We start from the raw sequence: 72089 nt of genomic DNA, 5'->3' as shown, positions 1-72089 counted from the left end.
GCTTGATTACGGACATACAGCTTTTGGGGTATGCCTGTTTACACTACCCGTATTCTCCACCATATGCAGTGCGGCGGTGTTCACACTGTGCTGTAATGAGGCAGTGACCCAATAAAGTTCAACTCAAATGTTTTTATTTTCCAAAAACTCACAAAGAAAAGGCAAATGGTATCCTCCGGATCACAGCCGGGCATCAAACAGTTCATCTTCAATACCCGTTGCCGTGGGCGACTGCACCGCTGGGTCGCCCTGAGGTGTGCCAGGAGTTTTGTTTTCCATGGCTCTGTGTTAGCTTCACACAGTCCTGTATTGCAGAGCCACCTGCTCTGCAGCTTTCAAACAAAACACTAACACACCGAAACCTTTGCTGCAGGTTTTTAACTGTAAAGTGTGGACATGAGCCACATGCAAGACTCGGGCAGGAGGCAGTGGACTGCCCCAGTCCAATCCTGTAGTCCACTCCAAGAATAAAAGCCCATGCCGGGTTTTACTAAATCTGCTTTGGTCAAATTGCTAGACCAAGTCCAAACTCACTTTTATTCTACACAGCAACCACAGCAATATCTGTGATTGCAATGCACTCCAGCGGGTTCAATATGCTTCTATGGGCATTCTGGGGGATATATACTGTCCCTCGCATATAATTTCCCTCACTGCCTCACAGTGGACAGACATTTCTTGGTAGGTTTGCAGTTGTACCTTCCATTTTTGGATGATGGATTGAATTGCTTCATGAAATATTCAGAGTTTGGCCCATTTATTTTATAACCCTGCTTTACACATCTCAGCAACTTTATCCCTGAACTTTTTGGTGTGTTCTTATATAAAACACATGAACTATCAGGGCTTACCACGTTTATAATCCTGCTGCCTGCTAATATTGAAAAACTGATCTCAGGATGTGGGAATGCCATTTAAAGTTGCAGACAATCAACTGGATTAGTGGAAAACGTTGGGAAAACTGCACATCACAATTCCTCGTAAAGAAACATCCAATTTTTATTTCATCTTGATTAAAAAGTCAGCATGTTGTATTATTGCATTTAGTCCACAGAAAACATCTCATGCGTTTCTGGCGTGTAACCCCTCTTAGTCAAAGTGAATAAAAAAAAACAATATTTGTCATTCATGTAATAACCTTGATTTTAAACATACTATTTTTCTTAGTAATTTGGATATGTAATCTGATCTTTGTTCTCACATTTCTGGTTTTGGTCAGGTTTTTGTTGGTGTTTGAGTGCTGGGGCTGGGAATGTCTCCAACACGCAGAGCAGGTGCTCTCTGTGAGTTTCATTCTTGGTTTTGGCATGCAGACACTGATACAGATTGCTAGTTGGTTGCTGACGTGTGAATGAGGTGGTGCAATGTTTAACCACTTCCAGACCGCCCACTGTACATAAACGTCTGCACTGCCTGGGCTCTGTGCAGCGCTGACGTTTATGAACGGTTGGTGGTCCCGCAGTCCTCAGGACCCCCAGGGTCCTGCAAGTGCTGCGGTTTCGGTTCAGTGCGACAGCTCTTACAGGGGACATCACCGGGACCTGATTGGATTAGGTGCCAATGATGTTAACCCTTTGCTATCTTCTATATTCCGCGATCTATAGTGATCGCGGCATTTAGAAGATAGTGAGAGGAGAGGGGGTCGTCCACTTACCTCTCCGATGGCCCCCTGATGTCTTCCAGGACCTGCCGTTGTAATGGCAGCCGGAGGTCACATGACTGCCTCCGGATCTGCCATATATGGTGTCGTGCTAGGCTTAGCCGGCAGCTGAAGTCTAGCAGGAGACAGACAGTGTAAAGCTGTCAGCAGAGCTCTCATGCAATGCAATACATGTCTATTGCATTGCATGAGAACAGTGATTAGAAAAATAAAAATGAATGTCCCATTCAGGGACTAAGTTAAAATGTAAAAAAAAGTCTAAAAAATGTTTTCAAACTGTTAAAAAAAATCACAAAATAAATAAATAAAATATTAAACCAATAAATCCGCATATTTATGCAAAAACAAAAAATTACACATATTTGGTATCGCCGTGTCCAAAACAACCCAATCTATAAAACTGGCACACTAATTAACTCCTTCTGTGCACACCGTAATAAAAATAAATAAACGGAGCAAAAAAACTATGCTTTTTCATCATATCGCCAAACAAAAAGGGGAAAAAAATGCGATCAAAAAGCAAAATGGAAATAAAAATGGTACCGCTGAAAACATCATCTTGTTACGCAAAAAAAAAGCCGCCATACAGCTCCATCAGCCAAAAAGTAAAAAAGTTATAGCTCTCAGAATAAAGCGATGCAAAAAAAATATTTTTTCTATAAAAATTTTATTGTGTAAAAGCGCCAAAACATAAAAAAAATACAGTAAGTGTAGTATTGCTGTAAACATACTGACCCGAAGAATAATGCTGCCTTATCACTTTTACCACACGCAGAACGGCATAAAAAAAACCTCAAAAAACAATTCCTGAATTGTTGATTTTTGTTAATTTTACCTCCCAAAAAACTGAATAAAAAGCGATCAAAAAACGTCACGTACCCGAAAATGGTACCAATAAAAATGCCAACTCGTCCCGCAAAAAACAAGCCGTCACATGACTCTGTCGGCCGAAATGTGGAAAAATTATAGCTCTTAAAATATGGCTATGCAAAAAAAGCATCTTTTAGTGTGTGACAGCTGTCTGTCATAAAAACCCAATATAAATCTGGTATCTCTGTAATCGCACCGACCCGAAGAATAAAGTAATAAAAGATAAATAAAACCAATTCTTCACCTGCGACTGACTTGTTTATTATGTCTCCCAAAGATCACAGTAAAGCCCTGCTCACATTTATCCTGTGCTCTGCGCTGAGCACTCACAAAAAGCTAGTCCCCACTCAGGTCTGTCATCTGTTAAAAATATAAGGGACTTAGAAGGGACTTCCAAGTTACTGGTAGCAGAAAGGCTCTGGAAAAGTGAAATGGCCCTTGCCCCCCAAAAGAAATTCAGAAAATGTTGTGCTTCCAAATCCAAATGCCTATTCTACAATAATTTGTTCTCCAATTGTCAAATAGCGCTCCGTCCCTCCCAGATCTCGCCGTATGGCTAAGCGGTACGATACAGCCACATATGGGGTATTGCCACTTTTAGAAGAAATTGTGTGACACATTTCGGCACCATTGTTTCCCATTGCCTGTGTGAAAATGTAAAATCTTAGGGTAAAACATTTTTTTGTGGTAAAAATATAATTATGTTTTCTTTACTGCCCAATGGTTTAAATTTAAAAATTAAAAAATACTCACTACTTCCCTAGATGAATTCCTTGAGAGGTGTAGTTTACAAAATGGGATCACTTGTGGGGGATTCAGTTGTTTCGGCATGTCAGCGACTCTTCAAATGTGACATGGTGTCTGCAACCTATCCCAGCCAACATAGCGCTCCTTTCTCTTCCGAACCCTGCCGTACACCAAAGCAGTAGTTTTCCCCCACAAATGGGGTATCGTCATACTCAGGAGAAATTGCACAACAAATTTCATGGTGCAATTTCTCCTGTTATCCTTATCATAATGCAAAATTAGGGGATGAAAAACTTTTTTTGTGGGAAAAATGTGAAAATTTTATTTTTACGGCTCAATATTATAAACTTCTGTAAAGCACCTGGGGGTGCAAGGTGCTCACCACACATTTATATAAGTTCCCCAAGGGGTCTAGTTTCCAAAATGGTGTCACTTGCTGGAGGTTTCCACTGTTTAGGTACATCAGGGGCTCCCCAAATGCAACATGGCGTCTGCTAATTATTCAAGCAAATTTTACATTCAAAAAGTCAAATGGCGCTCCTTCCCTTCCGAACCCTGCAGTGAACCCAAATAGTGGTTTCCCCCCACATATGGGGTATCAGCATACTCAGGAGAAATTTCACAACAAATTTCATGGTGCAATTTCTCCTGTTACCCTTATGATAATGCAAAATTAAGGGATGAAAAACGTTTTTGTTGGAAAAATGTGAAAATTTTATTTTTACAGCTCAATATTATAAACTTCTGTGAAGCACCTTGGGTTCAAGGTGCTCACCACACATCTAGATAAGTTCCCTAAGGGGTCTAGTTTCCAAAATGCTGTCACTTGTGGGGGGTTTCCACTGTTTAGGCACATCAGGAGCTCTCCAAACGCAACATGGCGTCTGCTAATTATTCAAACAAATTTTACATTCAAAAAGTCTAATGGCGCTCCTTCCCTTCCGAACCCTGCAGTGCGCCCAAACAGTGGTTTTCCCTCACATATGGGGTATCAGCGTGCTCAAGAGAAATTGCACTACAAATTGTCTATTCCATTTTTTCCTGTTACCCTTGTGAAAATAAAAAAATTGGGTCTAAAATAACATTTTTGTGAAAAAAAGTTAAATGTTCATTGTTTTCTTCCACATTCCAAAAATTCCCATGAAACACCTGAAGGGTTAATAAACTTATTGAATGTGGTTTTGAGCACCTTGAGGGGTGCAGTTTTTAGAATGGTGTCACTTTTGGGTATTTTCTGTCATAAAGACCCCTCAAAGTCACTTCAAATAAGATGTGGTCCCTAAAAAAATGTTTTTGTAAATTTTGTTGGAAAAATGAGAAATCGCTGGTCAACTTTTAACCATTGTAGCTTCCTAACAAAAAAAAATTTTGGTTCCAAAACTGTGCTGATGTAAAGTAGACATGTGGGAAATGTTATTTATTAACTATTTTGTGTGACATATCTCTCTGATTTAATGGCATGAAAATTAAAAATTTGAAAATTGCAAAATTTTCAAAGTTTTCATAAAATTTCCGATTTTTTCACAAATAAACGCAAGTGATATCGAAGAAATTTAGCACTATCATGAAGTACAATATGTCATGAAAAAAACAATCTCAGAATCAGGGGAATCCGTTGAAGCGTTCCAGAGTAATTACTTCATAAAGTGACAGTGGACAGAATTGAAAAAATTGGCTTGGTCACGAAGGCAAAAGCAGGATCTGGCGCGAAGTGGTTAACATGTGAATGAGATATTTACATTTACTAACATATGTGCTTCCAATTGTCATCATCATGATTTATTTGCTGCGGAAAGGCTGCTAAAGGTTTAAAATTGTTTCTAATTTTTCTTTTTTATTATTCACTATGATTAAGGGTGGTTAAACACCAGAAGCGAGTCAAATGTTTTCTATGGAATCTGCGCAATCATACGACATGCTGTTTTTTAAATCTCAATGGAATAAAATTTGGATGTTTTTATACAAGGAATTGGGATGTGCAGTTTTCTATACTTTTTCCACTGTCTGGTATGTTGTTGGTTTTAATTATGCTTTTTGATCCCTAATGTTCTTATACAAACCTTTGAGGCCTTCACAGAACTGCTGCAGTTATACTGAGAATAAATGACACACAGTTTTCTAATTAAGGTACTTTTGGAGGCAATGGGTCACTCAAGATTTTATTTACGGGTATCAGACTACAGGGGAAGCTAAGTCCAAAAGCACGTCACAATTTTCAGATTTATATCTTTAAAATAATGAGAAAATCATATATTATTTCCTTTACACTTCATAAATACTTGCTACTTTATGTAAGTAATATCAAATGTATTTTATTGTGATTTTATGTAAGTTTGTAATATTTTACTGCTTTTGTACAAAATCTATTTTTACAGGAAATCTTAAGAAGGGTCATATTCTGAGAGCTATAATGTTTTTCATTGTTCAGAAAGCTATACAAGACCTTGTTTTCTTTCTAACAAGCTGACATTTTAATTGGTACCATTTTGGGGTGCATTCAACTTCTGGATCACTTTTTATTTTACTTTTTTGCGAGGTTTGATAAACAACAAAAGCATTTCTGGCATTATTTTTTAATTTTTTTGTGCTATTTACTGTCTATGAAAGATAATGTAATAGTTTTATAAAATGGGCTTTTAAAGTCATGCTAATACTAAATATGTGAGCTTTTTTAGGGTATATGCTTTTTTTCCCCCTCAAAATAATCGGTATTATATTGTGTAAATTAGGATTTTTTTTATGCTTAAGAATATTTTTTATCATCATGCTCAAAACGCCCAAAATGTGATTTAAGCATTCAAGCCATTCATCTAATTAATAATACATGGTACAACTTACCTACCTGCATTATCTAACCTGTCAGTGTTTGTATGACAGTCAATCTCAGGCCCTGCCTCCAGTAGCATCTGATAAGCTGAGGTGTATGACTAATATGGAGGTCATTGTTAGGCATCCAGCTGCAATAGCAACCAATTGGTGTCCCTTGATCATGCTGTGGGAGAGAGGAAGAGCTGACTGAGATAAATCACACCCTTTGTTTAACGCCTAATATGTGCAGTCAGTTATGACCTAGGCATGTATAGAGATTGTAGTTGGGCCCAGGGCTGCAATCATGAGTAAGGGCCTCATCTATCGCACTCGGGCACTCTACTACAAATTGTAGATTGTGTGTGTGTGGGAATATGGCAGTACCTCAGAGTCGTAGATCTTCAACTTCCAGAATGTTGCAAATTGTGCGGTACTACTCTGTCCGAATCTCACAATAATATAACCGAACCACATTTTGCAGACAAAGTCTCTTTTATGAACGATTAAACATGTATGCAGTGAGCAACAGAAAATGCATTAGTCATTTTCTTCCCTACGATAAACCGGCTCCTTTCCAAGAGTTACAGACAGCATCTTATTCTCTTTAACAGAAGTTACAAACAAGTAGGGGAAAAGCTGTAATGCCTGCATCTTCCCAGATATAGGGTACCCCATGGGTCCAGGTGTGTCGCTATGGTTCCTATACATCCACACTATTTGCTTCTTCCTAAGGGTCGCTATTAGAGCTTATACTCTAATGTCAGTGTCCACTGCCTGGGCCTCCTTTTTCCTCTAAGGTCTCCTTTCCCCTGGTCTACACCATTTTTTCACCTTTCTCAAACTTGCCTAACAGGAATTTCCCCACTTGACGCATCTGACAATGCTCTGTCCATCTTGAGCTGGTATCCCACACCACACAGAACTTGATCTTTTTTCCTTTCTTTTCTCACACTACTCCTCACACTCCAACACTCTCCCTCTCATCCCCCTGTTACTCCTCCCACTGAGGGCCGGTTTACAGTTAACACTAAATGATCCTAACACGAACTGCAACCATAGGGATAAAAAAACATTTTGCAATACAACCATGGATGTCTTCAGGAAGGGGGAAATACAACAGCTGGTTCACCTCCTTACAAGAAAAATAGTTGGGATCACACATAGCTGAAATACTGAGTACTGCAATGTTACAGCTGTGTTTAACTGCCATCTCCCACTGCTGATGGCATGTTCACAGTTCCACAGTACGGTGCAGTAAATAACAATTCACAATGAAATGCATGCATAACAGGGTTCATGTAGAAGTTAAATTGTTCATATTTAATTGATTTTTGAAAACCGCAGAAATTTTATAAATTTTGCTAATAAACCTAATTTACAATGAGGGTTAAATAACTTCCCCAAAGAAGTTATTCTTTGCAAATTTAATGTCCTTTATACTCTGGGGTCTCTTCAGATGTTGAAGCATAATAAATATAAGATGTAAAAAAAAATAATTCTTATACTCACCTCCCCTCTATGGCTGTTCCCTGCCCAATGTCCGATCCTCCGCACCTCTTTTGCATTGCATCCCTGACCTGGTGCTCACTGTAGACTGAGACAATAGGCCCCATAACATGTGCAGTGAACTCCAGAGCCTGCTCGCTGCTGGAATCCCCGGTCTAGAGTAATAAATGGGTCAGAGATGTGACGCGATGGAAGCGCAGAGGACCAGATATTGGACCGGGAGCAGTGGGAGTGAGCAGTGAAGTGCATATGTGCTTTTTCTAACCGTTTTCCAGCCCTCTACAGAATTGCAAAAATACAATATTCTCCAAAAATTTGGATTTTTGTAAAATTCGAATAGTATTCAATTTCAAATTCGCCCATCTCTAGTAATCAATACCATTGTGAGAGAAGGAGTTATACTTTATCCTGACTCCATTTTGATTTTTGTACATGCATCTCTTTGCTCACATAATGGAATCTATTTAAGGGGGGCATCTTAGGAATGTCTTTGTCTAGAGACTCAGAGATAAGGAAGAAACCAAAACTAGAAAGTAAGAGATTCCTAAAATCCAAAAGCTGGGAGTAGACTGAATTAACTTTTGCCAATGAGATGTATGTATGCTAATGTCAGCATATAATTAGAGATAAGCTGAGCCAATTATATTGTTTTAAAGTATGAATACTATTAACCTATATAAACCTGGACCACAACATGTAATGAAGTAGATCTAGCCTGATGCTCAAATGTATCAGTCGTAGTTCTTCCATGCACGTATTTGAATTTACAATTTAATTTGGAAAAGACACAATGTCTCAGAACGTCTCACATTATGTGGCAATGACATCATCAGCCCAAACAATTTAGCTCAACACCTAATGTAAAGTTATAATATGTCATTCAAGTCAGATTTGGTGTATTTGATGTCAACAGTGCATTTTATGTGAAATACCATTTCTATGTTGTACTTTTAAATAAAAATTCAATAGCATATTTAATTTTCAAAAATAAAACTACCTTAAACCATGGTGAAAGTCTGACAAATCAAATAAATTCTATTTTTTAATTTGATGCAAAATGTATTAATAAAACATCAATAATGATAAATACATATGATGATAAGTAGTGATGAGCGAGCATGCTCGACACTGCTCAGTGCTCGCTCGAGTATCTCACTCCTCAGCGCTCGCCGTGTATTTCCGGGGTTGCTCGGCAGGAACTCGGGTCCCCTCCCTGCATGTTTGGCGCTCTTTAGAGCACCAATCAGCATACAGGGATTGCCTGCCCCTCACTGTAATGCCGTAGCCATGTTGGTTGAGGTATTACAGTGATTGGCTGGCCGATCAGTGTCATCAGGTCACTATCAGACCTGGCACCGCTGTGCTCGTTACAGTCACTCCAGAATCAGGCAGAGTAGGGAGAGGTGCTGCTGCATCAGCGAGAGATTTGCTTGTGTATTAGTTAGTGTAGGGAGAAAAAACATACATTACCCATATCCATCTTAACAAACAGTCCTTTTGAGGACTAACTAATCCATCTGCAGAGATATCAGGCAGGCAGTGTATATAGGCAGGCAGGCAGGGTATATAGCAGACTGCAGTGCATATAGCACAAGATGTTCCATTCCAATTCTGCCTTCTGCTCCTGTTAGATATTTCTATACAAAGGCCCAGATCTCAGGGGCCAGGAATACTTTTCTTTGGCTCTTAATCCTTATTATTTGCTTAAAAAGCAATCCAGAGAACACCATTTTTCTATGTCATTTGCTTGTTGGCACTGGAGTATACAGCCAGGTCCTTTCCATATTACAGCACTAGAAATCCAGCTATTTAAAACCGTGTTTCTCCGTCAAACAAATCACATGTACTTTGTCAGAAAATACTGCCATTTCTGGCCTCCATTAAAAATTTCTTTCAGTGTGTCAGTGAAACAATTCACACCAGTTTGCTGTTCAAACTACTTACCTACAGGCCAGGTATTTAAAGCTCTCTTTTCTCAGTCACACGGATCACATATACGTTGTCAGAAAATACTCCCATTTCTGGCCTCCATTAAAAATTTCCTTTAGTGTGTCAGTGAAGCAATTCACACGAGTTTGCTGTTCAAACTACTTACCTACAGGCCAGGTATTTAAAACCCTGTTTTCTCTGTCACACGGATCACATATATGTTGTCAGAAAATACTGCCATTTCTTGTCTCCATTAAAAATTTCCTTTAGTGTGTCAGAGAAGAAATTCACACCCGTTTGCTGTTCAAACTACTTACCTACAGGCCAGGAATTTAAAAGTCTGTTTTCTCCATCACACGGATCACATATACATTGTCAGAAAATACTGTCATTTCTGGCTTCCATTAAAAATTTCCTTTAGTGTGTCAGTGAAGCAATTCACACCAGTTTGCTGTTCAAACTATTTAGCTACAGGCAAGGTATTCAAAACATTGTTTTCTCCGTCACATGGATCACATATACGTTGTCAGAAAATACTGCCATTTCTGGCCTCCATTAAAAATTTCCTTTAGTGTGTCAGTGAAGCAATTCACACAAGTTTGTTGTTCAAACTATTTTCCTACAGGCCAGGTATTTAAAACTCTGTTTTCTCTGTCACACGGATCACATATACGTTGTCAGAAAATACTGCCATTTCTTGTCTCCATTAAAAATTTCCTTTAGTGTGTCAGAGAAGCAATTCACACCAGTTTGCTGTTCAAACTACTTACCTACAGGCCAGGAATTTAAAACTCTGTTTTCACCGTCACACGGATCACATATACGTTGTCAGAAAATACTGCCATTTCTTGTCTCCATTAAAAGTTTCCTTTAGTGTGTCAGTGAAGCAATTCACACCAGTTTGCTGTTCAAACTATTTACCTACAGGCAAGGTATTCAAAACTCTGTTTTCTCTGTCACACGGACCACATATACGTTGTCAGAAAATACTGCCATTTCTGGCCTCCATTAAAAATTTCCTTTAGTGTGTCAGTGAAGCAATTCACACAAGTTTGTTGTTCAAACAATTTTCCTACAGGCCAGGTAATTAAAACTCTGTTTTCTCCGTCACACGGATCACATATACGTTGTCAGAAAATACTGCCATTTCTGGCCTCCATTAAAAATTTCCTTTAGTGTGTCAGTGAAGCAATTCACACAAGTTTGCTGTTCAAACTACTTACCTACAGGCCAGGTATTTAAAACTCTGTTTTCTCTGTCACACGGATCACATATACGTTTTCAGAAAATACTGCCATTTCTTGTCTCCATTAAAAATATCCTTTAGTGTGTCAGAGAAGCAATTCACACCAGTTTGCTGTTCAAACTACTTACCTACAGGCCAGGAATTTAAAACTCTGTATTCTCCATCACACGGATCACATATACGTTGTCAGAAAATACTGCCATTTCTGGCTTCCATTAAAAATTTCCTTTAGTGTGTCAGTGAAGCAATTCACACCAGTTTGCTGTTCAAACTATTTACCTACAGGCAAGGTATTCAAGACTCTGTTTTCTCCGTCACATGAATCACATATACGTTGTCAGAAAATACTGCCATTTCTGGCCTCCATTAAAAATTTCCTTCAGTGTGTCAGTGAAGCAATTCACACCAGTTTGTTGTTCAAACTATTTTTCTACAGGCCTGGTATTTAAAACTCTGTTTTCTCTGTCACACGGATCACATACATTTTGTCAGAAAATACTGCCATTTCTTGTCTCCATTAAAAATTTCCTTTAGTGTGTCAGAGAAGCAATTCACACCAGTTTGCTGATCAAACTACTTACCTACAGGCCAGGAATTTAAAACTCTGTTTTCACCGTCACACGGATCACATATACGTTGTCAGAAAATACTGCCATTTCTTGTCTCCATTAAAAATTTCCTTTTGTGAGTCAGTGAAGCAATTCACACCAGTTTGCTGTTCAAACTATTTACCTACAGGCAAGGTATTCAAAACTCTGTTTTCTCCGTCACACGGATCACATATACGTTGTCAGAAAATACTGCCATTTCTGGCCTCCATTAAAAATTTCCTTTAGTGTGTCAGTGAAGTAATTCACACAAGTTTGCTGTTCAAACTACTTACCTACAGGCCAGGTATTTAAAACTCTGTTTTCTCTGTCACACGGATCACATATACGTTTTCAGAAAATACTGCCATTTCTTGTCTCCATTAAAAATTTCCTTTAGTGTGTCAGTGAAGTAATTCACACAAGTTTGCTGTTCAAACTACTTACCTACAGGCCAGGTATTTAAAACTCTGTTTTCTCTGTCACACGGATCACATATACGTTTGTGAAGCACCTGGGGGTTCCAAGTGCTCACTATGCATCTAGAAAGGTGCCTTGGGGGGTCTAGTTTCCAAAATGGGGTCACTTGTGGGGGAGCTCCAAAGTTTGGGCACACATGGGCTCTCCAAACACAACATGGCGTCCGCTAATTATTCAAACAAATTTTACAATCAAAAAGTCAAATAGCGCTCCTTCCCTTCCGAGCCCTGCCGTGCGCCCAAACAGTATTTTTTCCCCAAATATTGGGTATCTGCGTGCCCAGGGGAAATTGCACAACAAATTTTGGGGTCCATTTTTTCTTGTTACCCCTGTGAAAATAAAAAAAATTGGGTCTAAATTAACATTTTTGTGAAAAAAGTTAAATGTTCATTTTTTTCTTCCACATTCAAAAAATTCCTGTGAAGCACCTGAAGGGTTAATAAAGTTCTTGAATGTGGTTTTGAGCACCTTGAGGGGTGCAGTTTTTAGAATGGTGTCACTTTTGGGTATTTTCTGTCATAAAGACCTCTCAAAGTGACTTCAAATGTGATGTGGTCCCTAAAAAAATGGTTTTGTAAATTTTGTTGGAAAAATGAGAAATCGCTGGTCAACTTTTAACCCTTATAGCTCCCTAACAAAAAAAAATTTTGGTTCCAAAATTGTGCTGATGTAAAGTAGACATGTGGGAAATGTTATTTATTAACTCTTTTGTGTGACATATCGCTCTGATTTCAGGGCTTAAAAATTCAAATTTTGAAAATTGCAAAATTTTCAAAATTTTCGCCAAATTTCCGTTTTTTTCACAAATAAACGCAAGTGATATCGAAGAAATTTTTCCACAATCATGAAGTACAATATGTCACGAAAAAACAATCTCAGAATCAGGGGGATCCGTTGAAGCGTTCGAGAGTAATTACCTCATAAAGTGACAGTGGTCAGAATTGTAAAAATTGGCCCGGTCATTAACGTGCAAACCACCCGCAGGGCTTAAGGGGTTAAAGTAGCCCTGTAATTTTTTGGACAATTCAGTTTTCATGCGGTGGATGACTTTAGCTCTGAGAAGGGAGTAGTTGTCCTCTGCTCCTGTCAGGATATAGTTGATGGCCCAAAAGTAGCAGTTCCCATCACCTTTGGTTTTATATGTACGCCGTGGTTGTCCAAGATCTCTTGTGCATCCAAAGTACACAACCCTACTAAACGTAAGGTCAAGAGTGGTGGTAGGATACTTCCTTCCTGAACTTGGCAGTGGGTTGAAAATCTTGCTTTGCTTGTGTTTCTGTGTGGCAGAGTCACTGGAACAATCATCAGGGAACTGGGATGGTAGAGAAGTCTCTTCATCCTGGTAAATCTTAAGGTTTCTGGAATGGTAGATGTTGCTTAGTATCTTGCCAGTTTTATTGTTCTTAAGTTTTACTCGTCCCTTGGTTAAGGATTTCACAACTAAGTAGGGTCCAACCCAGCGTGGTTCCATCTTTGAAACCATGCGATGAATACGACATTAATTCTTGATTTAAACAATGGTGCCAGCAGTGATTTCTTTGTTGCTGTTGTGTCGATGATCAAAGGCACACTTTTGGTGTTCCTGAGCAGAATAGATGTTGGATCTTACAGTTGAGTGCATCCTGTTATGAATGGTTGTGAGTGTATTTAGCACATAAGGGTTGGCATCATCTGAAAGAAACATGACATCCACAGTGTCATTTGCTGATTGATTCAGGTCAATAGGAATCTTAGTCTTTCGTCCATACATGACCTCAAATGGAGTGCACTTGGTTGAGGCATGCACAGATGTGTGATAGACAAACAAAACACCAGGGATGAACTGGTCCCAGTTGGTTCCTTGGTCATTGACAAGCTTGCTAAGAGATTCTTTGAGTGTTCGATTGTCACGTTCCTGCTGGCCATTTGTTTGTGGGTGGTAGGCAGATGAAATGCGGTGATCTGTTTGAAAATGATACATCAGGTTGTCGATGATCAAGTTCACAAACTCTCTTCCTTGGTCGCTAATCAAAGTGTCCATACAGCCTAAGCAGAAAATAATTGTGTGCAAAAATTTTGCTACTGACATGGCACTCTTGTCTGCAACAGCTGTTGCTTCAGTCTACTTGGAGAAATGATCAGTGACAGCAACTATATATTTGTTGTCATTTGATGTTTCCTGAAGAGGACCGATCGTATCAATCCCAGCCAAGCTCCATACTTTTCCAGGCACTGGTATACAGTTGGGTGTGGAGCTTCTTTGCTGATTTTGGGACTTGTGACAAAACATTTTTGACAGGCTTTGACATGTTGGTGAACATCGTTCTTCATTCCTTTCCAGTAATAATGGTCAGAAATTTTGGCAAATGTTTTATCTCTGCCAAAATGGCCACCAGAAGTTGGATTGTCGTGACAGGCCTTCAGGATTTTTGGCAGTTGGCTTTTAGTGAGAACCTCCTTTTTTCCATAGTAAATAATCCCTTTTTCTGCTCGATATGGCTTAGATGTTTGTCTAAACTGGGACTTGGCATTTGAACGTTTTTCTGGAGGTAGATTGTAGATCCACTGCGGGTACTTTTGTTCTGTAGCAGTGTAGAATCTCAAAAGCTGATCATACAGTTGGTCTTCCATTGTTGTCAAAATTGGAAAATGTATTTTTTTGTTGGAGGTGTTCCAAGTTCACTTTATATACCTTATCAGGAAAGAATAGGAACTCAAACTGGGGAACTTAAAGTGCATATCATAGAGAGCAGGGAGAAATATACATAACAAGTTACAACACATAACATTAACTATGCACTGATGGAACTGCACTATCTACTGTCAGTTCAATGTAATGCCTCCAACACATGCTGTAAGTCGAGTCTACCCATTTTCATGCACTAGATTTGCTGCTGATTTTCCACAGGGAAAAAATCAGCAGCCAATCTACATCAAAATTCGCATCCCAATGATGTGGATTTTTTGTGCAGAATCACAGCAGATTTCTCCATGTCACGTGGAAGAGGGAAATCTGCTGCAGACCACATCAAAATCTGACAAAAGCCACATGAAATGGTATATGGTTTGTGTATGTGGATCAATATATACTGTAGCACTACAGCAGCAAAAACACACTAATATTCTGCCCTAGAGGAGTATAGACCATGGGTATATTATAGCCTAGGGCAAACTATACACTGGGTATAAATTGGCCTAGGCTAGATTATACTCCTCTGGAACAGAATATACCCCTGCTGCTGTAGATAAGATTTTTCACGCTTATGAGAACCATTAAGTGATATACTCAAGAGCGGGACCCCAGACGTTGCACAGGCACCCCAGACATTGCACAGGGGCCCCAGACGTCGCACCGGGACCCCAGACATCGCACAGGATTGAGTGATATACTCAAGAACGGGGCCCCAGACATCACAAAGGGGGTCCCTGACAGCGCACAGGGGGTCCCAGATAGTGCACAAGGGGCAGTGACTGCGCACAGGGGGGCAGAGACAGCTCACAGGGGCCCTACGTGCTGTCTCTTCCCCCCATTGCAGGCTGCCTCTTACCCACCTTGCGCGCTGTCTCTGCCCCTCTGTGCGCTGCCTGGGGCCCGTGTGCTGCCTGGGGCTCCTGTGCACTGACTGGGGCCCCGCTATTAAGTATAACACTCAATGGTTCTCAAAAGCGTGAAAAATCGGATCTACAGCAGCAGGGGTATATTCTGACCCAGAGGGGTATAATCTGGGCTAGCCCAATTTATACCCCGGGGTATAGTTTGGCCTTAGCCAGAATATACCCGGGGTATAATCTGGCCTAGACCACTTTAACCCTGGGTATATTCTGGGCGGGGGGGTTAATCTGGCCTCTTACACCGGGCCTCAGAACGAATTGGGGTCAGTGTTGGGGGCATCTCTTACAGGGCCGCAATCTGCTGCAAAATCAGTTTGTTAATTTTCTGCTGCTGTTGATACAGTAGCTGCTGCTGCTGATTGTGTTGCTGTTTCAGCTGCTGTTGCTGCTGCTGGGTAAGTACCAACTGCTTTAGCAACTCCTCTATGTTGTCAGCAGGCCTGAGCTGTAGCTTTACAGGCTTGATTACGGACATACAGCTTTTGGGGTATGCCTGTTTACACTACCCGTATTCTCCACCATATGCAGTGCGGCGGTGTTCACACTGTGCTGTAATGAGGCAGTGACCCAATAAAGTTCAACTCAAATGTTTTTATTTTCCAAAAACTCACAAAGAAAAGGCAAATGGTATCCTCCGGATCACAGCCGGGCATCAAACAGTTCATCTTCAATACCCGTTGCCGTGGGCGACTGCACCGCTGGGTCGCCCTGAGGTGTGCCAGGAGTTTTGTTTTCCATGGCTCTGTGTTAGCTTCACACAGTCCTGTATTGCAGAGCCACCTGCTCTGCAGCTTTCAAACAAAACACTAACACACCGAAACCTTTGCTGCAGGTTTTTAACTGTAAAGTGTGGACATGAGCCACATGCAAGACTCGGGCAGGAGGCAGTGGACTGCCCCAGTCCAATCCTGTAGTCCACTCCAAGAATAAAAGCCCATGCCGGGTTTTACTAAATCTGCTTTGGTCAAATTGCTAGACCAAGTCCAAACTCACTTTTATTCTACACAGCAACCACAGCAATATCTGTGATTGCAATGCACTCCAGCGGGTTCAATATGCTTCTATGGGCATTCTGGGGGATATATACTGTCCCTCGCATATAATTTCCCTCACTGCCTCACAGTGGACAGACATTTCTTGGTAGGTTTGCAGTTGTACCTTCCATTTTTGGATGATGGATTGAATTGCTTCATGAAATATTCAGAGTTTGGCCCATTTATTTTATAACCCTGCTTTACACATCTCAGCAACTTTATCCCTGAACTTTTTGGTGTGTTCTTATATAAAACACATGAACTATCAGGGCTTACCACGTTTATAATCCTGCTGCCTGCTAATATTGAAAAACTGATCTCAGGATGTGGGAATGCCATTTAAAGTTGCAGACAATCAACTGGATTAGTGGAAAACGTTGGGAAAACTGCACATCACAATTCCTCGTAAAGAAACATCCAATTTTTATTTCATCTTGATTAAAAAGTCAGCATGTTGTATTATTGCATTTAGTCCACAGAAAACATCTCATGCGTTTCTGGCGTGTAACCCCTCTTAGTCAAAGTGAATAAAAAAAAACAATATTTGTCATTCATGTAATAACCTTGATTTTAAACATACTATTTTTCTTAGTAATTTGGATATGTAATCTGATCTTTGTTCTCACATTTCTGGTTTTGGTCAGGTTTTTGTTGGTGTTTGAGTGCTGGGGCTGGGAATGTCTCCAACACGCAGAGCAGGTGCTCTCTGTGAGTTTCATTCTTGGTTTTGGCATGCAGACACTGATACAGATTGCTAGTTGGTTGCTGACGTGTGAATGAGGTGGTGCAATGTTTAACCACTTCCAGACCGCCCACTGTACATAAACGTCTGCACTGCCTGGGCTCTGTGCAGCGCTGACGTTTATGAACGGTTGGTGGTCCCGCAGTCCTCAGGACCCCCAGGGTCCTGCAAGTGCTGCGGTTTCGGTTCAGTGCGACAGCTCTTACAGGGGACATCACCGGGACCTGATTGGATTAGGTGCCAATGATGTTAACCCTTTGCTATCTTCTATATTCCGCGATCTATAGTGATCGCGGCATTTAGAAGATAGTGAGAGGAGAGGGGGTCGTCCACTTACCTCTCCGATGGCCCCCTGATGTCTTCCAGGACCTGCCGTTGTAATGGCAGCCGGAGGTCACATGACTGCCTCCGGATCTGCCATATATGGTGTCGTGCTAGGCTTAGCCGGCAGCTGAAGTCTAGCAGGAGACAGACAGTGTAAAGCTGTCAGCAGAGCTCTCATGCAATGCAATACATGTCTATTGCATTGCATGAGAACAGTGATTAGAAAAATAAAAATGAATGTCCCATTCAGGGACTAAGTTAAAATGTAAAAAAAAGTCTAAAAAATGTTTTCAAACTGTTAAAAAAAATCACAAAATAAATAAATAAAATATTAAACCAATAAATCCGCATATTTATGCAAAAACAAAAAATTACACATATTTGGTATCGCCGTGTCCAAAACAACCCAATCTATAAAACTGGCACACTAATTAACTCCTTCTGTGCACACCGTAATAAAAATAAATAAACGGAGCAAAAAAACTATGCTTTTTCATCATATCGCCAAACAAAAAGGGGAAAAAAATGCGATCAAAAAGCAAAATGGAAATAAAAATGGTACCGCTGAAAACATCATCTTGTTACGCAAAAAAAAAGCCGCCATACAGCTCCATCAGCCAAAAAGTAAAAAAGTTATAGCTCTCAGAATAAAGCGATGCAAAAAAAATATTTTTTCTATAAAAATTTTATTGTGTAAAAGCGCCAAAACATAAAAAAAATACAGTAAGTGTAGTATTGCTGTAAACATACTGACCCGAAGAATAATGCTGCCTTATCACTTTTACCACACGCAGAACGGCATAAAAAAAACCTCAAAAAACAATTCCTGAATTGTTGATTTTTGTTAATTTTACCTCCCAAAAAACTGAATAAAAAGCGATCAAAAAACGTCACGTACCCGAAAATGGTACCAATAAAAATGCCAACTCGTCCCGCAAAAAACAAGCCGTCACATGACTCTGTCGGCCGAAATGTGGAAAAATTATAGCTCTTAAAATATGGCTATGCAAAAAAAGCATCTTTTAGTGTGTGACAGCTGTCTGTCATAAAAACCCAATATAAATCTGGTATCTCTGTAATCGCACCGACCCGAAGAATAAAGTAATAAAAGATAAATAAAACCAATTCTTCACCTGCGACTGACTTGTTTATTATGTCTCCCAAAGATCACAGTAAAGCCCTGCTCACATTTATCCTGTGCTCTGCGCTGAGCACTCACAAAAAGCTAGTCCCCACTCAGGTCTGTCATCTGTTAAAAATATAAGGGACTTAGAAGGGACTTCCAAGTTACTGGTAGCAGAAAGGCTCTGGAAAAGTGAAATGGCCCTTGCCCCCCAAAAGAAATTCAGAAAATGTTGTGCTTCCAAATCCAAATGCCTATTCTACAATAATTTGTTCTCCAATTGTCAAATAGCGCTCCGTCCCTCCCAGATCTCGCCGTATGGCTAAGCGGTACGATACAGCCACATATGGGGTATTGCCACTTTTAGAAGAAATTGTGTGACACATTTCGGCACCATTGTTTCCCATTGCCTGTGTGAAAATGTAAAATCTTAGGGTAAAACATTTTTTTGTGGTAAAAATATAATTATGTTTTCTTTACTGCCCAATGGTTTAAATTTAAAAATTAAAAAATACTCACTACTTCCCTAGATGAATTCCTTGAGAGGTGTAGTTTACAAAATGGGATCACTTGTGGGGGATTCAGTTGTTTCGGCATGTCAGCGACTCTTCAAATGTGACATGGTGTCTGCAACCTATCCCAGCCAACATAGCGCTCCTTTCTCTTCCGAACCCTGCCGTACACCAAAGCAGTAGTTTTCCCCCACAAATGGGGTATCGTCATACTCAGGAGAAATTGCACAACAAATTTCATGGTGCAATTTCTCCTGTTATCCTTATCATAATGCAAAATTAGGGGATGAAAAACTTTTTTTGTGGGAAAAATGTGAAAATTTTATTTTTACGGCTCAATATTATAAACTTCTGTAAAGCACCTGGGGGTGCAAGGTGCTCACCACACATTTATATAAGTTCCCCAAGGGGTCTAGTTTCCAAAATGGTGTCACTTGCTGGAGGTTTCCACTGTTTAGGTACATCAGGGGCTCCCCAAATGCAACATGGCGTCTGCTAATTATTCAAGCAAATTTTACATTCAAAAAGTCAAATGGCGCTCCTTCCCTTCCGAACCCTGCAGTGAACCCAAATAGTGGTTTCCCCCCACATATGGGGTATCAGCATACTCAGGAGAAATTTCACAACAAATTTCATGGTGCAATTTCTCCTGTTACCCTTATGATAATGCAAAATTAAGGGATGAAAAACGTTTTTGTTGGAAAAATGTGAAAATTTTATTTTTACAGCTCAATATTATAAACTTCTGTGAAGCACCTTGGGTTCAAGGTGCTCACCACACATCTAGATAAGTTCCCTAAGGGGTCTAGTTTCCAAAATGCTGTCACTTGTGGGGGGTTTCCACTGTTTAGGCACATCAGGAGCTCTCCAAACGCAACATGGCGTCTGCTAATTATTCAAACAAATTTTACATTCAAAAAGTCTAATGGCGCTCCTTCCCTTCCGAACCCTGCAGTGCGCCCAAACAGTGGTTTTCCCTCACATATGGGGTATCAGCGTGCTCAAGAGAAATTGCACTACAAATTGTCTATTCCATTTTTTCCTGTTACCCTTGTGAAAATAAAAAAATTGGGTCTAAAATAACATTTTTGTGAAAAAAAGTTAAATGTTCATTGTTTTCTTCCACATTCCAAAAATTCCCATGAAACACCTGAAGGGTTAATAAACTTATTGAATGTGGTTTTGAGCACCTTGAGGGGTGCAGTTTTTAGAATGGTGTCACTTTTGGGTATTTTCTGTCATAAAGACCCCTCAAAGTCACTTCAAATAAGATGTGGTCCCTAAAAAAATGTTTTTGTAAATTTTGTTGGAAAAATGAGAAATCGCTGGTCAACTTTTAACCATTGTAGCTTCCTAACAAAAAAAAATTTTGGTTCCAAAACTGTGCTGATGTAAAGTAGACATGTGGGAAATGTTATTTATTAACTATTTTGTGTGACATATCTCTCTGATTTAATGGCATGAAAATTAAAAATTTGAAAATTGCAAAATTTTCAAAGTTTTCATAAAATTTCCGATTTTTTCACAAATAAACGCAAGTGATATCGAAGAAATTTAGCACTATCATGAAGTACAATATGTCATGAAAAAAACAATCTCAGAATCAGGGGAATCCGTTGAAGCGTTCCAGAGTAATTACTTCATAAAGTGACAGTGGACAGAATTGAAAAAATTGGCTTGGTCACGAAGGCAAAAGCAGGATCTGGCGCGAAGTGGTTAACATGTGAATGAGATATTTACATTTACTAACATATGTGCTTCCAATTGTCATCATCATGATTTATTTGCTGCGGAAAGGCTGCTAAAGGTTTAAAATTGTTTCTAATTTTTCTTTTTTATTATTCACTATGATTAAGGGTGGTTAAACACCAGAAGCGAGTCAAATGTTTTCTATGGAATCTGCGCAATCATACGACATGCTGTTTTTTAAATCTCAATGGAATAAAATTTGGATGTTTTTATACAAGGAATTGGGATGTGCAGTTTTCTATACTTTTTCCACTGTCTGGTATGTTGTTGGTTTTAATTATGCTTTTTGATCCCTAATGTTCTTATACAAACCTTTGAGGCCTTCACAGAACTGCTGCAGTTATACTGAGAATAAATGACACACAGTTTTCTAATTAAGGTACTTTTGGAGGCAATGGGTCACTCAAGATTTTATTTACGGGTATCAGACTACAGGGGAAGCTAAGTCCAAAAGCACGTCACAATTTTCAGATTTATATCTTTAAAATAATGAGAAAATCATATATTATTTCCTTTACACTTCATAAATACTTGCTACTTTATGTAAGTAATATCAAATGTATTTTATTGTGATTTTATGTAAGTTTGTAATATTTTACTGCTTTTGTACAAAATCTATTTTTACAGGAAATCTTAAGAAGGGTCATATTCTGAGAGCTATAATGTTTTTCATTGTTCAGAAAGCTATACAAGACCTTGTTTTCTTTCTAACAAGCTGACATTTTAATTGGTACCATTTTGGGGTGCATTCAACTTCTGGATCACTTTTTATTTTACTTTTTTGCGAGGTTTGATAAACAACAAAAGCATTTCTGGCATTATTTTTTAATTTTTTTGTGCTATTTACTGTCTATGAAAGATAATGTAATAGTTTTATAAAATGGGCTTATAAAGTCATGCTAATACTAAATATGTGAGCTTTTTTAGGGTATATGCTTTTTTTCCCCCTCAAAATAATCGGTATTATATTGTGTAAATTAGGATTTTTTTTATGCTTAAGAATATTTTTTATCATCATGCTCAAAACGCCCAAAATGTGATTTAAGCATTCAAGCCATTCATCTAATTAATAATACATGGTACAACTTACCTACCTGCATTATCTAACCTGTCAGTGTTTGTATGACAGTCAATCTCAGGCCCTGCCTCCAGTAGCATCTGATAAGCTGAGGTGTATGACTAATATGGAGGTCATTGTTAGGCATCCAGCTGCAATAGCAACCAATTGGTGTCCCTTGATCATGCTGTGGGAGAGAGGAAGAGCTGACTGAGATAAATCACACCCTTTGTTTAACGCCTAATATGTGCAGTCAGTTATGACCTAGGCATGTATAGAGATTGTAGTTGGGCCCAGGGCTGCAATCATGAGTAAGGGCCTCATCTATCGCACTCGGGCACTCTACTACAAATTGTAGATTGTGTGTGTGTGGGAATATGGCAGTACCTCAGAGTCGTAGATCTTCAACTTCCAGAATGTTGCAAATTGTGCGGTACTACTCTGTCCGAATCTCACAATAATATAACCGAACCACATTTTGCAGACAAAGTCTCTTTTATGAACGATTAAACATGTATGCAGTGAGCAACAGAAAATGCATTAGTCATTTTCTTCCCTACGATAAACCGGCTCCTTTCCAAGAGTTACAGACAGCATCTTATTCTCTTTAACAGAAGTTACAAACAAGTAGGGGAAAAGCTGTAATGCCTGCATCTTCCCAGATATAGGGTACCCCATGGGTCCAGGTGTGTCGCTATGGTTCCTATACATCCACACTATTTGCTTCTTCCTAAGGGTCGCTATTAGAGCTTATACTCTAATGTCAGTGTCCACTGCCTGGGCCTCCTTTTTCCTCTAAGGTCTCCTTTCCCCTGGTCTACACCATTTTTTCACCTTTCTCAAACTTGCCTAACAGGAATTTCCCCAATTGACGCATCTGACAATGCTCTGTCCATCTTGAGCTGGTATCCCACACCACACAGAACTTGATCTTTTTTCCTTTCTTTTCTCACACTACTCCTCACACTCCAACACTCTCCCTCTCATCCCCCTGTTACTCCTCCCACTGAGGGCCGGTTTACAGTTAACACTAAATGATCCTAACACGAACTGCAACCATAGGGATAAAAAAACATTTTGCAATACAACCATGGATGTCTTCAGGAAGGGGGAAATACAACAGCTGGTTCACCTCCTTACAAGAAAAATAGTTGGGATCACACATAGCTGAAATACTGAGTACTGCAATGTTACAGCTGTGTTTAACTGCCATCTCCCACTGCTGATGGCATGTTCACAGTTCCACAGTACGGTGCAGTAAATAACAATTCACAATGAAATGCATGCATAACAGGGTTCATGTAGAAGTTAAATTGTTCATATTTAATTGATTTTTGAAAACCGCAGAAATTTTATAAATTTTGCTAATAAACCTAATTTACAATGAGGGTTAAATAACTTCCCCAAAGAAGTTATTCTTTGCAAATTTAATGTCCTTTATACTCTGGGGTCTCTTCAGATGTTGAAGCATAATAAATATAAGATGTAAAAAAAAATAATTCTTATACTCACCTCCCCTCTATGGCTGTTCCCTGCCCAATGTCCGATCCTCCGCACCTCTTTTGCATTGCATCCCTGACCTGGTGCTCACTGTAGACTGAGACAATAGGCCCCATAACATGTGCAGTGAACTCCAGAGCCTGCTCGCTGCTGGAATCCCCGGTCTAGAGTAATAAATGGGTCAGAGATGTGACGCGATGGAAGCGCAGAGGACCAGATATTGGACCGGGAGCAGTGGGAGTGAGCAGTGAAGTGCATATGTGCTTTTTCTAACCGTTTTCCAGCCCTCTACAGAATTGCAAAAATACAATATTCTCCAAAAATTTGGATTTTTGTAAAATTCGAATAGTATTCAATTTCAAATTCGCCCATCTCTAGTAATCAATACCATTGTGAGAGAAGGAGTTATACTTTATCCTGACTCCATTTTGATTTTTGTACATGCATCTCTTTGCTCACATAATGGAATCTATTTAAGGGGGGCATCTTAGGAATGTCTTTGTCTAGAGACTCAGAGATAAGGAAGAAACCAAAACTAGAAAGTAAGAGATTCCTAAAATCCAAAAGCTGGGAGTAGACTGAATTAACTTTTGCCAATGAGATGTATGTATGCTAATGTCAGCATATAATTAGAGATAAGCTGAGCCAATTATATTGTTTTAAAGTATGAATACTATTAACCTATATAAACCTGGACCACAACATGTAATGAAGTAGATCTAGCCTGATGCTCAAATGTATCAGTCGTAGTTCTTCCATGCACGTATTTGAATTTACAATTTAATTTGGAAAAGACACAATGTCTCAGAACGTCTCACATTATGTGGCAATGACATCATCAGCCCAAACAATTTAGCTCAACACCTAATGTAAAGTTATAATATGTCATTCAAGTCAGATTTGGTGTATTTGATGTCAACAGTGCATTTTATGTGAAATACCATTTCTATGTTGTACTTTTAAATAAAAATTCAATAGCATATTTAATTTTCAAAAATAAAACTACCTTAAACCATGGTGAAAGTCTGACAAATCAAATAAATTCTATTTTTTAATTTGATGCAAAATGTATTAATAAAACATCAATAATGATAAATACATATGATGATAAGTAGTGATGAGCGAGCATGCTCGACACTGCTCAGTGCTCGCTCGAGTATCTCACTGCTCAGCGCTCGCCGTGTATTTCCGGGGTTGCTCGGCAGGAACTCGGGTCCCCTCCCTGCATGTTTGGCGCTCTTTAGAGCACCAATCAGCATACAGGGATTGCCTGCCCCTCACTGTAATGCCGTAGCCATGTTGGTTGAGGTATTACAGTGATTGGCTGGCCGATCAGTGTCATCAGGTCACTATCAGACCTGGCACCGCTGTGCTCGTTACAGTCACTCCAGAATCAGGCAGAGTAGGGAGAGGTGCTGCTGCATCAGCGAGAGATTTGCTTGTGTATTAGTTAGTGTAGGGAGAAAAAACATACATTACCCATATCCATCTTAACAAACAGTCCTTTTGAGGACTAACTAATCCATCTGCAGAGATATCAGGCAGGCAGTGTATATAGGCAGGCAGGCAGGGTATATAGCAGACTGCAGTGCATATAGCACAAGATGTTCCATTCCAATTCTGCCTTCTGCTCCTGTTAGATATTTCTATACAAAGGCCCAGATCTCAGGGGCCAGGAATACTTTTCTTTGGCTCTTAATCCTTATTATTTGCTTAAAAAGCAATCCAGAGAACACCATTTTTCTATGTCATTTGCTTGTTGGCACTGGAGTATACAGCCAGGTCCTTTCCATATTACAGCACTAGAAATCCAGCTATTTAAAACCGTGTTTCTCCGTCAAACAAATCACATGTACTTTGTCAGAAAATACTGCCATTTCTGGCCTCCATTAAAAATTTCTTTCAGTGTGTCAGTGAAACAATTCACACCAGTTTGCTGTTCAAACTACTTACCTACAGGCCAGGTATTTAAAGCTCTCTTTTCTCAGTCACACGGATCACATATACGTTGTCAGAAAATACTCCCATTTCTGGCCTCCATTAAAAATTTCCTTTAGTGTGTCAGTGAAGCAATTCACACGAGTTTGCTGTTCAAACAACTTACCTACAGGCCAGGTATTTAAAACCCTGTTTTCTCTGTCACACGGATCACATATATGTTGTCAGAAAATACTGCCATTTCTTGTCTCCATTAAAAATTTCCTTTAGTGTGTCAGAGAAGCAATTCACACCCGTTTGCTGTTCAAACTACTTACCTACAGGCCAGGAATTTAAAAGTCTGTTTTCTCCATCACACGGATCACATATACATTGTCAGAAAATACTGTCATTTCTGGCTTCCATTAAAAATTTCCTTTAGTGTGTCAGTGAAGCAATTCACACCAGTTTGCTGTTCAAACTATTTAGCTACAGGCAAGGTATTCAAAACATTGTTTTCTCCGTCACATGGATCACATATACGTTGTCAGAAAATACTGCCATTTCTGGCCTCCATTAAAAATTTCCTTTAGTGTGTCAGTGAAGCAATTCACACAAGTTTGTTGTTCAAACTATTTTCCTACAGGCCAGGTATTTAAAACTCTGTTTTCTCTGTCACACGGATCACATATACGTTGTCAGAAAATACTGCCATTTCTTGTCTCCATTAAAAATTTCCTTTAGTGTGTCAGAGAAGCAATTCACACCAGTTTGCTGTTCAAACTACTTACCTACAGGCCAGGAATTTAAAACTCTGTTTTCACCGTCACACGGATCACATATACGTTGTCAGAAAATACTGCCATTTCTTGTCTCCATTAAAAGTTTCCTTTAGTGTGTCAGTGAAGCAATTCACACCAGTTTGCTGTTCAAACTATTTACCTACAGGCAAGGTATTCAAAACTCTGTTTTCTCTGTCACACGGATCACATATACGTTGTCAGAAAATACTGCCATTTCTGGCCTCCATTAAAAATTTCCTTTAGTGTGTCAGTGAAGCAATTCACACAAGTTTGTTGTTCAAACAATTTTCCTACAGGCCAGGTAATTAAAACTCTGTTTTCTCCGTCACACGGATCACATATACGTTGTCAGAAAATACTGCCATTTCTGGCCTCCATTAAAAATTTCCTTTAGTGTGTCAGTGAAGCAATTCACACAAGTTTGCTGTTCAAACTACTTACCTACAGGCCAGGTATTTAAAACTCTGTTTTCTCTGTCACACGGATCACATATACGTTTTCAGAAAATACTGCCATTTCTTGTCTCCATTAAAAATATCCTTTAGTGTGTCAGAGAAGCAATTCACACCAGTTTGCTGTTCAAACTACTTACCTACAGGCCAGGAATTTAAAACTCTGTATTCTCCATCACACGGATCACATATACGTTGTCAGAAAATACTGCCATTTCTGGCTTCCATTAAAAATTTCCTTTAGTGTGTCAGTGAAGCAATTCACACCAGTTTGCTGTTCAAACTATTTACCTACAGGCAAGGTATTCAAGACTCTGTTTTCTCCGTCACATGAATCACATATACGTTGTCAGAAAATACTGCCATTTCTGGCCTCCATTAAAAATTTCCTTCAGTGTGTCAGTGAAGCAATTCACACCAGTTTGTTGTTCAAACTATTTTTCTACAGGCCTGGTATTTAAAACTCTGTTTTCTCTGTCACACGGATCACATACATTTTGTCAGAAAATACTGCCATTTCTTGTCTCCATTAAAAATTTCCTTTAGTGTGTCAGAGAAGCAATTCACACCAGTTTGCTGATCAAACTACTTACCTACAGGCCAGGAATTTAAAACTCTGTTTTCTCCGTCACACGGATCACATATACGTTGTCAGAAAATACTGCCATTTCTGGCCTCCATTTAAAATTTCCTTTAGTGTGTCAGTGAAGTAATTCACACAAGTTTGCTGTTCAAACTACTTACCTACAGGCCAGGTATTTAAAACTCTGTTTTCTCTGTCACACGGATCACATATACGTTTTCAGAAAATACTGCCATTTCTTGTCTCCATTAAAAATTTCCTTTAGTGTGTCAGTGAAGTAATTCACACAAGTTTGCTGTTCAAACTACTTACCTACAGGCCAGGTATTTAAAACTCTGTTTTCTCTGTCACACGGATCACATATACGTTTTCAGAAAATACTGCCATTTCTTGTCTCCATTAAAAATATCCTTTAGTGTGTCAGAGAAGCAATTCACACCAGTTTGCTGTTCAAACTACTTACCTACAGGCCAGGAATTTAAAACTCTGTATTCTCCATCACACGGATCACATATACGTTGTCAGAAAATACTGCCATTTCTGGCTTCCATTAAAAATTTCCTTTAGTGTGTCAGTGAAGCAATTCACACCAGTTTGCTGTTCAAACTATTTACCTACAGGCAAGGTATTCAAGACTCTGTTTTCTCCGTCACATGGATCACATATACGTTGTCAGAAAATACTGCCATTTCTGGCCTCCATTAAAAATTTCCTTCAGTGTGTCAGTGAAGCAATTCACACCAGTTTGTTGTTCAAACTATTTTTCTACAGGTCAGGTATTTAAAACTCTGTTTTCTCTGTCACACGGATCACATACATGTTGTCAGAAAATACTGCCATTTCTTGTCTCCATTAAAAATTTCCTTTAGTGTGTCAGAGAAGCAATTCACACCAGTTTGCTGTTCAAACTACTTACCTACAGGCCAGGAATTTAAAACTCTGTTTTCACCGTCACACGGATCACATATACGTTGTCAGAAAATACTGCCATTTCTTGTCTCCATTAAAAATTTCCTTTAGTGTGTCAGTGAAGCAATTCACACCAGTTTGCTGTTCAAACTATTTACCTACAGGCAAGGTATTCAAAACCCTGTTTTCTCCGTCACACGGATCACATATACGTTGTCAGAAAATACTGCCATTTCTGGCCTCCATTAAAAATTTCCTTTAGTGTGTCAGTGAAGCAATTCACACAAGTTTGTTGTTCGAACAATTTTCCTACAGGCCAGGTATTTAAAACTCTGTTTTCTCCGTCACACGGATCACATATACGTTGTCAGAAAATACTGCCATTTCTGGCCTCCATTAAAAATTTCCTTTAGTGTGTCAGTGAAGTAATTCACACAAGTTTGCTGTTCAAACTACTTACCTACAGGCCAGGTATTTAAAACTATGTTTTCTCTGTCACACGGATCACATATACGTTTTCAGAAAATACTGCCATTTCTTGTCTCCATTAAAAATATCCTTTAGTGTGTCAGAGAAGCAACTCACACCAGTTTGCTGTTCAAACTACTTACCTACAGGCCAGGAATTTAAAACTCTGTATTCTCCATCACACGGATCACATATACGTTGTCAGAAAATACTGCCATTTCTGGCTTCCATTAAAAATTTCCTTTAGTGTGTCAGTGAAGCAATTCACACCAGTTTGCTGTTCAAACTATTTACCTACAGGCAAGGTATTCAAGACTCTGTTTTCTCCGTCACATGGATCACATATACGTTGTCAGAAAATACTGCCATTTCTGGCCTCCATTAAAAATTTCCTTCAGTGTGTCAGTGAAGCAATTCACACCAGTTTGTTGTTCAAACTATTTTTCTACAGGTCAGGTATTTAAAACTCTGTTTTCTCTGTCACACGGATCACATACATGTTGTCAGAAAATACTGCCATTTCTTGTCTCCATTAAAAATTTCCTTTAGTGTGTCAGAGAAGCAATTCACACCAGTTTGCTGTTCAAACTGCTTACCTACAGGCCAGGAATTTAAAACTCTGTTTTCACCGTCACACGGATCACATATACGTTGTCAGAAAATACTGCCATTTCTTGTCTCCATTAAAAATTTCCTTTAGTGTGTCAGTGAAGCAATTCACACCAGTTTGCTGTTCAAACTATTTACCTACAGGTAAGGTATTCAAAACTCTGTTTTCTCCGTCACACGGATCACATATACGTTGTCAGAAAATACTGCCATTTCTGGCCTCCATTAAAAATTTCCTTTAGTGTGTCAGTGAAGCAATTCACACAAGTTTGTTGTTCAAACAATTTTCCTACAGGCCAGGTATTTAAAACTCTGTTTTCTCCGTCACACGGATCACATATACGTTGTCAGAAAATACTGCCATTTCTGGCCTCCATTAAAAATTTCCTTTAGTGTGTCAGTGAAGCAATTCACACAAGTTTGTTGTTCAAACTACTTACCTACAGGCCAGGTATTTAAAACTCTGTTTTCTCTGTCACACGGATCACATATACGTTTTCAGAAAATACTGCCATTTCTTGTCTCCATTAAAAATATCCTTTAGTGTGTCAGAGAAGCAATTCACACCAATTTGCTATTCAAACTATTTACCTACAGGCACCGTATTCAAAACTCTGTTTTCTCCGTCACATGGATCACATATACGTTGTCAGAAAATACTGCCATTTCTGGCTTCCATTAAAAATTTCCTTTAGTGTGTCAGTGAAGCAATTCACACCAGTTTGCTATTCAAACTATTTACCTACAGGCACCGTATTCAAAACTCTGTTTTCTCCGTCACATGGATCACACATACGTTGTCAGAAAATACTGCCATTTCTGGCCTCCATTAAAAATTTCCTTCAGTGTGTCAGTGAAGCAATTCACACCAGTTTGTTGTTCAAACTATTTTTCTACAGGCCTGGTATTTAAAACTCTGTTTTCTCTGTCACACGGATCACATATATGTTGTCAGAAAATACTGCCATTTCTTGTCTCCATTAAAAATTTCCTTTAGTGTGTCAGAGAAGCAATTCACACCAGTTTGCTGTTCAAACTACTTACCTACAGGCCAGGAATTTAAAACTCTGTTTTCACCGTCACACGGATCACATATACGTTGTCAGAAAATACTGCCATTTCTTGTCTCCATTAAAAATTTCCTTTAGTGTGTCAGAGAAGCAATTCACACCAATTTGCTGTTCAAACTATTTACCTACAGGCAAGGTATTCAAAACTCTGTTTTCTCCGTCACGCGGATCACATATACGTTGTCAGAAAATAATGCCATTTCTGGCCTCCATTAAAAATTTCCTTTAGTGTGTCAGTGAAGCGATTCACACAAGTTTGTTGTTCAAACTATTTTCCTACAGGCCAGGTGTTTAAAACTCTGTTTTCTCCATCACACGGATCACATATACGTTGTCAGAAAATACTGCCATTTCTTGCCTCCATTAAAAATTTCTTTCAGTGTGTCAGTGAAGCAATTCACACCAGTTTGCTGTTAAAACTACTTGCCTACAGGCCAGGTATTTAAAACTCTGCTTTCTCGTATCACTCGGTTCACATATACGTTGTCAGAAAATACTGCCATTTCTGGCATCCATTAAAAATTTCCTTTAGTGTGTCAGTGAAGCAATTCACACCAGTTTGCTGTTCAAACTACTTACCTACAGGCCAGGTATTTAAAACTCTGTTTTCTCTGTCACACGGATAACAAATACGTAGTCAGAAACTACTGCCATTTCTGGAATCCATTAAAAATGTATTTCAGTGTGTCAGTGAAGCAATTCACACCAGTTTGCTGTACAAACTACTTACCTACAGGCCAGGTATTTAAAACTCTGTTTTCTCCATCACACAGATCACATATACGTTGTCAGAAAATACTGCCATTTCTGGCCTCCATTAAAAATTACTTTCAGTGTGTCCGTAAGGCAATTCACACCAGTTTGCTGTTAAAACTACTTGCCTACAGGCCAGGTATTTAAAACTCTGTTTTCTCGTGTCACACGGATCACATATACGTTGTCAGAAAATACTGCCATTTCTGGCCTCCATTAAAATTTCTTTCAGTGTGTCAGTGAAGCAATTGACACCAGGTTGCTGTTCAAACTACTTACGTACAGGCCAGGTATTTAAAACTCTGTTTTCTCCATCACACGGATCACTTATACGTTGCCCAAAAATACTGACATTTCTGGCCTGCATTAAAAATTTCTTTCAGTGTGTCAGTGAAGCAATTCACACCAGTTTGCTGGTCAAACTTCTTACCTACAGGCCAGGTATTCAAAACTGTGTTTTCTCCATCACACGGATCACATATACGTTGTCAGAAAATACTGCCATTTCTGGCCTCCATTAAAAATTTCTTTCAGTGTGTCAGTAAGGCAATTCACACCAGTTTCCTGTTAAAACTACTTGCCTACAGGCCAGGTATTTAAAACTCTGTTTTCTCGTGTCACACGGATCACATATACGTTGTCAGAAAATACTGCCATTTCTGGCCTCCATTAAAATTTTTTTCAGTGTGTCAGTGAAGCAATTCACACCAGTTTGCTGTTCAAACTACTTACCTACAGGCCAGGTATTTAAAACTCTGTTTTCTCCGTCACATGGATCACGTATACGTTGTCAGAAAATACTGCCATTTCTGGCCTCCATTAAAAATTTCCTTTAGTGTGTCAGTGAAGCAATTCACACCAGTTTGCTGTTCAAACTACTTACCTACAGGCCAGGTATTTAAAACTCTGTGTTCTCCATCACATGGATCACATATACGTTGTCCAAAAATACTGACATTTCTGGCCCCCATTAAAAATTTCTTTCAGTGAGTCAGTGAAGCAATTCACACCAGTTTGCTGTTCAAACTTCTTAACTACAGGTCAGACAATTAAAACTCTGTTTTCTCCATCACACGGATCACATATACGTTGTCAGAAAATATTGCCATTTCTGACTTCCATTAAAAATTTCCTCAAGCGTGTCAGTGAAGCAATTCACACCAGTTTGCTGTCCAAACTACTTACCTACAGGCCAGGTATTTAAAACTCTGTTTTCTCCGTCACACGGATCACATATATGCTCGCTCCAATCTCAGTCATTTGTAGTGAGCGTGTAAGATACTGTCTTCCATTTAAAATGGGCAAGGCACGTGGCAAGGGACAGGGAACTGGACGTGATGGTGATGGTGCATGCAGAGACTGATGACAAGGCCGTAGGCAAACTAAAAATTGTGCCACAACAAACACCCACATCTTCTCGCCTGACCTTCCTGTCCCAATTCCTATGAGACTGCAGCACACCACTATTGAACCTAGAGCAGTGTCAAAAGGTTGTTGGTTCTATAGCAGTTAATGCTTCCAGTCACTTAGCCACCACCACCACCACCACCCTGTCTTCCACACGGTCAAGTCTCAGTAGCTGTGAGTCTGGACCGCATGTTCCTCACCCTGATCCTCCTTTCTCTCACCATGCCGAGTGCCTGGAGACAACTGATCCCACATTTGGACACTCTGAAGAGCTGTTCACTTTTCCATTTATCGATTCAGGCCTCTCACCCGGTCCACTTGAATCTGGGCAAGAGGAGATCACGTGTAGCGATGCCCAAATATTTGAGCAGCTACGGTCACACGAATACGACAGTGGGAAAGTGTCACAAGAGGTGGACGATGATGAGACACAATTGCCAGAAAGTCAGGAGGAGGACAATGTTGCGAAAGTGGAAGACGAGGTGGTGGATAATATTGTAACTGACCCAACCTGGCAAGAGGACATGCATAGGGAGGACAGCAGCACACAGGGGGAGGGAGGCAGAGCACCCCAACAGGCAGGAAGAAGCAGTGTGTTGGCCGCAGACAGAAGGCAGGCAACCATTCCCCGTAACACCAACACGAAGGAAGTTGCCAGTACAACTGTTAGGTCTTCCCGAGTCTGGTTGTTTTTTAAAGACTCTGCCTATAACCCCAAAAAGGCCATTTGCACGACCTGCCAGGCCATCATTAGCAGGGGTGGCAAAACAACCAGCCTGACCACCACCAGCATGATCAGGCACATGGCAGCAAAGCACCCGACTTTGTGGGCTGAATCCCAGGGTCCAGGAACAGTGTCTGCGGGTGGCACCATTGCTTCTTCCGCTGTTGTGCATGCAAGCCAATCCCCTGTCCATGGTGCATGCGAAGATGCCTCCTGCCCTGCACCTGTCGTTGCGCACTCTCATCTAGAAGCAACGTCCATGTCCTTGTCCCAGCACAGCGTTCAGTTGTCCATATCCCAGTCCTTGGAATGCATTAACAAATATTCAGCCAACACCCCACAGGCCACACTACTAAATTCTCACATTTCACGACTGCTTGCGCTCAAAATGTTGCCTTTTTGGTTTGTTGAGACGGAAGCATTCCGCAACCTATGGCGGCGGCCGTCCCTCGGTACTCGGTCCCCAGCTGCCACTATTTCTTCCGGTGTGCCGTCCCCGCATTACACAATCACGTGTCCCAAAACATTAGCCGTGCCCTCAACAAAGCAGTTACCGGGAAAGTCCACCTAACCACCGACACGTGGACAAGTGCTTGTTGGCAGGGACAGTATATCTCGCTGATGGCACACTGGGTTAACATAGTGTAAGCCAGGACCCAGTCAGACCTTGGGACAGAACATGTCCTTCCGACGCCAAGGATTGCGGGCCCTAGGTCAATCAGGGTTGCCCCCACAGTCTACAGCTCCTGCACCTCATCCTCCTCAGCCTCCATCTCCAAAATAACCACATCAGTCACAAGTTGGAAGCACTGCAGCACTGCCTCGGCCAAGCGGCAACAGTCTGTGCTGAAGTGAATATGCATAGGAGACAAACCACACCATGCTGAAGAGTTGTGGACTGCTCTGAAAGAGCAGGCAGATCTGTGGCTCACACCGCTGAACCTACAGCCAGGCATGGTCATGTGTGACAATGGCCGGAACCTTGTGGCGGCTCTGAGGCGAGGAGAGCTCACACACATACCATGCCTGGCCCATGTGCTTAATCTCGTGGTTCAGCGGTTTCTCAAATCCTACCCGAGCTGCTGAATCTGTTTGTTAAAGTACGCCACCTGTGTGCCCATTTTAGAAAGTCAGCTACAGCTTCCGCCGCCCTTGCCGTGTTTCAACAGCTTTTGCAGCTTTCGGCTCACAGACTGGTGTGTGATATCCCCACGCATTGGAACTCTACACTGCAGATGTTGGGAAGGATTTGTGAGCAGAAGATGGCAGTCATTGAGTACCAGCATCAACAAGGCCGTCAGTATTCACTTCAGACTCCACACATAAGACCTCAGGAGTGGACATGGATGTCAAACATAAGTACCATCCTCCCACACTTTGAGGACTCCACCAAGATGGTGAGCGGCGATGACGCCATATTTAGCATCACCATCCCGCTTCTCTGTCTTCTGAAATGCTCTCTGCTCACAATCAAAGAGGATGCATTGTAGGCGGAGCACGATGAGCAAGGAAACATACAGGGTGATTACACACAGCCAAGACTCATCTCATCCCAACATAGATTGGGTGACAATGAGGAAGAGGAGGAAGGACAGGAGCTAGTTTCATGCACTATAGATGGTACTAACTGCACAGCTGTCATACCGTCTGTTCAGCGTGGATGGCGAGAGGACAGAGAGGAGGAGGAGGAGGAGCAGGAGGAGAGCATGGTCAGTCATCCTCTAGGTGAGGACACGGAAGTCTTGCCTGTTAGTAGTCTGGCACGCATGGCTGAGTTTATGTTACGCTGCCTTTCCCATGACCCTCGCGTTTTCAAAATTTTGGGTGACAGTCATTACTGGGTGGTGACACTTCTAGACCCATGCTACAAAGAGAACTTTATATCTCTTATTCCTGAGGCGGACAGGTCTACAAAAATGAGGCTGCACCAGAAGGCCCTTGTTGCGGAACTATTAAAAAAATTCACATCTGAAAACGCTGGCGGCAGAGGCACTCTTCGTTGGACAACCAAGGCGAACAGGTGAGAGAGACACAACTTCAATCTAGCAGAGGCAGGGGAACACTGTCAAAGTTCTGGGATAGTTTTCTCAGAACCTCCCATCGCACAGGCCCCGAAGTGAGGGGTACTCTCACAAGGAGGGAAAAGTTTTGGATGATGCTGAGGGAGTACCTTTCCGACTGTACCAACGTCCTCCGTGATTCCTCTATGCTTTATAATTATTGGGTATCCAAGCTGGATACGTGGAATGAATTGTCTCTCTATGCCTTGGAGGTCCTGGCCTGCCTGCCGTCAGCATTTTGTCAGAGCGGGTTTTTAGTGCCGCTGGTGGAATTATAACTGATTAGCGCATCCGCCTGTCAACTGAAAATGCTCACAGGCTGACTCTTATAAAAATGAACAAGGGCTGGATTGGGCCAGACTTCTCAACACCACCGAATGATAGCAGCGTAACATAAAGTCAAAACCAGTGTCTTTTCTTGGGAGGTGTATTCCCATGCACCTTTTCACACCCACACATGGGTACACGGTTCCTGATTTTGGCTATTTGCTCTTGTCCTCCTCCTTCTCCTCACCCTCCACTACCATATCACCAGGGTGACCGTGGTCTGTGATGCAACACACACATAATTTTTTTAAATGGTGTTTATGATGCCCGTAAAAAAAATTTTTATACAGTATGTTCATGTATACCCCCCAGGGGTAAATAGTTGCAGCCCATACACTTGTGCATGAGCATTACAAGTATAGGAGGCCCGCTCCTTTCTAATGGGAACATTTTTTTATGAAGCCCTCCTCCACGTCTCTTTCATGGGGCATTGAAGTGCCTCCAAATTTTTGGCAGCCCTTGCATTCACTGCATAGGCCAACACTATGGGAGACTCTCTCCTTTCTAATGGGAATTTGTCGTTAATGTGGCCCTGCTCTCTGTCTCTTTAAATTGTTAGTGGGTTTTTTTCCTAAATTTGGTCAACCGTTGATCTCATTGCATGTCCTATAACTGTATAGCAGACTCTCTCCTTTCTAATGGGAATTTGTCATACCTTGTTATTGTGGCCCTGCTCTATGTGTCTTTAAATCCTTAGTGGGATTTTTCCTATAATTGGTCAGTCTTTGGACTCACTGCATACCCTATAACTGTATAGCAGACTCTCTCCTTTCTAATGGGAAATTGTCATTACTGTGGCCCTGCTCTATGTGTCTTTAAATTCTTAGTGGGGCGTTTCCTAAAATTGTTCAGCCATTGGACTCACTGCATACCCTATAACTGTATAGCAGACTCTCTCCTTTCTTATGGGAATTTGTCGTTACTCTGGCCCTTCTCTATGTGTCTTTAAATTCTGATTGGATCTTTTCTTAAAATTGTTCAGCCATTGGACTCACTGCTTACCCTATAACTGTATAGCAGACTCTCTCCTTCCTAATGGGAACATGTCGTACCACCAAATGATAGCAGCGTAACATAAACTCAAATCCAGTGCCTTTTTTTGGGAGGTGTATTCCAACGCACCTCTTCACACCCACACATGGGTATAAGCTTCCTGATTTTGGCTATTTGCTCTTGTCCTCCTCCTTCTCCTCATCCTCATCTAACACCACCATATCACCATGATGACCATGGTCCATGATGCAACACCCACATCATTTTTTTAATGGATGTTTATGATGCCCGCAAAAAAAAATGTTATACAGTATGTTCATGTATACCCCCCGGGGATAAATGTTTGTTGACCCATACTCTTAGTGCATGGGCATTACAATTATAGGAGACCCGCTCTTTTCTAATTGGCACCTTTTTTTTTATGAGGCCTTCTAAGTCTCTTCCAAATGTCATTGGAGTGCCTCCCAATTTATTGGCAGCCCTTGCATTCACTGCATAGGCCAACACTATGGGAGATCCTCTCCTTTCTAAAGGGAATTTGTCGTTACTGTGACCCTGCTCTGTGTGTCTTTAAATTCTTAGTGGGGTTTTTCCTAAAATTGGTCAGCCGTTGCACTCACTGTATACCCTATAACTGTATAGCAGACCCTCTCCTTTCTAATGCGAACATGTCGCACCTTGTTACTGTGGCACTGCTCTGTATGTCTTTAAATTCTTAGTGGGGTTTTTCCTAAAATTGGTCAGCCGTTGGTCTCACTGCATACCCTATAACTGTATAGCAGACTCTCTTCTTTCTAATGGGAACTTGTCGTTGCTGTGGCCCTGCTCTATGTCTTTAAATTCTTAGTGAGGTTTTTCCCAAATTTTGGCAGCCCTTGCAGTCAAAGCATGGGCATTACCACTAAAGGAGACCCGCTCCTTTATAATGGGAACATTTTTTTTTACTGAGACACTCCTCTATGTCTCTTCAAAGGGGTATTGGGTTGCATCCAAATTTTGGCAGCCCTTGCAGTCACTGGATACCCAATAACAGTATATGAAACCCACTTGTTAATAATGGGAACAACAAAGCATAGCCGGCTGATGGCTCTCTAACAATAGCGAGGGACGACTGCTGGCCTTTTAAGAATAGTAAGGGCCATCTGATGGCCCTATAAAAATAGGCTTTATGACTTTCAGAGTCCCTCCATCATAAATAAAACAGGATGTGTCTGATGATGTGTCACACATCACATTGCCAGATAAGTTTGTAAAATGTTAAAATGACATTTCTCGTTGCAGAGTTGTTGAAAGCAGTAGCACAGCAGCCTGATCTGTGTCTCTCACCGCTGAACATACAGCCAGGCATGGTGGTGTGTGACAATGGGCAGAACCTGGTGACGGAGAAATGACAGACAGAGTAGATATGGTTTCCCTCTATGCCAGTCCTTTCACCGAGCTAAATACAACTCTCAGCAAAAAGAGCTGTGGACTAGCTCCGTTCCGTCTCTGGCCACAGTCACCTGTCCATGTGTTTGTGGGAAGGCGGTCCATGCCATTAAGTGCACTGGGCAGGGCACGGTTAATGTTGTGGGACCCATGCTTGATGATGGCGGAGACCATACCAGGAAAAATAATGGCGGCTGGGGACCGAGTATGGATACCCGGTCGCCGCCGCCATAAGATTGTGGACAGCTTCCGCCTCCATGAGCCCAAAAAGCGACATTTCAAGTGCAGTTAGCTGCCCAGAAATCTGGCAGTTTAGAGTTGCGGCCTGTGGGTGGGTGGGTGGATGGCTGGCTGTATACTTGCACTTGCATTCCAAGTAACAGAATACTAAGCAGATGGTTGCCTCTATCATGATCTTGGCCTCACCTCGGCACTATGAACTCTCCTGAAGGAGAAGCCAATGTCCACCGGAGGAATCTCCGGTACTCTGGTGGGCCCTTCCAACCCTGCCGAGAAGCAGCCCTGGCTAAGAAAAGTGGGGGGGGAGGTTTCCGGACACTATGGCTGCTTTTTTAATGTGGATCGAACATGCTTATGCATGTTATTTCTTAGACCACATTGCAGATCAGGCCATTGTCCAACTCTGTATTCATGAAATTAATCCTTTCGCAACCCTGGGATTTTCCGTTTTTGCATTTTCATTTTTTGCTCCCCTTGTTCCCAGAGCCATAGTGTTTTTATTTTTTGGTCAATATGGCTGTGTGAGGGCTTATTTTTTGCCGGACGAGTTGTACTTTTGTACGACATTACTGATTTTACCATATCCTGTACGGGAAAACAGGAAAAAAATTCCAAGTGCCCTGAAATTGCAAAAAAAAGTGCAATACCACAGATGTTATTTATTTTTTTACCACGTACACTGAATGCTAAAACTGACCTGCCATTATTATTCTCCAGGTCATTACAAGTTCGTAAACACCAAACATGTTTGGGGTTCTTTTTATTTAAGTGGTGAAAAAAAAATCCCAAGTTTTCTAAAAAAATGGCGCCATTTTCCAAGACCTGTAGCGTCTTCATTTTTCAGGATCTGGGGCGAAGTGGGGGCTTATTTTTTGCGTGCCGAGCTGAAGTTTTTACTGATACCATTTTGGGGTAGATTTCGTGTTTTTATCGCCCGTTATTGCATTTTATTGCAATTTTGCGGCAACCAAAAAACGTAATTCTGACATTTAGAATTTTTTTCTCGTTACGCCGTTTACCGATCAGAATAATTCTTTTTTTATATTGATAGATCAGGCAATTCTGAACGCGGCGATACCAAATATGTGTATGTGTTTTTTTTTTGTTATTATTTCATTTTGAGTGGGGCGAAAGGGGAGCGATTTAAACTTTTATATTTTTTCAATTTTTTTAATATTTTTAAAAACATTTTTTTTCACTTTTTGCTTGCTTCTATAGTCTCCATTGGAGACTAGTAGCAACACTTGTCTGATCACCTCTGCTACATAAAGGGGACCAGTAGATCCCCTGTATTCAGCAGAAATGCTCCTGTGCTATGAGCGCCGACCACTAGGTGGTGCTCATAGCGATCAGCTCATGACAACCACTGGAGTCTGCTGCAGACCAAGGGTGGTCATGACCACCAATCAGTGACCCACGATCACGTGAAGGGGTCACCGATGGGCGGCGTAAGTGATGCGCTTCCGGTGCAGCGCTGTTAAATGCCGCTGTCAGAGATTGACAGCGTCATTTAACATGTTAACAGCCGTGGGTGGATCGCGATTCCACCCGCAGCTGTTGCGGGCTCACTCAGCGCTGGAGCCCTCACTGAACCGGGGGTTACAGCCTGGTGCGTACTAATACATCCCAGGCTGTAATGGGGTTAAATGCGCAAAGAAAGATGTTTGTGTGTCAAAGCACCACAGACAAGTGCGAGTTGATGTTGGACGGGCTGCCATTGCTTCTGCAATTAGCTGCATTAGAGGACTTCCTGGAAGAAATGACACCCAGGGAAGATATGGTTTACCTCTATGCCAGTCCTTTCACCAAGCTAAATACAAGTCTCAGCAAAAAAAGCTGTGGACTGGCCACATTCACCTGTCCATGTGTTTGTGGTTAGGCGATCCATTCCAGTAAGTGCACTGGGGAGGGCATGGGTAATGTTGTGGGACCCGTGCTTGTGGAAGGTGGAGATGACACCGGGACAAATAGTGGTGGCTGGGGACCAAGAATGGACACCCGGCCACCGCCCGCATAAGGTTATGAAAAGCTTCCGCCTACACTAGCCTAAAAGGCCACATTTCAAGTGAAAGCAGCTTTAGAGGACTTCCTGGAAGAAATGACAGCTGGGAAGATATGATTTCCCAAGTCCTTTCACCATGCTAAAGAATATGGCTGTGGTGAAATACAACTCAGCAAAAAAAGCTGTGGACTGGCTCCGTACCGTCCCTGGCCACATTCACCTGTCCACGTGTTTGTGGTTAAGCGGTACTTCCCAGTAAGTGCACTGGGGAGGGCACGGGTAATGTTGTTGGACCAGTGCTTGTGGAAGGCGGAGACGACACCGGGAGAAACAGTGGCAGCTGGGGACCGAGTATGGACACCCAGCTTCCGCCGGCATGAGGTTATGAAAAGCTTCCGCCTCCGGGAGCCTAAAAGGCCACATTTCAAGTGCAAGCAGCTGTCAAAAATTTGGCAGTATAGTATTGCAGCCTGTGGGTGGCTGGCTGGCTGCATACTTGCGCTTGCATTCCAAGGAATGGGGTAGGAACAACTGAACGCTGAACTGGGACAATGACGTGGATGGTAATTGTTGCATCTCTGCAATGACAGGTGCATGGTGGGAGGCATCTTCGCATGTGCCAAGGATCACTTATGATGGGCACACTTTTAGGCAGTGACCTGGGAGTCAGAGATGCTCCCAGAGGTCTTCCCCAAGCTGATCCCATGTCTTTTCAGCACTGTATGCATGTGTCTGATGATGTGCCACATGGCCAGATAAGGTTGTAAAATGTTAAAATGACATTTCCCAATGAATGCATTTGTCTTTGTTGATGTTAGAACCTTGCTCTTAGGTTTTTTCTATTGCTGGTCACATGACCTTGTTGGCCTATTTAGTCCTGCTCCGCCCTTCTGGCTTTGCTGGACTTCATTGTATTACTACTCTTTAGCTAGCCTGTGCTCAGTATCTAACTCTGTTAGTTTGCTTGGTCTTCGGACCTCTGTGTTTTATATATTTTGTTTGTTCGTCTGTCTGCTACTATTTCTGTTAGGAGGTGTCCATTTTGCTCCCAGTCCCTAGTACTTGTAGGGATTCCTTCCCCACATCTATAGGTCTCCGTACAGACTAGCTGAGGACTTTAGCAGGTCTGATCGCAGGATCAGGTTCCCTGTTACATCGTAGGGATCAAGCTGAGTTCTATCGTAGGGACAGATCTCCTCTCTTTCCTTAGGTCTGGTAGCAGAACATAACAGTAAGTCCAGCCCGCAAATTCTCTAAGGAAAGATTTTTCTGTTCCATCATGGTGTCGGTCCTGGATTTGGCTAAACGCCTGCAGGGACTCTCTCTGGAGGTGGCCAAGCTCCGTCAGCATGTGAATAACTGTCCTGGAGCACATTTCTTGGAGCCTAAGGTACGTTTGCCTGATTTATTTTTTGGTGAACATCAAGAATTTTTTTCATTTAAAAATGCTTGCTTATTGTATTTTCGTTTGAGACCCGGGTCCTCTGGGGATGAATCCCAGCGCATAGGGTTCATAATGTCACTTTTGCGCAAAGAGCCTCAGGAGTGGGCCTTTTCTTTGCAACCTAGTGATACATGCTTTAGATCAGTGGATAGTTTTTTTTCTGCTTTGGGGCTATTATATGATGATACTGACCGTGTCTCATCTGCTGAGACTGAGTTGAGACGTTTGAGACAGGGATCAGGTAATGTGGAAAAATATTGTACTCATTTCCGTCGTGGTCTACTCAAATAGGGTGGAACTATTCTGCTCTGAAGAGTCTGTTTCTTGCTGGGCTTAGTGAAAGGGTTAAAGACCTGCTAATTGCTTATCCCACACCTGAAGATTTGCAACAGGCTATGCAATTAGCTATACGGGTGGATAGGAGACTGCGTGCAAGGGTTAATGAGAGTAAATGCTCTGTAATGTCAGTTTCTGGTCATGAGAATGTGTGTACTGACAGTGGAGAGCCGATGGAGATTGGAGCGATGGCACCTCGCTCTCAAGAAAAAGACCGCAGATTTTCTGAAGGCTTGTGTTTCTATTGCGGAAATTCTGGTCATTTCATTAAAAGCTGTGTGCTTCGTATGAAGAAAGAAAAAAAAATGGTCAGTCATGCCCGTATTGCCTGTTTAAATTCCAAGGGTGTATTTTTAGCTGCTTCCACTATTGCTCAGGAAAAATTAATGGAATTTCGGGTGTTTGTCGATTGTGGGTATACTCTGAATGTAATTGATGGGGGATTCTTGGAAAAACTCAATTTAAAACCCGAACCTTTGTCATCCCCCATTGCTGTGGTTTCTGTGGATGGCTCCCCTTTGAAGAATGTTACTCTCAAGGTCTGTGAATTTCCTCTCACTATTAATGGTGTTCACCATGAGAAATTGGATTTGGTAGTTTTGAATAACTTGCCTTCTCCGGTGGTGTTGGGATTGCCCTGGTTAAAATTGCACAATCCTGTGCTGGATTGGTCTACCAATGAAATTAAATCCTGGAGCCATAAATGTTATGACAAGTGTTGTAACGGGCGCATTGCTGCTGTGGATAGGGGGGAATTGCCTGTTCCTATTCAGGATTTTTGGAGAGTTTTTTCTGAGAAGGAATCGCAGGTTTTGCCTCCCCATAGAGACTATGATTGTACTATTGAATTTGTCCCTGGAGCGACTCTTCCTAAATGTCGTTTATTTAATCTTACTATTCCTGAGAGAAAGGCTTTGGAGGAATACATACAGACAAGCTTGGCCGCCGGTCACATTAGGCCTTCCAAGTCTCCTGTGGCTGTTGGATTTTTTTTTGTAAAAAAAAGGACGGCGGTTTACGTCCTTGTCTGGATTTTCGTGAGATTAACAAAATTACTGTACGCAATTCTTACCCACTGCTATTGATTCCGGATCTGTTTAACCAGTTAGTGGGGGCCAAGTGGTTCTCTAAAATTGACCTTCGGGGGGCATACAATCTGTTGCGCATGAAGGAGGGTGACGAATGGAAGACTGCTTTTAACACTAATGTGGGTCATTTTGAGAATTTGGTTATGCCTTTTGGTCTTACTAATGCTCCTGCATTTTTTCAGAATCTTATTAATGACATCCTTAGACCTTTGATCGGCAAAAATGTGGTTGTGTATTTGGATGACATTTTGATTTATTCGCCGGATCTGGAATCTCATTGGCGGAGCGTACGTGAAGTATTACAGTTATTAATTGACAATTCACTTTTTGCTAAGCTGGAGAAATGTGAGTTCGCTGTACAGAGAATTAGTTTTTTGGGCTACATTATCTCCAGCGAAGGTTTTGAGATGGACCCGGTGAAAGTTTAGGCTGTACAGGAATGGCCTAGGCCTATTGGTTTGAAATCGATACAGAGGTTTTTGGGTTTCGCCAATTATTATAGAAAATTCATTAAAAATGTTTCTATTATTGTCAAACCTCTGACCGATCTCACCAGGAAAGGTGCTGATGCGGTTCAGTGGACTGCTGAGGCCATTGAAGCTTTTGTGTATCTCAAGGAGAGGTTCACCTCTGCTCCCATCCTTATGCAGCCTGATGTGACTAAGCCGTTTTTGGTTGAGGTTGATGCTTCCTCTGTGGGGGTTGGCGCAGTATTGTCTCAGGATAACGGGGATGGAGTACATCCCTGTGCCTTTTTTTCAAAAAAATTTTCGGAGACTGAACTGAATTACGATATTGGTAATAGGGAATTATTGGCTATTAAACTCGCATTTGAACACTGGCGCCACCTCTTGGAAGGTGCTGAATTTCCCGTTCAGGTTTTTACGGATCATAAAAATCTGATATATCTTGATGCTGCCAAGCGCCTGAATGCCCGTCAGGCTAGGTGGGCACTGTTTTTCTCGCGGTTTAATTTTTCCGTTACTTACATCCCAGGTACTAAGAATGTTAAGGCGGATGCCTTGTCTCGCAGTTTTTCTCCCATAATCGGTGCTGAGAAAGAGGAGAACATTTTACAAGAAGGTGTTGTGATAGCTGCTTTGGACTCCGTTTTGGAAGATGAGATTCTTAAAGCACAGGAGAATGCCCCATCTAACACTCCCCATGGGAGGTTGTTTGTGCCTGGGACCTTTAGGAGAGATTTGTTTGTTGAGTGTCACGAATCTCGGTTGGCAGGTCATCCCGGAATCTCTGAGACCAAGAGACTGGTGGGTCGCAGTTTTTGGTGGCCTGGATGGCAGAAGGAAGTCATTAAGTGGGTGCGTCAATGTACTATATGTGCTAGATCTAAGTCCTCACATACTCCTTCTGCGGGGTTACTTTGCCCTCTGGAGGTTCCCAGTGCTCCTTGGACACATTTGGCTATGGACTTTATAACTGACCTTCCCCCCTCTGAGGGTTTTACTGTCATCTGGGTGGTCGTGGACCGTTTTAGCAAGATGTGTCACTTGGTTCCCTTCGTCAAACTGCCCTGCGCTAAGACTCTCGCTAAGGCCTTTGTCAAGGAAATTGTCAGACTTCATGGCGTTCCTACTGACATTGTTTCTGATAGGGGACCTCAGTTCGTGGCTCGTTTTTGGCGCGCCTTTCGTGACAGGTTGGGAGTTCATTTGTCGTTCTCATCCGGATATCATCCTGAATCTAATGGCCAGACAGAAAGGAAAAACCAGGATGTTGAGCAGTTCTTGCGTTGTTTTGTGGCAGACAATCAAGAGGGGTGGTCTGAGTTTCTGCCACTTGCTGAATTTGCTCTGAACAATCATACATCTTCTTCTGCTGGTTGTTCGCCTTTTTTTTATTGTTCTGGGAGACATCCGTCGTTTGGGTCGTTCTCCAAGTTGGTATCTGCCGTGCCTGAAGAGGAGAATTTTTCCGGCGATTTGGAGAGAGTTTGGACGGATGTGCGTGGTAATCTTCAGGAGGCTAACAGAAAATCTAAAGACTACTTTGATAGGAAATGACAGGAGGTTTTGTTCGCTGTTGGTGACATGGTTTGGTTGTCCTCTAGGAATCTGCGGTTGAGGATTCCTTCTAAGAAATTGGGTCCCAAGTTTGTAGGGCCCTTTAAGGTGCTTCAGGTTGTCAACCAATCTGCTGTTAGGTTGGAGGTTCCTACCTCCTGGAGAATTAATCCGGTGTTTCATGTCTCTCTGTTGAAAAAAGCTGTTGTGTCGGATTGTGACGCCTCTGCCTCTGTTCCTCCGGTGGTGGAGGACGGGGAATATGAAATTTCTCGCATCCTTAATTCTAGACGGTATAGAGGTAGTTTGCAGTATCTCGTGGCCTGGAAAGGTTTCGGACCCGAGGATAACTCATGGGTGAGGTCGGATGATGTTTCCGCGTCCAGACTTATCAGAGCGTTTCACAGGAGATTTCCTGATAAGCCTGGTCCTAGGGGATCCGGAGGATCCTTTTAGAAGGGGGGGTACTGTTAGAACCTTGCTCTTAGGTTTTTTCTATTGCTGGTCACATGACCTTGTTGGCCTATTTAGTCCTGCTCCGCCCTTCTGGCTTTGCTGGACTTCATTGTATTACTACTCTTTAGCTAGCCTGTGCTCAGTATCTAACTCTGTTAGTTTGCTTGGTCTTCGGACCTCTGTGTTTTATATATTTTGTTTGTTCGTCTGTCTGCTACTATTTCTGTTAGGAGGTGTCCATTTTGCTCCCAGTCCCTAGTACTTGTAGGGATTCCTTCCCCACATCTATAGGTCTCCATACAGACTAGCTGAGGACTTTAGCAGGTCTGATCGCAGGATCAGGTTCCCTGTTACATCGTAGGGATCAAGCTGAGTTCTATCGTAGGGACAGATCTCCTCTCTTTCCTTAGCTCTGGTAGCAGAACATAACAGTTGAAAGCAATGTAAAAGTGCAAAAACGCATCAAAAACGCTACGTGTGAACATAGCCCAAGGTGAGGAGGAGTATTTTTGGTTTTGGTTATTTATTTTGCCTTATATACAAGACATTACACTGGAAAGGATGTTCCTTAATATATTTCCCAGGAAAATCCATTTTGGTTATGTTTTTGTATGTTTTATTGTGAGTCCGTGAAAGTGGCATAATACTCTGCAACGTTGTTGACAGCAGTGACCTGGGAGTCAGAAATGCTTCCAGGGGTCTTCCCCATGCTGTTCCCATGTCATTTGAGCACTGTTCCCATATATTTGGGCAATTTTTAGGCCCTCTGCAGACTGCCGGGGGGAGTCGTCTGAAAAATGCTCGAGTTTCCTATAGACTTACATTGGGCTCGTTGCTTGGGTTGAGCACCCGAGTATTCCAATTTGTTCGACCCGAGCAACGAGTACCCGAGCATTTTAGTGCTCGCCCATCACTAAAGATTAGGAATCATTTACAGTGCATAGCAATAAAAAAAATAATAAATACTTCTTTCTTTATTCAGTCACATGGTGTGAGAGTATGTTTTGATGAAATACCATAAAAAGAAATAGAAACAGTTTGTCCAGCTAGTTATGCTCTTCAATGAAGGTCAATGCTCCATGTAGTAGTTTTGCTCATCAATGTGTACATTTTAAGTGACTTTTAATTGAGTATATCTAGGCATATGGAATTTAATTTTGATAAGTGGGTGCAATAAACAATCCTGCACATTAATGGTGACGTATTTCTTATTTAGCCATTGCTCTTGTATAAAGTGGCAGCTGGGGACCGAGTATGGACACCCGGCTTCCGCCGGCATGAGGTTATGAAAAGCTTCCGCCTCCGCGAGCCTAAAAGGCCACATTTCAAGTGCAAGCAGCTGTCAAAAATTTGGCAGTATAGTATTGCAGCCTGTGGGTGGGTGGCTGGCTGCATACTTGCGCTTGCATTCCAAGGAATGGGGTAGGAACAACTGAACGCTGAACTGGGACAATGACGTGGATGGTGATTGTTGCATCTCTGCAATGACAGGTGCATGGCGGGAAGCATCTTCGCATGCGCCAAGGATCACTTATGATGGGCACACTTTTAGGCAGTGACCTGGGAGTCAGAGATGCTTCCAGAGGTCTTCCCCATGCTGATCCCATGTATTTTCAGCACTGTATGCATGTGTCTGATGATGTGCCACATGGCCAGATAAGGTTGTAAAATGTTAAAATGACATTTCCCAATGAATGCATTTGTCTTTGTTGAAAGCAATGCAAAAGTGCAAAAACGCATCAAAAACGCTACGTGTGAACATAGCCCAAGGTGAGGAGGAGTATTTTTGGTTTTGGTTATTTATTTTGCCTTATATACAAGTCATTACCCTGGAAAGAATGTTCCTTAATATATTTCCCAGTAAAATCCATTTTGGTTTTGTTTTTGTATGTTTTATTGTGAGTCCGTGAAAGTGGCGTAATACTCTGCAACGTTGTTGACAGCAGTGACCTGGGAGTCAGAAATGCTTCCAGGGGTCTTCCCCATGCTGTTCCCATGTCATTTGAGCACTGTTCCCATCGATTTGGACAACTTTTAGGCCCTCTGCAGACTGCCGGGGGGAGTCGCCTGAAAAATGCTCGAGTTTCCTATAGGCTTACATTGGGCTCGTTGCTCGGGTTGAGCACCCGAGTATTCCAATTTGCTCGACCCGAGCAACGAGTACCCAAGCATTTTAGTGCTCGCCCATCACTAAAGATAAGGAATCATTTACAGTGCATAGCAATAAAAAAAAGAATAAATACTTCTTTTTTATTCAGTCACATGGTGTGAGAGTATGTTTTGATGAAATACCATAAAAAGAAATAGAAACAGTTTGTCCAGCTAGTTATGCTCTTCAATGAAGGTCAATGCTCCATGTAGTAGTTTTGCTCATCAATGTGTACATTTTAAGCGATTTTTAATTGAGCATATATAGGCATATGGAATTTCATTTTGATAAGTGGGTGCAATAAACAATCCTGCACATTAATGGTGACGTATTTCTTATTTAGCCATTGCTCTTGTATAAAGGTTATTAACCTGCAGCACTTTACAGTCCTTGGAAACTTTTTTTTTACTGTACTGCATGTCATGGCCATCAATTGGTAGAATGTAGAGATGAGCGGTGTTCAACTCGAACTGTTCGCCAATCTCAAATTCGAGCTGTTTTGGGTGGTGTTCGAGACGTTCGGCGAACACGAACAATTTGAAAAAAATTCGGCTATTCGAGGTTATGTTCGATAACTGTTCGTGCACCAAAATCATAACTGGATTTTTTCTCAGTAATGCTGAAAATTAATGTTAATATGCAGTTTGAGTGCACAGCGGGGCGGGGGGAGGGGCAGGGGATGGATCTCTGCATAAATAATGAAGATCTCCATTTTTTTTCTCTTTTCCGCATTTACAGTGGGGAGGTGCAATCTGTCAGCCTATCAGCAGCGCACACACGGAACGAACTGCTTTTTTTCACACAAAAAGGGCATGTGTCATTGGCAGTGTATGTCACATGTCCTTGCCCTATAAGACCCAGCCATTTTCCACGTAGCCACCATTTTCTCACTGCTGCAGCTGCATGTTAAACGGCACCGCTGTTGCTGTGTGCGCTATACTTTGAGTGTTAATTTCAATCCAATTTTCGCACAAATCTACAGATAGCTTGGGAGTAGGGAATAGTTGTGATTGCAGTCCTATTGAGGACTAGGTTACATCATTTCCTACGACTTTTATCAGGCAGGTCAGTGTTCTTAAATAGATAGGTTGGGAGTAAAGACTAATTGTAATTGCAGTCCTTTTGAGGGCTAGGTTACATCAGTTCCTATCACTTTTATCAGGCAGGTCTGTGCTCTTAAATAGATAGGTTGGGAGTAAAGACTAATTGTAATTGCAGTCCTTTTCAGGGCTAGGCTACATCAGTTCCTATCACTTTTTGCCAGGCAGGTCTGTGCCAGTGCTGTGCAAGATTTTTTCACAGCATTTGGCTAAATCTAGCTAAGCAAATCCTTTTTGCCCTCTTGCAGTGTGTGTTAGTCAGTGGATTAGCTTATCTGTGTTGCAAGCTACACCACCTGTGTATAGAATACAATTTTTTTTACTGCACCTAGTCAAGTAAAACCTTTTGGGCATAGCATCATTCTATTAGTCCATCTATACTAACCTCCACCAGGTTTCAAATTCAAAATAATTTTTATCTGCATCTAGCTCTGAAAAAATATTTGGGCTTGTAGCAGTGTGTGGGACTTGTTCTATTTGTCCATCTAAACTAACCTCCACCAGGTTGCAAATTCAAAATAATTTTTATCTGCATCTAGCTCTGAAAAAATATTTGGGCTTGAAGCAGTGTGTGGGACTTGTTCTATTAGTCCATCTATACTAACCTCCACCAGGTTTCAAATTCAAAATAATATTTGTCTGCATCTAGCTCTGAATAAATATTTGGGCTTGTGGCAGTGTGTGGGACTTGTTCTATTAGTCCATCTATACTAACCTCCACCAAGTTTCAAATTCAAAATCATTTTTTTCTGCATCTAGCTCTGAAAAAATATTTGGGCTTGTAGCAGTGTTTGGGACTTGATCTATTAGTCCATCTATAATAACCTCCACCAGGTTGCAAATTCAAAATAATTTTTATCTGCATCTAGCTCTGAGAAAATATTTGGGGTTGTAGCATTGTGTGGGACTTGTTCTATTAGTCCATCTATACTAACCTCCACCAGGTTGCAAATTCAAAATAATTTTTATCTGCATCTAGCTCAGAAAAAATATTTTGGCTTGTAGCAGTGTGTGGGACTTGATCTATTAGTCCTTCTGTACTAACCTCCACCAGGTATCAAATTCAAAATAATTTTTATCTGCATCTACCTCTGAAAAAATATTTGGGCTTCGGCTTGTAGCAGTGTGTGGGACTTGTTCTATTAGTCCATCTATACTAACCTCCACCAGGTTGCAAATTCAAAATAATTTTTATCTGCATCTAGCTCTGAAAAAATATTTGGGCTTGTAGTAGTGTGTGGGACTTGTTCTATTAGTCCATCTAAACTAACCTCCACCAGGTTGCAAATTAAAAATAATTTTTATCTGCATCTTGCTCTGAAAAAATATTTGGGCTTGTAGCAGTGTGTGAGACTTGTTCTATTAGTCCATCTATACTAACCTCCACCAGAATTCAAAATCAAAATCATTTTTTTCTGCATCTAGTTCTGAAAAAATATTTGGACTTGTAGCAGAGTGTGGGACTTGTTCTATTAGTCCATCTATACTAACCTCCACCAGGTTTCAAATTCAAAATATTTTTTGTCTGCATCTAGCCATGAAAAAATATTTGGGCTTGTAGCAGTGTGTGGGACTTGTTCTATTAGTACATCTATACTAACCTCCACCAAGTTTCAAATTCAAAATAATTTTTATCTGCATCTCGCTCTGAAAAATTATTTGGGCTTGTAGCAGTGTTTGGGACTTGTTCTATTAGTCCATCTATACTAACCTCCACCAGGTTGCAAATTCAAAATAATTTTTATCTGCATGTAGCTCTGAGAAAATATTTGGGCTTATAGCAGTGTGTGGGACTTGTTCTATTAGTCCATCTATACTAACCTCCACCAGGTTGCAAATTCAAAATAATTTTTATCTGCATCTAGCTCAGAAAAATTATTTTGGCTTGTAGCAGTGTTGGGGACTTGTTCTATTAGTCCTTCTATACTAACCTCCACCAGGTTTCAAATTCAAAATAATTTTTATCTGCATCTACCTCTGAAAACATATTTGGGCTTGGGCTTGTAGCAGTGTGTGGGACTTGTTCTATAAGTCCATCTATACTAACCTCCACCAGGTTGCAAATTCATAATAATTTTTATCTGCATCTAGCTCTGAAAAAATATTTGGGCTTGGGCTTGTAGCAGTGTGTGGGACTTATTCTATTAGTCCATCTATACTAACCTCCACCACCTGTGTATGTAATAAAATTGTTTTATTGCATCTAACCCAGGCAATACTTTTGGGCTAATACCACAGTTTGGCCACTCAGCTCTGCTTGGTTCCCATCCATTGTTTTTTGTGCAAGCAACTCCAGAGTTGTCAATTAGTTAACCACCAAAATGAGTGGAAAAAGGCCTGCTGCTGGTGGAAAGGGGAATAGGTGTGTTGGGAAGGGAAAAAAATGTTGTGTCCGTGGGGTAGGTGTTAAAGCAACAGTAACATCTGCAGAAGAAAGACCATCTTCCAGCCAAACTAAGATGTCTACTTCTTTTAGCGGACAATGTGATAAGATCCCTTTCTTACGGCCACGCCAATCGCTACAAATTCCAGATGAGGCACAAAAACAGCAGGTGCTTCAACGGATATCAAGTGCTCCTTTAAGTGGGCTCTCCTCCACCTCAACTTCAACATTGCAAATACTCCAGTCCTCAGAGGTGTCACCCCAATCGCACTTGCTTCCTCACAGCTCCCAAGTCTCCAGCTGCCCATCTGAGTATGGGGTAGAACAGATGGTTGATTCTGCAGAGCTGCATACTCATACTATAGCCTGGGAATCAGAGGTCGGCTCCAGAGCTTCTGTGAATCTAGACGAGGAAATGATCTGCACTGATGCCCAGAATCTTTATGAGTCGGATCCAGGACCAGACGCAGAAGTTCTGACCATAATGTAGACCCTCGTTCCCAAACTGTAACTCCTGTTGGTGGAGACAATGAGGAAGATGATGATGAGACTCAAATACCTGATTGGAGCGACAACTTTAGTTTTTTGTCAGGGCAGGAAGAGGTTGGCTCTGAGGACGACGGGTGTGATAACACACAGGGTGATGATGACGAGGTTGGAGATCCCACTTACTGTCAACCCACAGTCAGCCAGTCAATGAGGTCAGCAGAGGAGGTGGAGGAGGATGCTAGTGACGACAAGGTCAGGTTGTGCCTTCCTGGACAGAGACGTAGTACTGGAAGCACGTCAACAACTGCATCCTCAAACACAACTCTGCCTCTGACCACAAATCGTGGTGGCTCTTCAGGTCGCATGGGTGCTAAGCCTTGCATAGCCTGGGCATTTTTTCAGATCGATAAGGATGACCCAACTCGTGTTATCTGTAACATTTGTCAGCAAAAGCTAAGTAGAGGCCAAAAAAATACATAGTTTGAGTACTTCATGCATGAACCGGCACATGGACATGAAGCATAAGTTGCAGTGGGAAGCTCACTGTGATACAATGCGGCCTAGCCGGCCGGGCCAACCACCGTTTGCCACATCTTGTGCATCCGCGGCCTCTTCATCCTCTGTGACTGGGGGGACAGAAGTCACATCTGTTTTGGGACGCAGACCTGCCACCTCTTTACCCCCAACAGCCAGCGTGATTGGCAGGTCATCATTTTCTTTGGAGGTGGAAACACCAGCTGGTGTTCAGCGCTGTCCGACATCAATAGCACCACCTTTGGATCAAAGCAACCTAACATGTCCGCCTGCATCTTCCTCACAGACCGGCAGTTTGCCGGGGACATCCTTATCAACCCCGTCTAAGCACAACAGCCAGCCCTTGGTCCATCAGATGTGGACAAGTAAAAGACCATTTCCTCCTAGCCATGAGAAAGCTAAGAGGTTGAATTTCACCATCTGCAAGGTCTTGGCTACAGAAATACTGCCTTTCCACCTGGTGGACACAGAGGATTTTCGAGACCTTATGTCCGTCGCAGTGCCCCAGTACCAGATACCCTGCCGGCTCTACTTCTCAAAGAAAGGTGTGCCTGCGCTACACCTGCATGTCGCACACAACATCACTGCTTCTTTGAGAAACTCTGTGTGTGACAGGGTGCATTTCACCACAGACACTTGGACAAATAGGCATGGACAGGGGCGTTACATGTCGCTGACTTGGCACTGGGTAACTATGGTGACAGCAGGACAAGGGGCTGCTGTCCAAGTCTTGCCGTCCCCACGAGTTGTGCGTCAATCCTCTTTATCTCAAAGTTCCTCCACTGCTTCTGCCTCCTCAACCTCCTCTTGGTCCTTCACCAGCACCCAAAGCCTGTCTGGTCATGCCACAAGCTTTCTAACTGCGCAGAAGGGATCCTGCACACCTCCTTACAATGCTGGCAGCAGGGCTCAACGTCATAAGGTGCTTTTTACTTTGAATTGTCTGGGAAATGTGAGTCACACAGTTGAGGAGTTGTGGTCAGCTCTGGAGAACCAGTTTCATGAACGGTTGTCTCCACTGGACCTGAAACCAGGGAAGGCCGTGTGCGACAATGCTGCAAACCTGGGTGCGGCCCTTCGCCGGGGCAATGTCACACACGTGCCTTTTATGGCTCACGTGTCGAACCTGGTTGTCCAGCAATTTTAAGCCCACTATCCCGGACTAGATGGCCTTCAGCAGAGGGTACAGTCACTGTGTGCTCACTTCCGCCGTTCGCATCCCGCAGCTCAGCGACTTACATCTCTACAGAAGTCGTTGGGCCTGCCACTTCACCGGCTAAAATGCGATGTGCCTACCCGGTGGAATTCAACTCTGCACATGTTGCAGCGACTGTGGCAGCACAAACAAGCCCTGGTGCAATACGTTCTGATGTATAGCCTGGGCCAACGAGATCCGGCAAATCGCGCTGGAGGAGTGGTCTCAGATCAAGGGACCTATCCACCCTTCTGCACAGTTTTGAAATGGCGACGAAGATGTTTAGTGCTGATGATGCCATTATCAGCATGACTATTCCGGTGATTTACATGCTAGAGCACATGTTAAACAGAATTCGGAGTCAGGTGGTGGCACAAGAGGAGGTGGAGGAAGTAGAGGAGGAGGAGTTGAATGCGGAAGGGCTAACATCTGCAAGGTCCAGACGGTCGGCAGCACCAAGGTGGCGGGCATGTGAGGGTGGGGGAGATGGTTTTTCCAGGGCACATGGTAGCAGCCAAACTAGTGAGGAAGGTGCAGGAGCCCAGGAACAAGTGGAGGACGAACTGATGGAAGACTCATCAGATGAGGGAGAACTTGATCACATTTCTGTTGTGCGAGGTTGGGGGGAGAGGGCAGAGGAAGGAAGCATGATTGTTACATCGCCACCAACACAACAGGGACTTGGTGCTCCTGGATGCGCAAGACACATGAGTGCCTTCTTGCTGCACTACCTGCAACATGACCCTCGAATTGTTAGAATTAGAAATAATCCTGACTACTGGGTTGCCACCCTGTTAGATCCCCAGTACAAAAGTAAATTAGCAGAAATTATTCCTGCCATAGAAAGGGATGCACGCATGCAGGAGTATCAGCAGAGACTGTTGCAGAATCTTACATGTGCTTTTCCACAAAACACCAGTGGTGCACGTAGTGAATCTCACAGTTCCAACTTGCCAACCGAGGGACCGTCGAGTGTTCAGCACTCAAAACGTAACAGAAACACAGTATCTGCAGGTAACATCAATTTTGCGGAATCAATTCACCACTTTTTTAGCCCATCCTTTGCAAGGCCACAGGAGACAAGAAGTCTGACACATAGTCAACGCCTAGAGACGAGGGTACAGGAGTATCTCCAAGTAAACATTGAAGCCATGACTGTGTCACTGGACCCTTACTCTTTTTGGGCTTCCAATCTGGATAAATGGCCGGAGCTCGCCACTTTTTCCTTGGAGATCTTGTCATGCCCCGCAGCCAGCGTTCTTTCTGAACGTGTGTTCAGCGCTGCTGGTGGTGTGCTGACAGATAAGCGCACGCGGCTCTCCACTGATAATGTAGACAGACTCAAGTTCATAAAGATGAACAAATCATGGATCCAAAAGGACTTTTCTTCCCCTGTGTCATCCTGGGGAGAGTAAAAGCTTGATGATTTGTTAAAATCACCTCACCAACCGTTTTAAGGTTTCAAATTACTAATCATGTTTATCTGCATCTTGGCAGGAAAATAATTTGGGCCTTGTAGCAGTGTGCAGTACTGATTCTATTAGGCCATCTATACTAAACTCCTCCAGATTTAAAATTACTAATCATGTTTATCTGTATCTTGGCTGGAAAATAATTTGGGCCTTGTAGCAGTTTGCAGTACTGATTCTATTAGGCCATCTATACTAAACTCCACCAGATTTAAAATTACTAATCATGTTTATCTGTATCTTGGCTGGAAAATAATTTGGGCCTTCTAGCAGTTAGCAGTACTAACTCTATTAGGCCATCTATACTAAGCTCCACCAGCTTTCAAATTAATAATAATTTTTAGCTGCATCTAGCCCGGAAAATAATTTTGGGGCTCCTAGATGCGCAAGACACATGAGTGCCTTCTTGCTGCACTACCTGCAACATGACCCTCAGTTTGTCAGAATTCGAAATAATCCTGACTACTGGGTTGCCACACTCTTAGATCCCCCACACTCTTTGATCAATCTTTTCATTTAATAAAGAACAAAAAAATGGTCATTTTTGAAATTCTAAACATTAGCAGGTTATTAGAAACTGAAATCAAACAGTTTTCAACTCAAAACTTTATTCTAGGTGATGTTACATTTGCACATAGGACCCCTTGTTCGAAAGGAGCTTCTGAACTGTCTCGTCCATTGAATTTGTCTGGTTTTGGATGGTTTCTGCTTCAATTGTTTTGCATGAGGACAGAATACCCTCCCAGAGCTGTTGCTTAGATGTGAACTGCCTCCCGCCATCATAGACACTCCTTTTGATGATGCTCCAGAGGTTCTCAATGGGGTTGAGGTCAGGGGAGCATGGGGGTCACACCATAAGTTTGTCCCCTTTATGCCCATATCAGCCAGAGATGCAGATGTGTTATGTGCAGCATGAGACGGTGCATTGTCATGCATGAAAATGATCTTGCTGTGGAATACACGGTTCTTCTTCTTGAACCATGGCAGGAAGTGCTGTTTGAGAAACTCCACATACATTATGGAGTTCATCTTTACCCCTTCAGGGATCCTAAAGGGGCCGACAGTCTCTCTCCCCATGATTCCAGCCCAAAACATTATTCCACCTCCTCCTTGTTGGCGCCGTAGCCGTGTTTGCATGGGGTGTCAATCAACCAGCCATCCTCCACTCCATCCATCTGGACCATCGAGCATTGCACGGCACTCATCGGTGAACAAAACAGTTTTGAAGTCAGTCTTCATGTATTGTTTGGCCCACTGGATCTGTTTCTGCTTGTGTACAGTGGATAGAGGAGGTCGACAGGATGGCTTACGCACAGCTGCAAACCTCTGAAGTATCCTGCATCTTGTTGTTCGGGGGACGTTGGAGGCACCAGCAGCTTCAAAAACTTGTCTGCTGCTATGACAAGGCTTTTTTGCCGCTGCTCTTTTAACCTGACGTAATTGACTGTAAGAAAGAGTCCTCAATTTTCCCTTATCAGCACGCACACGTGTGTACTGTGAATCAGCTTCACACTTCTTGATTGTGCGATGATCAGGATGAAGTGTCTTGGCAGTGTTGATTGTAGTCATGCCTTGACCTAAACACTCCACAATTTGTTGCTTCTCAGCAGCCGACACATCCTTTTTCTTTCCCATTTTGGTGTGCCAGGAGACTCTATGGAATGCTTTCTCAGCATCCAACGAGAGTATCTAATTACAAATTTTTGACTGCATCTAGCCCAGGAAATACTTTGTGCCTAGTAGCAGTGTCTTCTAGTCAGAGGATTATCCCAGCTGTTAAGCAAGCTACGCCACCTGTAGTTTGGACACTTAATTTTTTCAAAGGAAATTGTTCGGGCCTCTGGGACACTCAGTGAAGAGCATCGGGGAGGCACCCCAAGGCACAGGGGCTTGGACTGGTGGTAGGACGCCTTGCGGTAGACCACCAAGCTCGATCCTTATAAAAACTTTTTAACTGCAGCAGCTTTAGTGGATGCTACAGGAGCTGGAATTACCGCGGCAGCTGGCATGAGACTTGCCCTTCAATAGATCCTTGCAAAAGGATTTAAAGTGTACTCATTCAAATTAGAGAGACAATTTAAATTAAAAAGATTAGACCTGCCTCCACTACAGGGGGGGCTCACTCGACCCACCAGCGGACAGGCACCAGTATTGGGAGAGGGGGGCCAGCCGTCAGGGTCCACCGTGGCTCTGGCACAAACCCGGCGACACGGAGGTCGCACGGGCAGAAACGGACTGGCCGTGTCGGCTTCGCACTTTTTTGGTTTTAGAAGGGCATGACATGCCTATATCTGTGTCTCCCCCTCCTTTAACTCCTCCACCTCTTTTCTTTTCGCATGACTATATGTACTTGTCACTTCTCCATGTGTTAGCTGTGTCTTCTGAGCAGTTTGTCAGCTTTTGGACACCTTTGAAGTGTTTTCTATGTGTTTTCTATGTGTTTCTATGTGTTTTTGTTTGCCTGCCATTGGTTTTAACGGTGTTCGACGGTGTTTGACGAACAGTTCGACGAACAGTTCGGCGAACATACGGGTGTTCGACGAACCGAACAGAACTCGAACACTACAGGGGTGGCTCAACACTAGTAGAATGCTAGCTGGCTAATTATATTTAAGTACCTTTATCTATTGGGTTAGAAATGGACAATAATTCAGTAGGGACAGGCTTAAATGTGGTACTGATGGATAGCGTTTGGAAATTCTTAGGTTTACAGTCTGTATGTACATGTTAGCTCTTTGTAATTTTCATTAAAGGGAATCTGTCAGCAGGTTTTTGCTATGTAGTCTGAAGAAAGCATGAGCTAGGGGTTAAAACACAGATTTTAGTGATGCCTCGCTTATCAAGCTCTGAGGTTGCGTTTGCTTACAATGATTGCTTTAGCACAAGTAGCGTATCATTGCTGTGACTAGCTGGTGGTGTGAGCTCTGGTCCCACTGGCCCCTGCTGTCATAGGCACCTCACTGTCTGTAGACATTGTATATACAGAACCTGGTTGGGGGCGGGGTTAACTTCATCAGCTCTGCTTTATTGCTAAATCTAAAAGCTCTGTTTGTGTTAGAATGGCTGTACCCACTTATCTTAGTTATACATCCTTAGATTCAGGATATCTTTGCATATATCATGCTGCTCTCAGATGAGGTAGCAAAAACCTGCTGACAGATTCCCTTTAACTAAGTCTGAAAATACTATAGAGATGTGTGAAGCTGTCAGTCTACAATGCAGCACACATGGATAATGCCTTTAACACAGTCGTTATTCCATCAAGATTTTTTCTAAGATGATTAAAGCTGTTGTCCGGTCTTAAGCTCTGTGACTGCAGAAATGTGAATCTTCACATTGCATGAATTGTTTGCTGTGTGGATTCTCCAGTGCCAACGCTGGGAGTGATATGTCTGCTTCCCATCACCATACACTTGCATTGAGCAAGGCTGTGCCCATCTAGTAGCATATTTGTTTTTTTTATAGTCACAATTTAAGAGCCATAGCTGTAATAGGACTTTTTTTTTGTTTGGACGGGATTAGTTCCATTTGTCAACGGCAGCATTTCTGAGTACATATAACTTATTGACTAACTTTTATTAACTCATTATGAGTTGATGGAAAAAAAACACTTGTGTTGCTTTTCTTCCTAATGTTTTAAATTTGTAGCTATTCACATGCTAAAATAAGGTGTTAAAGAACAGAAAAATTGGGACAATGGCAAATTTATATAGTTTAATTTATGTTTTACTACATTTGTACAATAAATAAACTGTTTGAGAAAAAATCATTATTTTGTGTCACCTTATTCTTAGGCTATGTTCCCATGATGAGCTTATGATGCGTTTTTTGATGCTGCATATTTTGGCTGAGTCCAAAATGCAGCATCTTACAGTTCCACCAAAATTTATAAGATTTATAGAAATCTCATTCCCTCCATTTCTATTTAACCCAGAGTAAACCTACCTGTTGTGCCTGTTTCAAATCCTCAACATGTCAATTTCTTTTGTGGGTACGCTGAATTTTCTGTGCAGATTTATCGAATAAAATTGTATTAGGTGTGGAAATTCCGCACATAAAAAACTAAAAGGCGATTTAAGTACATTTCAGCAGTGGAAAAACGTATGTAATCCGCACATAAGTACAGTTAGGTCCATATATATTTGGACAGAGACAACATTTTTCTAATTTTGGTTCTAGACATTACCACAATGAATTTAAATAAAACAATTCAGATGCACTTGAAGTTCAGACTTTCAGCTTTCATTTGAGGGTATCCACATTAAAATTGGATTAAGGGTTTAGGAGTTTCAGCTCCTTAACATGTGCCACCCTGTTTTTAAAGGGACCAAAAGTAATTGGACAATTGATTCCAAGGCTAATTCATGGACAGGTGTGGGCAATCCCATCGTTATGTCATTCTCAATTAAGCAGATAAAAGGCCTGGAGTTCATTTGAGGTGTGGTGCTTGCATTTGGAAGGTTTTGCTGTGAAGTAAACATGCGGTCAAAGGAGCTCTCCATGCAGATGAAACAAGCCATCCTTAAGCTGCAAAAACAGAAAAAAAACATTCGAGAAATTGCTACAATATTAGTAGTTGCAAAATCTACAGTTTGGTACATCCGGAGAAAGAAAGAAAGCACTGGTGAACTCATCAATGCACAAAGACCTGGGCGCCCATGGAAGACAACAGTAGTGGATGATCGCAGAATAATCTCCATGGTGAAGAGAAACCCCTTCACAACAGCCAACCAAGTGAACAACACTCTCCAGGAGGAAGGCGTATCAATATCCAAATCTACCATAAAGAGAAGACTGCATGAAAGTAAATACAGAGGGTTCACTGCACAGTGCAAGCCACTCATAAGCATCAAGAATAAAAAGTCTAGACTGAACTTTGCTAAAAAACATCTAAAAAAGCCAGCACAGTTCTGGAAGAACATTCTTTGGACAGATGAAACCAAGATCAACCTCTACCAGAATGATGGAAAGAGAAAAGTATGGCGAAGGCGAGATACAGCTCATGATCCAAAGCATACCACATCATCTATAAAACACGGCGGAGGCAGTGTGATGGCTTGGGCATTCATGGCTGCCAGTGGCACTGGGTCACTAGTTTTTATTGATGATGTGACACAGGACAGAAGCAGCCGAATGAATTCTGATGTATTCAGAGCCATACTGTGTGCTCAGATCCAGCCAAATGCAGCCAAACTGATTGGTCGTCGTTTCATACTACAGATGGAAAATGACCCAAAACATAAAGCCAAAGCAACCCACGAGTTTATTAAAGCAAAGAAGTGGAATATTCTTGAATGGCCAAGTCAGTCACCTGATCTCAACCCAATTGAGCATGCATTTCACTTGTTAAAGACTAAACTTCAGACAGAAAGGCCCACAAACAAACAGCAACTGAAAACCACCGCAGTGAAGGCCTGGCAGAGCATCCAAAAGGAGGAAACACAGCATCTGGTGATGTCCATGAGTTCAAGACTTCAGACAGTCATTGCCAACAAAGGGTTTTCAACCAAGTACTAGAAATTAACATTTTATTAACAATTATTTAATCTGTCCAATTACTTTTGGTTCCTTTAAAAACAGGGTGGCACATGTTACGGAGCTGAAACTCCTATACCCTTCATCCAATTTTATTGTGGATACCCTCAAATGAAAGCTGAAAGTCTAAACTTCAACTGCATCTGAATTGCTTTGTTTAAAATTCATTGTGGTAATGTCTAGAACCAAAATTAGAAAAATGTTGTCTCTGTCCAAATATATATGGACCTAACTGTATATCAATAAAGTTTTGTCAATGCTACAGCAAATACCAAGATGTATCAAAAACAAAGCATGTTTAAGAGAAATGCAGAAAGGAAAATAAAAGTAAAGTACTCTCACCGAAAGGATGATAGAAAGTTGTATTTAAACCAAAACACTTTATTATTACATATAAAAAAATAAAAAAATACAAGAATAGTATATCAAGAGGTCAAGCAAGAACGAATACAAGAAATAATGGAGCAAGATGATCCCCACTCAAAAATATGGAGGACAGAAATATTATGCATGCAAAGCCAGTATGAATGATATGACAATGTCAGTTAGACAGAATTACATCTCAGATCTATATATAGAAAAAAGTGCAAGTGTAATGAATTCAACCAATTTGATATAAAAGTGTATACATTACTGTCCAAAATCCTAAAAAAATAAAGTGACAAGTGCAGCAGGATTATGCAATCAGTGAATGTCAGCAAAAATGTTGATTCAACACCAGAACTTGGAAACTTTAAAGATTAGGCAAATGGATGTGTAAATGATGCTGACACTTCCAAAAGAAAAGTGGCCAGTGCAACTTGGAATGGAGTTGGAAAGGGTAAACTCAGAACATCAGAATGCCTAAACTATTCCCAAAGAAATCCTACATACAGGGTTCTAATGTAGAGCAGCTTCAGAAATATGAACAGCATTGCTTACCCATGTAGATGAGGGAGGGGGGTCACCTGTCCATGCCCCAATACTCGTTTCACCTGCTGCTTTTACGATTTCTTTTCTGAAAATTTGTATTAATTAGTGATGGGTAAGCACTAGTGTTGAGCGAACATGCTCGACACTGCTCGGTACTCGCCCAAGCATCACGCTACTCGGGATGTTCGGTGAGCACCGAGCATTTCCGGGTAACTCAGGCGGTAGATCGGGTCTCCGCCCTGCATGTTTGGCGCTCTTTACAGAGCCAATGAACATGTAGGGATTGCCAGCCAGTCACTGTAATGCCACAGCCTTGTTGGTTGTGGAAATTACATTGATTGGCTGGCCGCACAGAGTCACCTCGAGTGTTTAAAACCAGGCGCCACCATCTTGGACACAGACGGCGGGGATCAGACAGTGTAGGGACAGCGCTGCTGATTTAGGGAGAGATATATACTGCGAAATAGTTAGTGTAGGGTCTGTAAAGGCTGCCAGATCAAACAAACAGTCCTTCTCAGGACTAATATCCATCCCAGATATCAGGCAGGCAGGCAGGCTGTATAGGAGACGCAGTGGTTATACCAGCAAACGCAGCATTACAGTCCTGTGTGCTCCTTTTGCTGAAATTGCTGGACTTAGCTCCAGGTCTCGGGGGCCAGGAAAAATCCTTTTTTTTTCATTTAAATCCTTTTTTTTTTTTTTTTCTCCTTCACACTGCACAAATATCCATCTTATTAACCTTTTGGTGTCCCTCCCCCAAAATAAAAGGTGTGTCTGTGACAGTTCAGACACAAATATATTTTTTTAAAAGAGTCTGGTGTAGGCCAGAGAAATAGAAGTGTGGTTTTGCGGTTCCACGGTTCAAACCTCTGTATTATCCACTTTTGGGCAATTTTTACCTAAAAAAAAACAGTTTGAGTGTGTTGCTCACTGTTCAGCCGCAAATAAATCTATTTAAAAAAGTCTGGTATACACCAGTAAATTATAACTGTGGTTTTGCCGTTCCACGGTAAAAAATCTCTATTATCCAGCTTTTGGTATTTTTTCCATAAAGAAAAACAGTAATTGTGTCTCCTGATTGTTCAGACACCAATAAATCTGTTTAAAAGAGTCTGGTATACACCAGAAAATTATAACTATGGTTTTGCCGTTCCACGGTGAAAAATCTCTATTATCCTGCATTTGGCATTTTTTGCCGTAAAGAATAACAGTAATAGTGTCTCCTGATTGTTCAGACACAAATATATCTATTGAAAATAGTCTGGTGTAGGCCCGAGAAATAGAACTGTGGTTTTGCAGTTCCACGGGTCAAATCTCTGGATTATCCTGCTTTTGGCATTTTTTGCCGCAAAGAAAAACAGTAATAGTGTCTCCTGATTGTTCAGACACATATATATCTGTTTAAAAGAGTTTGGTATACACCAGTAAATTAAAACTGTGGTTTTGCCATCCCACGGTAAAAAATCTCTATTATCCAGCTTTTGGCACTTTTTCCGTAAAGAATAACAGTAATAGTGTCTCCTGATTGTTCAGACACAAATATATTTGTTGAAAATAGTCTGGTGTAAGCCAGAGAAATAGAAGTGTGGTTTTGAAGTTCCACGGTTCAAACCTCTGTATTATCCACATTTGGGCCATTTTTACCTAAAAAAAAACAGTTTGAGTGTGTCGCTCACTGTTCAACCGCAAATATATCTATTTAATATTGTCTGGTATACCCCAGTAAACAATAACTGTGGTTTTGCCATTCCACGTTAAAAAATCTTTATTATTCAGCTTTTGGTATTTTTTCCGTAAAGAAAAACAGTAATAGTTTCTCCCTGATTGTTAAGATTGTTTAAAAGAGTCGGGTGTAGGCCAGAGAAATAGAACTGTGGTTTTCCTCTTCCACGGTTCTAATCTACTTTTTATTACCCTTTTTCCATTGATAGTGCGAGTGTAAGCTATTTTACTTCCTTTATAATGGGCAAGGCGCGTGGCAAGGGACGTGGAACTGGATGTTCTGGTGATGGTGCGTGCAGAGGACGGAGCCGTGGCCAAGGTGAAAGTGTGCCACAACCAACAGCCACATCTTCTTGCTCCCACTTCTTGACCGAATTACATGGGAAGCACAGAACAACACCAGTATTGCGAACTGATCAGTGTGAACAAGTTATTAATTGGATAGGAGATAATACTTCCAGTTATCTGGGCACCACCACCTCTGGTCTGTCTTCCACACGGTAAAATCTTAGTAGCTGTGAGTCTCGACCGCATACTCCTCCTCACCCTGATGCTCCTTCCTCCCACCATGCCGAGTGTCATCAGATAGCAACTGATCCCACACTTGGACACTCTGAAGAGCAGTTCACTGGTCCATTTCCAGATTTGTGTCCCTCGCCTGCTCCGCTTGAAGTTATGGAAGAGGAAATACCATGTAGCGATGCCCAAATATTTGAACAGCCACGGCCAGAGGAAGTCGACGCTGGCAATTTGTCACAAGAGGTGGACGATGACGAGACACAATTGCCAAGAAGTGAGGAGGAGGATCGTGGTGCGCAAGTGGAAGATGAGGAGGTGGTGGATGATCTAGTAACTGACCCAACGTGGCAGGAGGACATGCAGAGCGAGGACAGCACCACACAGGGTGAGGGAGGCAGAGTACCCCAACAGGCAGGAAGAAGCAGTGTGCTGGCCGCACACAGAAGGCAGGCAAAAGTTCCCCGTAACACCAACACGAGGGACATTGCCAGTACAACCTGTAGGTCTTCCAGTTCCTGGAATTATTTTAAAGACTCTGCTGATAACCCCCAAAAATTCCATTTGTACCACCTGCCATGCCAGCATCAGTAGGGGTGACAAAACTACCAGCCTTACCACCACCAGCATGATCAGGCACATGGCAGCAAAGCATCCGACTTTGTGGGGTGAACCCCAGGGTCCACGACCAGTGTCAGCAGGTGTCACCACTGCTTCTTCCGCTGTTGTGCGTGTAATAGAACCCCCTGTTGTGTGTGCAAGGCAATCCCCTGTCCATACTGCATGCAAAGATGCCGCCTCCTCTCAGTCTTCACTTGTCATGGCAGTTTCTCAAGAAACAGCATCAACGTCCACGTCCACTTCCCAGCACAGCGTTCAATTGTCCATATCCCTGAACTTTGAACGAAAGTGGAAATACGCAGCCAACGCCCCACAGGCCACAGTTCTAAATTCGCACATTTCACGACAGCTTGCGTTGGAAATGCTGCCTTTTTGGCTGGAGGAGACGGAATCCTTCCGCAACCTTATGGCGGTGGCCATCCCTCGGTACTCGGTCCCCAGCCGACACTATTTTGCCCGGTGTGCCGTCGCCGCACTGCACAAGCACGAGTCCCAAAACATCTGCCGTGCCCTCAACAACGCAGTTACTGGGAGAGTCCACCTGACAACGGACAACGGACACAAGTGCTTGTGGCCATGGATGGTACATCTCCCTGACGGCACACTGGGTAAAACATAGTGGAAGCCGGGACCCAGTCGGACCTTGGGACGGAACACATCCTCCCCACACCGAGGATTGCGGGCCCTATGTCAGTCAGAGTTGCCCCCACAATGTACAGCTCCTGCGCATCATCCTCCTCCTCCTCCTCATGTTCAGCCTCCATCTCAGATATCACCACATCAGTTACAAGCTGGAAGCACTGCAGTACTGCCTCCGCCAAGTGGTAACAGGCTGTGCTGAAACTCAAAAGCTTAGGTGAGAAACCTCACACTGCTTGTGAGTTGTGGACAGCTGTGAAAGAGCAGGCAGATCTGTGGCTGAGACCGCTGAACTTACATCCAGGCATGGTCGTGTGTGACAATGGCCGTAACCTGGTGGCGGCTCTGAGTCGAGGCGAGATCACACAAGTACCATGCCTGGCTCATGTGCTTAACCTCGTGGTTCAGCGGTTTCTTAAATCGTACCCCGAGTTGCCAGATCTGCTCGTCAAAGTGCGCCGCCTGTCAGCTCATTTTCACATGTCGGCTACAGCTTCCGCCGCCCTTGCTGTGTTGAAGCAGTGTTCGCAGCTTCCGTCACACCGACTGGTGTGTGATGTCCCCACACATTGGAACTCTACCCTCCACATGTTGCAAAGGATTTGTGAGCAGAAGAGAGCAGTTGTGGAGTACCAGCTGCAACAAGGCCGTCGATATTCAGGTCAGACTCCACACATAAGACCTCAGGAGAGGACCTGGATGTTTGACATATGTACCATTTTGACAAACTTTCAGGAGTCCACCAAGATGGTGAGTGGCGATGACGCCATCATTAGCGTTAGCATTCAACTTGTCTGTCTTTTGCAATGCTCTCTGCAGAAAATTAAAGAGGAGGCATTGGAGCCAGAGTATGATGAGATGGATCAAGAAGCCATAGCGGGCGATTACACACAGCCCATCCTCATCTCATCCCAACGTGCATTGGGGGACAATGAGGGAGAGGAGGAGGAGGAGGAAGAACAGGAGCTTGTATCATGCGCTGTAGAGGGTAGTACCTGTACAACTGTCATACCGTCGGTTCAGCGTGGGTGGCCTGAGGACAGGGGGGAGGAGGAGGAGGAGAGCATGGTCAGTCATCATCTTGGTGAGGACACTGAAGTCTTGCCCGTTACCAGTCTGGCACGCATGGCTGACTTTATGTTATGCTGCTTAACCGTGACCCTCGCGTTGTCAAAATGTTGGGTTGCAGTCATTATTGGTTGGTGACACTTTTAGACCCCCGCTACAAGGAGAACTTTCACTCTCTTATTGCTGAGGTGGAGAGGTCTACAAAAATGGGGCAGTACCAGAAGGCCCTTGCTGCAGAACTGTTAAAAAAATTCCCATCTGAACACGCTAGCAGCAGAGGTCACAGTTCGTTACCCAACTAAGGCGTACATGCGAGAGAGACGCAACTCCAATCCAGCAGAGGCAGGGGAACACTGTCAACGTTCTGGGACAGTTTTCTCAGACCCTACCTTCTGACAGACCCTGAGGCGCGGGGTACTCTCACAAGGAGTAGAAAGTTTCAAAAGACCATGAGGGAGTACCTTGCCGACCGTACCAGCATCTTCCGTGATTCCTCTGTGCCTTTTAATTATTGGGTATCCAAGCTGGACACTTGGAATGATCTCGCTCTGTTCGACTTGGAGGTCCTGACCTGCCCTGCTGCTAGCGTGTTATCGTAGCGTGTTTTTAGTGCCGTTGGGTGAATTATAACTGATAAGCGCACTCGCCTGTCATCTGACAATGCTGACAAACTGACCCTTATCAAAATGAACAAGGACTGGATTGGGCCAGACTTCTCATCCCCACCAAATGACAGCAGAGTAACATAAAGTCAAATCCACTGTGTTATTTCGGGAGGTGTATTCACATGCACCGCTTCACACCGACACAAGGGTATATGCTTCCTCATTTCGGCTGTTTTATGTCCTTCTCCTTATCCTCAGCCTCCACCACAAATATACCACAAGGGTGACCGTGGTCTGTGTTGCCATTAATGAAAGTTCCTCCGTCCTTATTTTTGTCAGTTTTTGCTTGGAAGGCATAAGCAAAGACTGTGGGAGACCCACTCCCCAATAATGGGAATAATATTTTTAAGATGCTTTGCTGTATGGCTCTTGTAAGGGGCATTAAAACAGTCTTGTTAAGCTACTGTGACCTCCACCACTTTTCCAAGGGGCATTAAAACCATCTTGTTAAGCTACTGCGACCTCCACCTCTCTTCCGAGGGGCATTAAAAGCGTCTTGTTAAACCACTCTGAACTCCACAGCTCTTCCAAGGGGCATTGAAATGTTGTTTTTAATTAACTCCAACCTCCACGAATCTTCGAATGAGCATTGCATTTCCTCCTAATTTTTGGCAGCTTTTGCTTGGAAGGCATAAGCAAAGACTATGGGAGGCCCACTCCCCAACAATGGGAATAATGTTTGTAATATGCTGTACTGCATGGCTCTTGTAAGGGGCATTGCAAGTTCCTCCATCCTAATTTTTGGCAGCTTTTGTTTGGAAGGCATAAGCAAAGACTATGGGAGACCCACTCCCCAATAATGGGAATAATGTTTGTAATATGCTGTACTGCTTGGCTCTTGTAAGGGGCATTGCAAGTTCCTGTGTCCTAATTTTTGGCAGCTTTTGCTTGGAAGGCATAGGCAAAGACTATGGGAGACCCACTCCCCAATAATGGGAATAATGTTTGTAATATGCTGTACTGCATGGCTCTTGTAAGGGGCATTGCAAGTTCCTCCGTCCTAATTTTTGGCAGCTTTTGCTTGGAAGGCATAAGCAAAGACTATGGGAGACCCACTCCCCTCTAATGGGAGTAATGTTTTTAAGATGCTGTGCTGTATGGCTCTTGTAAGGGTCATTAAAACCGTCTTGTTAAGCTACTGCATCCTCCACCACTTCTCCAAGGGGCATTCAAACCGTCTTGTTAAGCTACTGCGTCCTCCACCACTTTTCCAAGGGGCATTCAAACCGTCTTGTTAAGCTACTGTGACCTTCACCACTTTTCCAAGGGGCATTAAAACCGTCTTGTAAAGCTACTGCGACCTCCACGTCTCTTCCGAGGGGCATTAAAACCATCTTGTTAAGCTACTGTGACCTCCACCACTTTTACAAGGGGTATTCAAACCATCTTGTTAAGCTACTGTGACCTCCACCACTTTTCCAAGGGGCATTAAAACCATCTTGCTATGCTACTGCAACCTCCATGACTCTTCCAACGGGCATTGCATTTCCTCCTAATTTTAGTCAGCTTTTGCTTTTCAATGCATAGGCGAACACTAAGGGAGACCCACTCCCCAATAATGGGTAGAAGGTTTTAAGTACGCTGTAATCCACGTCTGTTTCAAGGGGCATTGCAGTTCCTCATAATTTTTGGAAAGCCTTCCATTCACTGCTTAGGCCAACAGTGCACAGGATACCCAGTTGCTATAAATGGAAAAAATGGTTTAGTTAAGGCCCTCTGACCTCCATGTCACTTCCAAGGGGCATTGGAGTGCCTCTAAATTTTTGGTAGGCATTGCACTCACTGTATGCCCTATAACTGTGTAGCCAAACCGCTCCTTTTGGTACAGAAGCATATCATATAAGACATGTGTGGTTGACTGGCCTGATATTGATGTGAATGGTCCCTGTTCCTCCTGCTCTTTCTCCCTTGCCACCACCTCATCCATCATTTATCACCTGAAGCTTTGTTTTAACAGGAGTCATAGAACTGGGATAGTAGCAGGAAAACATCCAGCAATCCTCGGAAGAGGTAGGTTATGCGCCAAAACACTGACCACCTCAGGCCTAGCTGCTACTACATACATGCGCTTGCATTCCAAGAAAACAAAGGAGATGCTAACTTCTATCATCATCATCATGCTCCTCACCTTGGCACTCTCAACTCCCCTGATGGAGAAGCCAGGGCCCACCGGAGGAGTCTGGTTCTCTGGTGGGCTCGTCCAATGCTGCCCTAAAGCAGGCCAGGCTAAGAAAGGTGTGTGGGAAGGTGACAGGAGAGATAGGGGCGGCTGGGGACAGCTTATGGACACCCGGCCGCCGGGCGGCTGGGGACTGAGTATGGATACCAGGCCGCCGAAGCAGCCACGAGGTAGTGGCCAGATTTGGCCTCCTCCAAACTAAAAGGCCCCATTTCAAGTGCAAGCTAGCAGTATGGCATTGCAGCCTGGGGGTGGGTTGGTGTCAGGCGGCACACTTACGCTTGCATTAAAAGAAAACAAGGCAGATGCTAACTTCTATCATCATCATCATGCTCCTCACCTTGGCACTCTCAACTCCCCTTATGGAGAAGCCAGGGCCCACCGGAGGAGTCTGGTTCTCTGGTGGGCTCGTCCAATGCTGCCCTAAAGCAGGCTAAGCTAAGAAAAGTGTGGGGGAAGGTGACAGGAGAAATAGGGGCGGCTGGGGACCGCTTATGGACACCCGGCCGCCCCCAGGCGGCTGGGGACCGTGTGTGGACACCCGGCCGTGGGGCGGCTGGGGACCGAGTATGGATACCTGGCCGCCCCTGGCAGCTGGGGACCGAGCATGGACACCCGGCCGCCGGGCATCTGGGGACTGGGTATGGATACCTCGCTGCCAAAGCAGCCATGAGGTAGTGGCCACCTTTAGCCTCCTCCAAAATAAAAGGCCCCATTTCAAGTGAAAGCTAGCAGTATGGTATTGCAGCCTGCGGGTGGGTGGATAGTTGGCTGCATATTTGTGCTTGCATTGCAAGGAATGGGGGAGGTACAATTGAACACTGCCCTGGGACAAGGACTTGCACAGGGATAGTTGCAAGTCTGCATCTTCTGATGCGGAAAGGATCACTTCTGATGGGCACACTTTTAGGCAGTGACCTGGGAGTCAGAGATGCTTCCAGGGGTCTTTCCCATTCTGTTCCCATGTCTTTTCAGCACTGTATGCATGTGTCACACAGCACATGGCCAGATAAGGTTGTAAAATGTTAAAATGACATTTCTCGGTGAATGCATTTGTCAGGGTTGAAAGCAATACAAAAGTGCAAAAACGCATGAAAAATCCTACTTGTGAACATAGCTCAAGGTGTGGAGGAGTATTTTTGTTTTTGGTTATTTATTTTACCTTATACACAAGTCTTTACCCTGGAAAGGAAATTCCTTAACATATTTCACAAGAAAACCATTTCAGTTTCGTTTTTGAACGTTTTATTGTGAGCCCGTAAAAGTAGCTTAATACCTCTGACCACGTTGTTGACAGCAGAGACCTGGGGGTCAGAAATGCTTCCAGGGGCGATCCCCATGCTGCCCCCATGTCTTTTAAGCACTGTCACTATCGTTTTGGGCACTTTTTTGGCTTTCAACAGACTGCCGGGGGTGCCGCCGCAAAAATGCTCGGGTCTCCCATAGACTAACATTGGGCTCGTTGCTTGGGACGAGCACCCGAGTATCACGATAAGCTCGGCCCGAGCTTCGAGCACCCGAGCATTTTAGTGCTCGCTCAACACTAGTAAGCACTAAAATGCTCGGGTGCTCGTTGCTCGAGTCAAGCAAATCGTAATGCTCAGGTGCTCGACCCGAGCAAGCAGCCCAATGTTAGTTAATGGGAAACTCAAGCTTTTTTCCGGTGGTGCCATTTTCCAGGAGGTCTGAAGGGGGCCTAAAAATTTGTCAAATCGATGAAAACAGAGCTCAAATGACATGGGAACAGCATGGGGAAGACTCCTGGAAGCATCTCAGACTCCCAGGTCACTGCTGTCAACAATGTTGTCAGAGGTATTACGCCACTTTTACGGACTCACAATGAAACATACAAAAACAAAGCCAAAATAGATTTTACTGGAAAAAAATGTTAAGGAACATTCTTTCCAGGGTAATGACTTGTATAAAAGGCAAACTAAATAACCAAAAAATTACAAAAATGCTCCTCCACACCTTGGGCTATGTTCACACGTAGCGTTTTTGATGTGTTTTTGCACTTTTGTATTGCTTTCAATGGTGAAAAATATATTCACTAGTAAATGTAATTGTAACATTTTACTACCTTATCTGACCATGTGGTGTGTGAGACACATCCTGTTTCATTTATAAAGGAGGGAGTCTGAAAGTCACAAAGCCATCAGACGGCCCTTACTATTGTTAGATGGCCAGCAGGTGTCTCTCACTTTTGTTAAAGGGCCATCAGCCGGGTATGCTTTGTTGTTCCTGTTATTAAGCAGTGGGTCCCCTACACTGTTATTGCGTATTCAGTGACTGCAAGGGCTGCCAAAAATTAGGGCACACTCCAATACCCCTTTGAATAAATGTAGAGGAGCGCCTCAGTAAAAAAAATGTCCTTTTATAAAGGAGTGGGTCTCCTATACTGTTATTTGATATACTGTGACTGCAATGGCTGCCAAAAATTTGGACGCACTGCAATACCCCTTTGAAGAAACATAGAGAAGGGCCTCATTAAAAAAAATGTTCCCATTATTAAGGAGTGGGTCTCCTGTACTGTTATTGCATATGCAGTGAGTGGCAGGGCTGACAAAAATTTGGACACACTCCAATACTCCTTTGGAGAGACATAGAGGAGGGCCTCAGTAAAAAAATGTCCTTTTATAAAAAGTGGGACTCCGATACAGTTATTGCATATACTATGACTACAAGGGCTGCCAAAAATTTGGACGCACTCCAATACCCCTTTGAAGAAACATAGAGAAAGGCCTCATTAAAAAAATTGTTCCCATTATTAAGGAGTGGGTCTCCTACACTTGTATTGCCTATGCACTAAAGGCATGGGCTGAAAAACATTTACCCCTGGCGGGTATACATGAACATACTGTATAACATACAAAGTGTTAGAGGTAGGCCTCTAAAAATATTTCCTACTGGCATCATAAACACTTATGTGGGTGTTGCATGATAGTCACCCTACTGATATGGTGGTGGAGGATGAGGAGAAGGAGGAGGGTGCCATAAAATAGACAAAACCAGGAAGCATATACCCATGTCTGGGTGTGAAGAGGTGCATGGGAATAGACCTCACAAAAAAAAGCCATTGAATTTGACTTTATGTTCCACTGCTATCATCTGGTGGTGTTAAGAAGTCTGGCCCAATCCAGTCCTTTTTCATTTTGATAAAAGTCAGCCTTTTTCAGAGTCAGCATTTTCAGTTGACAGACAGATGTGCCTATAAGTTATGATACCCTCGGCGGCACCAAAACTTGCTCTGACAAAACGCTAGCAGAAGGGCAGGCCAATACCTCCAAGGAATAGAGCGCCAGTTCATGCCACATGTACAGCTTGGATTCCCAATAGTTATGAGGCACAAAGAAATCAC

This window comes from Phyllobates terribilis, unplaced genomic scaffold (genome assembly GCF_046119375.1).
Source record: "Phyllobates terribilis strain yellow unplaced genomic scaffold, ASM4611937v1 Scaffold_3__8_contigs__length_932513732, whole genome shotgun sequence".
Classification (NCBI taxonomy): Eukaryota; Metazoa; Chordata; class Amphibia; order Anura; family Dendrobatidae; genus Phyllobates; species Phyllobates terribilis.
This window is presented reverse-complemented; position numbering follows the sequence as displayed.